Source organism: Stigmatopora nigra, unplaced genomic scaffold (assembly GCF_051989575.1).
Source record: "Stigmatopora nigra isolate UIUO_SnigA unplaced genomic scaffold, RoL_Snig_1.1 HiC_scaffold_87, whole genome shotgun sequence".
Taxonomy (NCBI): domain Eukaryota; kingdom Metazoa; phylum Chordata; class Actinopteri; order Syngnathiformes; family Syngnathidae; genus Stigmatopora; species Stigmatopora nigra.
The window spans coordinates 2,501-54,454 of NW_027551659.1; the positions used below are offsets into that span (position 1 = coordinate 2,501).

General features: G+C 37.6%; 3 protein-coding genes across 4 annotated transcripts; 2 read left to right on the top strand and 1 right to left on the bottom strand.

Annotated features, from left to right (window-relative positions):
- The first annotated feature begins 6,475 nt into the window (after positions 1 to 6,475).
- Positions 6,476 to 12,059, top strand: LOC144193135 (uncharacterized). The gene is made up of 2 exons (XM_077711950.1): positions 6,476 to 6,745; positions 8,875 to 12,059. The coding sequence occupies exons 1-2, from the start codon at positions 6,610 to 6,612 to the stop codon at positions 9,051 to 9,053; spliced, it is 315 nt and encodes a 104-aa protein (XP_077568076.1). The 5' UTR covers positions 6,476 to 6,609; the 3' UTR covers positions 9,054 to 12,059.
- A 9,918-nt stretch (positions 12,060 to 21,977) lies between these two features.
- On the bottom strand, positions 21,978 to 34,412 carry LOC144193134 (RRP15-like protein). The gene is made up of 5 exons (XM_077711949.1): positions 34,344 to 34,412; positions 33,895 to 34,187; positions 28,314 to 28,411; positions 28,070 to 28,256; positions 21,978 to 22,402 (listed from the first exon to the last, which is right to left on the bottom strand). The coding sequence occupies exons 1-5, from the start codon at positions 34,354 to 34,356 to the stop codon at positions 22,313 to 22,315; spliced, it is 681 nt and encodes a 226-aa protein (XP_077568075.1). The 5' UTR covers positions 34,357 to 34,412; the 3' UTR covers positions 21,978 to 22,312.
- Positions 34,413 to 40,425: 6,013 nt separating this feature from the next.
- On the top strand, positions 40,426 to 44,676 carry LOC144193133 (uncharacterized). 2 transcript variants are annotated; one of them, XM_077711947.1, is made up of 2 exons: positions 40,426 to 40,542; positions 41,101 to 44,676. In XM_077711947.1, exons 1-2 carry the CDS (start codon positions 40,524 to 40,526, stop codon positions 42,570 to 42,572), a joined length of 1,491 nt encoding a protein of 496 aa, XP_077568073.1. In that variant the 5' UTR covers positions 40,426 to 40,523; the 3' UTR covers positions 42,573 to 44,676. The 2 variants fall into 2 exon arrangements, with proteins under 2 accessions (XP_077568073.1, XP_077568074.1); XM_077711948.1 differs by having other exon boundaries at positions 40,435 to 40,542; positions 41,104 to 44,676.
- Positions 44,677 to 51,954: the final 7,278 nt, after the last annotated feature.

Genomic DNA, 51,954 nt, shown 5'->3' on the forward strand with positions numbered 1-51,954 from the left:
TGTATAGATCTCATTGGTTAAACTGTCTGTGCTGGATTGGTTGGAACAAAAACTTGCACCTACAGTGGCCCTCGAGGACCAGTTTGGCCCTGCCTTACTGCTAACTTGAAATTATAGACCAGGGGTGATTTAGACATCAAACCCAACCAACATTACACAGATTACTTAATTGTTCATTGCGTGTCAGAATTTCTATCTGAATACTTTGGAAGTTCTCAGAAGGCATGCACTTACTTTCAGAGTGATATATGGGCTGCATTTCGATCTTGTGCACCTCCTTGGCATAATACTCCTCCTCACTCCGCTGTCGCTCGCACGCCGCTGCTCGTTCATTAGCTTTCTCCTGCAATAGGTCCCGGGTGCTGTTGTAAATAGACACGATGTCCTTGGACACGTCCTCGGGGTCAGGGAATTCTTCTGGGGGATTGCCAAGTTTGAGTTTGCTAAGGATCTGGTCCCGGACAGCCTCGATTCGCTTCTTTTTTAATTGCTCCATGTCCAATATGCTGCACGTTGACAAACTGAGCGCAACAGTGATTAAACCTAAAGTGAGGAGAAGGCTGAAAAAGCACAGGTTCATCTTTTCCACGGGGGATGAAACAACACTTAAAAAAAATAAAAAAATTAATTACATTAAAAAAATCACCATTCACAATAAGTGTCTAAACAGTCACCAATGGCACACATTTCAGGGAGAAAAATATCAAGCCTGTAGTCCTTCAGATATGAAAAAAAATGAGTTTCATAAATATAAAACGGCTCGCTAGCTGTTTTATCTAGATGCCTTTTAAGAAAGACGCCTGTCATCGATTGGAACGGGATCAGCGCTCATTTAACGGTGATGACAAATCTCGTGCGCGTGCAAGGTATTTTTTTGATTGTGTTGGCCGCCATTAAACTGGTCAAAAGATCCAAACTAAAAAAGACTGGAAAACGCCCGAATAGTTAGAATTGGTCGACTGTGCCGTTTACGACAGGAGCACAACACGCTCGCTGCTTGAAGTGTTCGGTTCACTATCGCGGCTTCCAAAACGGCATCACAGATGTCTACCAAAATACAAATTCACAAAAAAACAATCCATTCCACAAATATATGTCTTCTGTTGTAATAGTCGGCTTTTGCTTCTGCCTGACAACACCGTCGGGCTGTACGGTGATTCCCTCAGTAAAATCCAAACAAACGTTCCAATCCGGTGCGAAGCAGCTGATGATCACACTCCTGTGCGATGTCTTGACGTTCTTCTTGCCCGTTCTCCTGGTCGTCTCTAATGTGTGCCAGGCAGCGTATCTCTGTGGCCACTTGAAAGATATTTATACAGGACAATCATACCACGTGTTCCGCCACCACCCAAACCCGCACCCTTGCAAAACTTTGGCAGTGGAGGATATACATTGAATCCATTTTAAATGGGACCTTTTCCTTAACCTTTCAATTTATAATTGATATTTTTAATTAATTGATGTAATACTTGTGTACATGTGTACACGTGTACACGTGTACACATGTACACGTGTACACATGTACACATACCTGTCAACCTCGAACCATTTGTGATCTTACCAAATTTTGTTTTCGCCCTTACATATATGTATAAATACATGGAAAATCTTACCACTTTACTTTTTTGTAAAAAATCACGAACAACAAGTAGAAAATGAAAGTAAACATAAACAAGGGAACAGGAAACGGAAATCACATGGTGAAAGTGTTACAAAACGAAATGTTTATCATGATCTTTTTTTTTTAGCCAATCAGAGGCGCCGGTACATATATCACTTGGCAGACATGCGTTTCCGGGAAGAAACAATGGCGGATGGTGAAAAATGGCTAGAAAGTGCCTTAATTTATTTTTTTTTTCTCAAAATCACCGTTTAGCGTACCATTTTCATGTGTACAGCGTACCAATATAAAAATGGGCTTTCAGTTGTACCAATTACGGCGAGAACGTACCAGTTGACAGGTATGTGTACATGTGTACATTTGTACATGTGTACACGTGTACACGTGTACACGTGTACACGTGTACACATGTACATGTGTACATGTGTACATGTGTACATGTGTACATGTGTACATGTGTACACGTGCACGTGTACACGTGTACACATGTACACATGTACAAATGTACACGTGTACATGTGTACACAAGTATTACAACAATTAATTTAAAAAATCAATTATGTACATGAGTACATGCGTACTTGTGTACGTGTAATTGTGTGTGCGTGTGTATTTGTGTGTGTACACTTGTGTGTGTGTGTACTTGTGTGTGTATGTACGTGTGTGTGTACTTGTGTGTGTGTACTTGTGTGTGTGTACTTGTGTGTGTGTACTTGTGTGTGTGTACTTGTGTGTGTGTACTTGTGTGTGTGTACTTGTGTGTGTGTACTTGTGTGTGTACTTGTGTGTGTGTGTACTTGTGTGTGTGTACTTGTGTGTGTGTACTTGTGTGTGTGTACTTGTGTGTGTGTACTTGTGTGTGTGTACTTGTGTGTGTGTACTTGTGTGTGTGTACTTGTGTGTGTGTACTTGTGTGTGTGTACTTGTGTGTGTGTACTTGTGTGTGTGTACTTGTGTGTGTGTACTTTTGTGTGTGTACTTGTGTGTGTGTGTACTTGTGTGTGTGTGTACTTGTGTGTGTGTGTGTGTGTACTTGTGTGTGTGTACTTGTGTGTGTGTACTTGTGTGTGTGTGTACTTGTGTGTGTACTTGTGTGTGTGTACTTGTGTGTGTGTACTTGTGTGTGTATGTACTTGTGTGTGTGTGTGTGTACTTTTGTGTGTATGTACTTGTGTGTGTATGTACTTGTGTGTGTACTTGTGTGTGTGTATGTATGTATGTGTATGTATGTGTATGTATGTATGTGTATGTATGTGTATGTATGTGTATGTATGTGTATGTATGTGTATGTATGTGTATGTATGTGTATGTATGTGTATGTATGTGTATGTATGTGTATGTATGTGTATGTATGTGTATGTATGTGTATGTGTATGTGTATGTGTATGTGTGTGTATGTGTATGTGTATGTGTATGTGTATGTGTATGTGTGTGTATGTGTATGTGTATGTGTATGTGTATGTGTATGTATGTGTATGTGTATGCGTATGTATAGGTGAATGTGTCTGTATGCGTGTGTATGTGTATGTGTGTATGTGTATGTGAATGTGTATGTGAATGTGAACGTTAATGTGTATGTATGTGTATACGTGTATGTGTAAATGTGTATATGTGTATATGTGTATATGTGTATATGTGTATATGTGTATATGTGTATATGTGTATATGTGTATATGTGTATATGTGTATATGTGTATATGTGTATATGTGTATATGTGTATATGTGTATATGTGTATATGTGTATATGTGTATATGTGTATATGTGTATATGTGTATATGTGTATATGTGTATATGTGTATATGTGTATGTGTGTATGGGTATGTTGGGTTTATACGGGAAACACCAATATTAATTGAAAAGATTATTGCTCAGCAAGCAATACCATAAAACTATAGGGAACTCTTTTATATTGGGTTTGACGTCTCCATATGGTTTCAATTGAGACTAAACCATCTTACAAAGGATTAGAATAAACTACCAGACAAGGGAAAATACGATGGGATCTAACAACTCCCTCAATCACCATTCTTTTGGGGAAAAGTGTTTTTACAAATGAAAAAACGTGTCCTACTTGTACAGAAAAAAAATATTGAAACAGTGTTTATCCTGTTACGCAGCAAATAGGAAGTCAATTTTTCCACTGTTTAATCATTTTACCTGCTTAAACCTTACAGGGCATGGTCTGAAGCTGGGGGCGATAAATGAGACGTGGTGTACCGGCGTTCTAAAACAAACTACACCCCTGATACCACGTTCTGGCTTATGGTGGCGGGGTGGTAGATAAATTATACGACTCCAGCCGAAACGCGGCAGGACTAGGTACTTTGGTCTCACTGCTCTTACCGGTGTCTGTTTTTCCATCCACAGTGGAGGAGATACAATTGGCTGCTCAGAATTAGGAGGTGCTGAAGGGTCGACCCTCCCGACATCGTCGAGAGGCATGGAGGGAAGGAGATCCAACATACATTGATGCGATTGGGATCCCCCGGGGCGTACCAGATGAGTATAAGCTGGCTGATCAGATCGCAGCAGGTTGGGAGTCTATCTTCCTTCTAATCACCCCAAACAAAAATGTGGATAGAATAAATTACTTACATTACAATGTCCAAAACTTGGAAATTATGTTAAACAGGGATTTGTGGCCATGAAGGAACAACTGGCAGCTACCAGTCTGATGGCGTTCCAGGATCGCATAGCGGTGGATATGATCCTTGAAACAGGGGGCGTGTGTGCAATGTTTGGAAAACAATGTTGCACCTTCATACCGAACAACACGTCACCCAGTGGATCTCTCACCAGGGCCATTACTGGCCTGCAAACACTGAACCGCAATATGCAAGAACATTCTGGAGTAGATACGTCCGCATTGTCAGATTGGTGGGATAAGACATTTGGAAAATATAAAGATTTGGCTACATCCTTCGTGGTGACTATAGGCACAATTACCGCTATCCTAACATTGTGTGGGTGCTGTATTATCCCCCGTTTGCGCTCCTTGCTAAGCCGACTTATAACTACTGCAATTGCCCCTACAAATTCTAAAGTACATGAGTGGTATCTTATGGGACGGTTTGGGGAAAGCAGTGATGTCCAGGAGTACGGTAAATCCGAGGACCAATTGGACGAATATAATTATGTTCTTTCTCTTTCAGACCAGCCATGGGAGTAAGGAGTAGGCGGGAAAAATCACAGTCACCCGACATTACCATTTCGTGATTACTAAGAAATGATTAATAACATACATATTATAAAAACCGGGGAATGTTGGGTTTATTCTGTATTACTATTATAAATATAGTTGCATTAATTCATTTTTTTGTTAAATCATTCTCTTTCTATTTTCAAAGTGTTGTGAGGTCACGAATAACCGCCAAGTCATCTTTAACCCGGACGGCCTGTTCCAGGATGGTTATAAAAACAATCCACCCAATCTGGGTCCTTGAGATTTGGTAGTCCCTTTGTGACGAGGCCAGGAGTATTCGGCCAATAACAAGAATGTTGTTTCTGTTATTTAACCGTGCACTTCGGGTTTTTCTTTATGGAATTATTATATGATTATGATTATATTATATGATTCTTAGGTCAAGGAAGTTGCATAATTGTTCTAATCTAAATGTTGTTAGGTCTAGTCTCCTGTTTTTGTTATTGGTAAAATACTTTGATTGTTATTGTAGTCCCAGATGTTGTTTTTACTCATACGTGATGGAATGATCAACAACTCTGTAAATTGTTTTGATTCATGGCAATAAGAGTCGTACGAAAATGTCTATTCGATGAGACGTTCGGAAGTTGTAGGAGAAACTTGCTGAATCTCCCCTCTGAGGTTTTACCTGTTATCCATTCTATTTAATTAAATGTCAATAATTGAATAAGATGTCTGCCTGCAGTTATTGATAATTACGGACGAAGGTAATTATTAATGAACCTAACAGGTATATGTGTGTATATGTGTGTGTGTGTATGCATGTGTGTATGTGTATATGTGAAATGTGTATATGTGTATATGTGTATATGTGAAATGTGTATATGTGTATATGTGTATATGTGTATATGTGTACATGTGAAATGTGTATGTGTATATGTGAAATGTGTATGTGTATATGTGAAATGTGTATGTGTATATGTGAAATGTGTATGTGTATATGTGAAATGTGTATGTGTATATGTGAAATGTGTATGTCTATATGTGTATATGTGTATATGTGTATATGTGTATATGTGTATATGTGTATATGTGTATATGTGTATATGTGTATAATAGTATATGTGTATATGTGTATATGTGTATATGTGTATATGTGTATATGTGTATATGTGTATATGTGTATATGTGTATGTGTATATGTGTATATGTGTATATGTGTATATGTGTATTTGTGTATTTGTGTATTTGTGTATTTGTGTATTTGTGTATTTGTGTATTTGTGTATTTGTATATTTGTATATTTGTATATTTGTATATTTGTATATTTGTATATTTGTGTATTTGTATATTTGTATATTTGTATATTTGTATATTTGTATATCTGTATATCTGTATATCTGTATATCTGTATATTAGTATATTTTTATATTTGTATATTTGTATATTTGTATATTTGTATATTTGTATATGTGAAGTTGCTTAAAACAGGAGTCTTAATATAATGGGCCTTTCTAAAGAACATCCTGTCTATAATCTCTGTCTTAATCTTATGATCTTCCATGATGTCTATAATATCTTCTCAACTCGCCTCAGTGTTCAACTGTTGCATTTTTCCATGATGCCTATAATCTCAACTTCTGTACTTTTCCATGACATCATGCTGAAATTCAATAAAGGCATCCTTCACCTTCAAAAGATAAGAGAGAACCACCGAGCCGAGCGCGAGATACCACCTCGCGCCTCGACCTCTCTTCCGCCGTCTCTGCCTCGTTTTTCCTTTGTGCACGGTTGGTAATTACGTTGATGTGTTACTTCAGACCCAACTCTCTGGATCTGGGCGGATGACCGCCGCCGAACCGAGGACACAGAGAATCTGTCGACAGCGTCTCCCTTTGTGGGATGGGTCTCCTCCTACGGCCCCGGCTGCTTGCCCAGACACCAGGTCCCACGAACCAGACCGGCACCAAGGACTAACAGGTATTTACTGTTTAATTATCACGATTTAAACAAAAGTTTGGAGAAAAAGAACACCAATACAGAATTAACCTAAAAATAGGAAGGAACATAAGAGTAATTAGGGAGTAGAGAAGCGCTTGGGCGTTGGCCCGTGAACGGAGGCCCGTGTAGGAGGCCCGTGAAAAAACCCATGGTACATATTATCCAGGCTACAAAGGGATCACTGTGGTATTAGAAGAGATCCATTACACTTATTTAACTAGTTTTTAACCTGTTGAACAATAGTGTCGGTATCTGTTGTCTGGGTCGTGGAAATTAACGTTAGTGTAAATACGGGTATAAGTTACACCTCCCTACTCTTTGTTCATCAAAATAGCTGTGTTCAAAATAACTAATATTTGATAAAACGCAAAACAGTGTGTAAACGGTGCACCAAAAGAAAAAGAAAAAAAGGTTAGTAGTGTGTGTGTGTGTGTGAGTGATAAGGGAAGGGCATAGCCGCCCCCCGCTCCGGAGTAGAGAGTAGAAGAAAAAAAAAGTAGTAGAAAGAAACAATGGGCCAGCCATTGAGAAAAGAGATAAAAGAACACCAGGATGTTAAGTTTATTGCAAGTTTTAAAACTAATGCATGCAAGTATCTGGACTTTTAGGTGACCAAGTATGATTTTAACCCGTCTTTGAGAAACACAAGAAATAAAGAAGAAGTTAAGAAAATTTAGTGGAAAAAAGAGCAAAGAAGATTAAGAAAGGAAAAAATGTAGAAAAATTGAAAGCACAACTACGTACTGTTAAAGTGTGGATAAAACAAATATGTAAAATAAGGGCAGAAAGCATTTTGGATAGTGAGAAAATCATGCAAGTAATCTTCAGATGAATAGATATATATATATACATATATACAAGAACGCTATGACACGTTCCTAAATCTTGACGATTGCAGCGCAAAATAAGAGTTTAAACAGCGAAAGAGACTACTTAGACGGATAAATAAGATGTAATTATATACAAGTTATTCTAATGACATGAAAAAAGTATTTACAGCTTTGATTGATACTAGGCCTGTTAAGAGACAGTGGCCCCCATCTATGCCCCCTCTCCGTACAGGCCATGCCAGGCAATTTTTACAAACTCCAAGGACACAGGGAGGGTGCGTGCGGGGGGGCTCCTGAAATGCCAAGCAAGAGAAATCTCAAATTACCTCGCACCAAGCGATGAAGAAAGGAGGAGCAGAGAGAGATAAGGATTTAGAGGCAGAGGAAATCAACAATATTAATGATAACAAACATAAAGACAATGCATAAATGGCATTTTTCCAAATTATTAGGTAAATTGTACCTGGCAAGTTTAGATAAAATAATTAATTTAGGATAAGCATGATTTCTCTGGGATTATGTAAGCATCATAGATCATTCAGTGCACGAAATGATGTGTCTCGCTCGCCCATCAACAGATGAGATATGCTTTAGCGCAAGTCATATTAATGACTATTAGAATATAACGGATTGCATAAGCATCAAACAATTCATGCTAACCAAATGACATTAACCTATTTCTTTTGAGAATGATTAGTGATAAAAAATTACAGACCACTGATGTCTGTGAGCGTGAATGGTTGTTTGTCTTTTTGTGTTTTCGATTGACCAACCACCAAGATATAATCAATTGGTTATATATCAAGGTGGAAAAGGATTTAGCAAATCTGAAATCAATTTCTGAAATCGCCAATAAGCCATTATGGATGGCGATGAAAAATTGTGGAAAATTGTTTAGTCCAAAGAAATGTTTTGATGATAATGCATTGAATTGGAGAAACAAATCTGCAATGCGAAATTTTGGCACTGAAATGAAAAAACAAAAACAGTGCATCATATGAAATTCCAAAGTACCATTGATTTATAGTGATAATGGCATCCAAATTGTGTTAACAGACTAAGTGATGGGATTGACAAAAGGTTCCATATTTCATTATGAAATCATTGCGCCCACATAAGGAGGTCAACCGGACAACAAAATATGGAAATCTTATTTAGTAGATTATAGACAAAACGCCATCATTCAACTACACGATTGGAGCTGAATGATGAGTCTAATCTGGCTATCTGCATAAAAGAAAAACTTTAAAGAAACGCACTAATTTTGAGTTTCAACAGGAAACATGGAGAAGACGCATGAGCAACCCAAGATGAGAACGTCCGTACCAAGTTTGGCTAACCAACCAGCAGACATCAAAATAGCTGAAAAGGAGGATGCAGATCCACCTTTGCACTGTAAGGAGGTTCTCACAGTGGAAATGTTGGAGGAGACAAGTAAGATAAACTTTTTGACGTGATCAGACGTAGTGGGAAGCACTCCAATAGGGATTGGAAAGATTATAGCTCCGGGAGCAATGCTGTAAGCCATAAGGCCATACTTTTGATATTGGTTGTATTGTCTCCATAAAAAGAGCGAAAGTGTTTTAATTGAGACCAAACCTTCTTACTGATGGTTAATGTGAACAATTAGAAAGAAAATTGATAGAAATGGAACTGGATTTCAATTTTATGCCTGACTATTGAAAAATATTGATTAAGAAAGTTTTATAGGAGATGATTGGCAAACTTCAAAGACAATGGAATTTGATAAAAAGACTACTAAATTTGGGTATTTTCAATTTCAAACAACTGAGTTTAATATGTAGCGCGATACACATTATTGAATGAATTGGGACTTGATTAGTATGCATTTTATAAGTAATGAGTTTTAATTGCTCTAGATGACTAAATTATGCTGAAGTTATTAACCCTGACAAACAAGGGGTGGTCACATTTTATTGGGTTCAATTCTGTTCAGAATTATAAATGTGTGCATTTGTTTCTGGTTACTAATTGATGTGATTGTAACTGTTGCAGAGAACGGAAACGCTGTTTTCCTGAGGAGAGAGCAGCCTGATTTGCTTTTTGTATTTTCCTATTTTTGGTATGATTGGTTAATTTTTGAAATTGCAGGAAAGGAAAAAGCAAATATACTTATTGATCTTAACAAGGAAGCAGTGATCAAAATAGAATACCAGTTAGCATATTTAATTTGGACTGATAAGGATTTTAAATTTTCACAAACTATAGTTATAAAATAAGAAAGATTGTTGAGATTTTGTTCATTGGGGTTTTAAGCCCAACCACATAGCGGTAAGCAAATGGTAAGGACACGCTGAAGACAACGACAGAATACAGCAGCTAAAGCAGCAGCAGAAAACACTTACCGAACAGCATACACAACAACAAAAACTGTATTAATTGATTTGAAAACATTGCACCATAGAAATAAAAGATACATTGATACATGAAGAAGCAGAACAGTCAGCAGACGGCCTATTCACAGCTAAAGGCCTACCGTGCCTACCAAAGAATTTATTCCAAAATTGAGCCATGAAGGAGCCATGTCTCAACAGGAGGGAGGATGGACATGGCACAACATGTGTTCCATGTCCCAGAGGACTAAATACCTACTTTAATTTTTTTTGTAGGAACAGTTTAATTTGTTACAGACAATGCAAGATAACCTCAGGCCTAAACAAGTGAAACAGGGAGACAAAGTTGGAACCTTCACGAGGTGTCTCCTGAGAGGCCGCCCATTGCCGCCTTCGAATTCGATTGCCCCACACCTCCGGCTACCCCCCGGATAAACTAATCCGCGTTCCAGTGGCAGCTCTAGAGCGACTGAGGGTAACCCCTAGACGCCTGGGTGGCCTAACAACAACAATAACAACAACAAGTGCAACGTCCAAAAGAGCATGGGACTTGAAGAACGAACAAATGGTACGATAAAACCAAGAAACCGATAAAATTGTCCAAAGAACATGTAAGCTGCCGTGATCTTTTTGTCTACCCTGCAGGAGGTCGTGAAGTCTGGTGACCAGATCCTGATTTGAGTCATAAAAAGGAAGTCCTGGTCCTCGCCACGTTGGGAAGGCCCCTTCGTGGTTCAACTCACCACCCCCACCGCAGTAAAGATTGCTGAGAGGTCAACGTGGATTCACCAATCCCAAGTCAAAGTAGTTCCACACATCGGTGACTCTGAGTAGACTGGAAGTCGGACGGTTCCAAAACCCTTGTCCGTGAAAAAATCATCTGACGTCTCCTCACCTGCCACGAGGACCGCTCACCTTGACCTCTCATAGTTTTTACACCATCACACAGAAGCCAAAATGAAAGCCACTGCCACCCTCATCACTGTGACTGTACTATCAGTGGCAGCCTGGGTGTGGCTGAATGCCCTGCCCCCAGAGATTCGAGTCGAAAAACGAGACGAGGCCGTGCTGCTGTCGCAGAGGAAGTGAAGTGGTATGAAAAGAGCAATCCAAAAAAACATTTCGAAGAAAATATATGGTATGATTTCCTGGTATTTCACAAAAAAACTAACTGGTGTGAATGAAAGTTGTTGTGTGTAGCCAATACCCATTTCCACAGGTATCCTGACATCCTGAATTGACTGTCTAGACATCACATTTAAATCTGCAGTGATGTAAATGGTGATAAGATATATAAGATCAAATTCGGTGCAGTTCAAACCACGTGATTCAATCTGGGGCAGTGCCTGGTGGCCATAAATTGTGGCTCTGGTCCCAGGTTCTCCTTTTTTGGGCCCCTTCTTTGTGATCATCATATTGTTCATCTCACTATGTGTTACTTGTTCCTGCTGTATTGTCCCAATGTGTCAGGAGTGGCTTGGTTGCCCCTCCTGGCATGATGTCATGATTGTTATCAGCCGTGGCAATTAGGTGATTATGTTTTCCTGGCTATTTAGGCATTTTGAGTTTGTTGAATGTTTGTCGGATCGTCTGGTTTGTTCCCCTGAGTTTCCATGTTTGTCATTGTGAAGTATGAATGTATTTTATGCTTATTGTTATGTCTTTTGGTTTATAGAGTGTAGTCACTAGAATAGAATTTTGCATGGCCCAGTGGAAACTTCCATCATGACACCTTTTAGTTAAGGGGGTGTCATCTATCACGACACCCACTTCTTTGTCTACTTCTTCCCGCCTTAAGTTTGTACCTAGGTCACATGACCCTTTGTTAATAAAACCAGCTCAACTGTTGGAGGGAGGCAGGGATTGGAACTGGTCAGGTAAGGAGATGGACTTATCTCCAAGCGCTGGCTCCTCCCGACCCCTCCCTCAGCTGATGTCTTTGAAAATCTCATCAAGCCGACTCTGCGTGTGCTACCTCTGATCCGAAGTTATTGAATGTATATGGTTCTAAACCTGACAGTCATCCGTTCTCTTGACGCCACGCCACGCTGCATGTTTCATTTCTGTTTTAGTAAGTGATCAAGCCAAGTTGTTTATGTTATGCTTTTCCCGTTAATTAAACCAAGCAACAAAAGCAACGCAACTGCCTCCCCTTTTCCATTTGCTTCGGCGACTCCGCACCTGGGTTCACCCCCCCCCCCCCCCCCCGATCGCGTCGGATTACACGACGGGATCGTAACACAATGTCTAAGAGGTTATTCACCCGTAAATTCGTAGCTCAGATGTATCAATATAACTTACTACGCGTAGAAGATTATGTTGACACTGTGGAGAACGACACAGGTATGACCCTCATCTTATTGTGTTTCCAGAACTTCAAATTCAGTGCCATTCTCAGACCAAGAGGTTCTCGCCACCGCGCGGTGGGGGAGTTATGGAATTTTACCGCTCCAAGTTACGGGTTCTCGCCATTTCCTGAGAGTGGTTCAAATGTTGTGAATCGATTTATGAAGTAATACTGAGAAGACTTAATTGCTTTAGTATATACTGATGTCTTTTTAAATCCACAACAGGAGGGAATGTGAAGTTGCTTAAAACAGGAGTCTTAATATAATGTGCATTTCTAGAGAACATCCCGTCTATAATCTCTGTCTTAATCTTATGCTCTTCCATGATGTCTATATCTTCTCAACTCGCCTCAGTGTTCAACTGTTGTATTTTTCCATGATGCCTATTATCTCAACTTCTGTACTTTTCCATGACATCATGCTGAAATTCAATACAGTGTTCCCTCGCTTATCGCGGTTAATGGGGACCGGGACACCCCCCGCAGAAGGGTGAAACCGCGAAGTAGCCGGGCGCCATTAAAAAAAAAAAAAAAACGCTTATAGAAACGTATAACACGTGACCAAAACCACCACCAGGCTAATATGCTGTTCATTCAGGTGTTTTATTCCACATTAAAATGCAGGTGTTATGTTAGTGCATACAAAGAAATCACTGCAAATGTAATAAATGTAAACTTTTATTCAGAAAACTCAAAAATTCAAAAACATCATAGCAACAATTCAAAAACATCATACAGTCAGGATGGATCTTCCCCAGTTCTTTGGCGGCCCGTAAAAAACATTGTTATGGGGAGTTGGGAACGTTGTTTTTTTTGGTCGGTGAGGATGCGCTTGTAAACAGCCATGACCTCATCGATGCGATTGCTGAACTCGACTGCCCTCACCATATTATCGTCCATGTCTTTGGCCTTTCTTTGGAGGTCTTTGGCTGTATTAAAGAGGTCCTGCAAATTATGTAAAGTAAGGCCACCTTTGTCAGCTTCGTCACCCTCGTCGTCGGCAGCAGGCTCCTCTTCCTCCTCACTCGCCGACTTGGTCATCTCCTGCAGGTCCTCCTCCGTCAGTGGGGCTGGGTGACAGTCGATGAGATTTGTAATCTCATCAGCCGTCATGTCCGAGAAGCCTTCAGTCTGCACCAACCGAGCCAGCCTGACAGCCTTATCAACGGCAGACTGATGGATCTCGGTAGGCGTGATCCAAATAACTAGTGCATTTTCCATTTGCACCATGATCTTGTTCTGGGTGTTCACACCCCTTTTGGCATCTTTCGTGAAAGATGTTGCAGCAGTTCTGCGGATGTTCTCTGCCTCGTTTTTCCTTTGTGCACGGTTGGTACTTACGTTGATCTGTTACTTCAGACCCAACAGTATATTTGTATATTTGTGTATTCGTGTATTGGTGTATTCGTGTATTGGTGTATTCGTGTATCGATGTATTCGTGTATCAGTGTCTTCGTGTATCGGTGTCTTCGTGTATCGGTGTCTTCGTGTATCGGTGTCTTCGTGTATCGGTGTCTTCGTGTATCGGTGTATCCGTGTATCGGTGTCTTCGTGTATCGGTGTCTCGGTGTATCGGTGTCTCGGTGTATTGGTGTCTCGGTGTATCGGTGTATCGGTGTATCGGTGTATCGGTGTATTGGTGTATTGGTGTATTGAGGAAATTGGTGTATTGGTGTATTGAGGAAATTGGTGTATTAATGTATTGGTGTATTGGTGTATTGGTGTATTGGTGTATTGGTGTATTGGTGTATTGGTGTATTGGTGTATTGGTGTATTGGTGTATTGGTGTATTGGTGTATTGGTGTATTGGTGTATTGGTGTAATTGTGTATTGGTGTATTTGTATATTGGTGTATTTGTATATTGGTGTATTTGTTTATTGGTGTATTTGTATATTGGTGTATTTGTATATTGGAGTATTTGTATATTGGAGTATTTGTATATTGGAGTATTTGTATATTGGAGTATTTGTATATTGGAGTATTTGTATATTGGAGTATTTGTATATTGGAGTATTTGTATATTGGAGTATTTGTATATTGGAGTATTTGTATATTGGTGTATTTGTATATTGGTGTATTTGTATATTGGTGTATTTGTATATTGGTGAATTAGTATATTTGTATTTGTGTACATGTGCGTGTACGTGTGTTCGTGTACATGTGTGCGTGTACATGTGTGCGTGTAAATGTGTGCGTGTACATGTGCGTGTACATGTGCGTGTACATGTGCGTGTACATGTGCGTGTACATGTGTGCGTGTACATGTGCGTGTACATGTGTGCGTGTACGTGTGTGCGTGTACGTGTGTGTGTGTACGTGTGTGCGTGTACGTGTGTGCGTGTGCGTGTACGTGTGCGCGTGTACGTGTACGTGTGTGCGTGTACGTGTGTGCGTGTACGTGTGTGCGTGTACGTGTCTGCGCGTGTACGTGTCTGCGTGTGTACGTGTCTGCGCGTGTACGTGTGCGCGTGTACGCGTGCGTGCGTGAATTGGTGTGTGTACGCGTGCGCGCGCATGCGCTTGCGCATGTACGCGTGCACGCGCATGCGCTGGCGCATGTACGCGTGCGCGCGCATGCGCTTGCGCGTGTACGCGTATTTGTATTGGTGTGTTGGTGTGTGTATTGGTGTGTTGGTGTGTATTGGTGTATTGGTGTGTTGGTGTGTATTGGTGTGTTGGTGTGTGTATTGGTGTATTGGTGTGTATTGGTGTATTGGTGTGTGTATTGGTGTGTTGTTGTGTGTATTGGTGTGTTGGTGTGTTGGTGTGTATTGGTGTGTTGGTGTGTGTATTGGTGTGTTGTTGTGTGTATTGGTGTGTTGGTGTGTCTATTGGTGTATTGGTGTGTGTATTGGTGTGTGTATTGGTGTGTGTATTGGTGTGTGTATTAGTGTGTTGGTGTATTGGTGTGTTGGTGTGTTGGTGTGTTGGTGCGTTGGTGTATTGTTGTGTGGGTGTGTTGGTGTATTTGTGTATTGGTGTGTGTATTGTTGTGTTGGTGTGTTGCTGTATTGGTGTATTGGTGTGTGTATTGTTGTGTAGGTGTATTGGTGTGTAGGTGTATTGGTGTGTAGGTGTATTGGTGTGTTGGTGTATTGGTGTGTGTATTGATGTGTTGGTGTATTAGTGTGTGCATTGGTGTGTGCATTGGTGTGTGCATTGGTGTGTGTATTGGTGTGTGTATTGGTGTGTGTATTGGTGTGTGTATTGGTGTGTGTATTGGTGTGTGTATTGGTGTGTGTATTGGTGTGTGTATTGGTGTGTGTATTGGTGTGTGTATTGGTGTGTGTATTGGTGTGTTGGTGTATTAGTGTGTTGGTGTATTAGTGTGTTGGTGTATTGGTGTGTTGGTGTATTGGTGTGTTGGTGTGTTGGTGTATTGGTGTATTGGTGTGTTGGCGTGTTGGTGTGTTGGCGTGTTGGTGTATTGGCGTGTTGGTGTATTGGCGTGTTGGTGTATTGGCGTGTTAGTGTATTGGCGTGTTGGTGTATTGGCGTGTTGGTGTATTGGCGTGTTGGTGTATTGGCGTGTTGGTGTATTGGCGTGTTGGTGTATTGGCGTGTTGGTGTATTGGCGTGTTGGTGTATTGGTGTGTTGGTGTATTGGTGTGTTGGTGTATTGGTGTGTTGGTGTATTGGTGTGTTGGTGTATTGGTGTGTTGGTGTATTGGTGTGTTGGTGTGTTGGTGTATTGGTGTGTTGGTGTATTGGTGTGTTGGTGTATTGGTGTGTTGGTGTATTGGTGTGTTGGTGTATTGGTGTGTTGGTGTGGGTATTGGTGTGTTCGTGAATTGGTGTGTGTATTGGTGTGTTGGTGAATTGGTGTGTTGGTGTTTGTACTGGTGTCTTCGTGAATTGGTGTGTTGGTGTATTGGTGTGTGTATTGGTGTGTTCGTGAATTGGTGTGTGTATTGGTGTGTTGGTGTGTGTGTAAGTTGGTCTGGGTGTTGGTGTGTGTTGGTCTGCATTTTCGTGTGTTGTTGTGCGTTTTGTTGTGCGTTTTGTTGTGCGTTTTGTTGTGCGTTTTGTTGTGCGTTTTGTTGTGCGTTTTGGTGTGCGTGTTGGTGTGTGTGTTGGTGTGTGTGTTGGTGTGTGTGTTGGTGTGTGTGTTGGTGTGTGTGTTGGTGTGTGTGTTGGTGTGTGTGTTGGTGTGTGTGTTGGTGTGTGTGTTGGTGTGTGTGTTGGTGTGTGTTGGTGTGTTGATTTGTTGGTGTATGTTGGTGTTGGTGTGTATGTTGGTGTGTGTCGGTGTGTGTGTTGGTGTGTGTGTTGGTGTGTGTTGGTGTGTGTGTTGGTGTGTTGATTTGTTGGTGTGTGTGTGGGTGTATGTTGGCATGTGTGTTGGCGTGTGTGTTGGCGTGTGTGTTGGCGTGTGTGTTGGCGTGTGTGTTGGCGTGTGTGTTGGCGTGTGTGTTGGCGTGTGTGTTGGCGTGTGTGTTGGCGTGTGTGTTGGCGTGTGTGTTGGCGTGTGTGTTGGCGTGTGTGTTGGCGTGTGTGTTGGCGTGTGTGTTGGCGTGTGTGTTGGCGTGTGTGTTGGCGTGTGTGTTGGCGTGTGTGTTGGCGTGTGTGTTGTTGTGTGTGTTGGCGTGTGTGTGTTGTCGTGTGTGTTGGTGTGTGTGTTGGTGTGTGTGTTGGTGTGTGTGTTGGTGTCTGTGTTGGTGTGTGTGTTGGTGTGTGTGTGTGTTGGTGTTTGTTTTGGTGTGTTGGTGTGTGTTGGTGTGTGTGTTGGTGTATGTGTGTTGGTGTGTGTGTGTTGGTGTTTTTGTTGGTGTGTGTTGTTGTGTGTGTGTGGGTGTGTGTGTGTGTGTGTGTGTGTGTGTGGTGGTGTGTGTGTTGGTGTGTGTGTGTTGGTGTGTGTGTGTTGGTGTGTGTGTGTTGGTGTGTTAGTGTGTGTTGGTGTGTGTGTTGGTGTGTGTGTTGGTGTGTGTGTTGGTGTGTGTGTTGGTGTGTGTGTTGGTGTGTGTGTTGGCGTGTGTGTTGGCGTGTGTGTTGGCGTGTGTGTCGGTGTGTTAGTGTGTGTTGGTGTGTTGATGTGCATGTTGGCGTGTGTGTCGGTGTGTTAGTGTGTGTTGGTGTGTTGATGTGCATGTTGGTGTGCGTCTTGGATTGCGTGTTGGTGTGCGTGTTGGTGTGTATTGCACGAAAATGGTGTAACATCCAGCCGAAAACAGCATTTATTGATTAAATACAAATACTAGAGCTTTTGAGACATTACAACCAGGCCAGCGGGATGATTTCACCAGGAAAAGACAGTGATGGACGTCATTAGCAAAATGGCAAAAAATGCACTAAAAGGGTGTAAAATCCACTTTCTAGCAGCATTTAGTGATTAAATACAAACACTGGAGCTTAAATACAAACACTGGTTTTTCAGATATCAGAACCGGGCTCACAATTGAATTATTATTTAAGAATATAGCCATATTTTACTCACCAAAAATCCTTTTTAACTGAACACAATATCCATCCTCCTTTCCTCTTTCTTTTCTATCGCTTTCGAAGCTAATGATAAAAGTCGTTCCTGTCCTGTCGTATTTCTGGCATAGTCCGTCTTGAAAATGGCTTTAAATCAATACAACAATATATTTGCTTGTACTCTCGTAGTTAGCGAACTGAAAGTGGCGGACACACACTTTTTCCCGCTGTAAAAGGCTTGCTAGCTTCGGAGTTGATCGCTCCTTCCTTAATGATGTCCATTTTTTTTTCTGGAAAAGTCCATCTGGAAAATGGTTTTGTGAGCAAATATGCCACTAAATCCATTTGTTTCCACCGTTGGCCATTGTGGGTGGAGTTTGTAATCTCTGGCTGGCTCACTTTGGCTTTGGTCCACCTAATAGCCAATCAATGGGGAAAACGTTGACATTACCCCATGACTGCGAGAAGGCCTGGGTGTCACCAAATCGAATTCGAATTGGCTAGCGGGGGGATTAAATGTGAGTTATCCATGACAGCAGAATGCTGTTTTTTAAAAGGCAGACTACTCCAAAGTTTTGGGCTCAAAACTCAAAGAACTGCTGGTCAGCCGACCTAGGCGCCAATCAGCATAAGCATGGATTAGCTTAGAGAAGTATGTCTTTGCTTGAACATTAAAAGATTAAAAACAAACAATATTAAAATGGATTTTAAAATGCACAGGCAGTGAATGGAGAAAAGCTAAAAAAAGTGTGGGTAATATCGTTAGGATTTGGATTTGTTGCGTTTTTCTTCCCCTGTGGAACCTATCCTATGGTGTAAACCTGATTCGTCTCTCCTGGTATATCTCCTGCGTGCTGCCTCTTTTGTTTCACAGGTTTCTGATTTTCTCGTCAAGCCATGTCTGTAAATTTAACCCGTGTATTTGTAAGTCCTTGTCGGATCATCTGCAACTTTGTTATTTTTCACGACCCTCGCCACGTTTAAAGTTTTAATTAGTGCACTCTACTCGCGGTCTTTGCCTGACTCCTGCAATTGGGTTCCATCACGCTTCAGTCTGTTAAACCTAACAAATATGGTCTCTCTCGACATATGAGCGCAGTCCCGGAACACATTAAGCACGTATCTTAAGATATTACTGTACAGAAATAGATTGACATACTCGTGCCCCAACATACAAGCAATTTGAGATAAGACTAAAATTGAGCAAATATTAACCTTGAGATACAGCACAAATTTTGATTTACGGGCATACTTATGAGACCATTATTTCCCCACAACCAACCTCATGTAAATGTCTCTAATAGCACGGGGCGGAGAATTGCATTTTTTCCAGTGTCCCCACCCCTCCGTTAGTCAGTGCAGAATGGTATACGTGTGGCGAAGCTTGCTCGCTGATACAAGAGGTGTATACTATTATATTTACTCGCATATAAGCTGCCCGAGGTTAAACCACACCCTTAAAATTGCTGAATCTTACAATTTCTCGTGTATAAGCCGCCCCAATTCCAAAGTTTCATCTCCATATTCATGGTTTTAACAGGGAGTATGAATAAGTCAACAACACACCTCCTGAGGGACACAGGGGTGATTGCAGTGAACCCAAGGAAGGCCATTAAAGAGCTGGCAGCGGAGACAGAGAAAGGAAGCGTTTGGCTCTGGATTAGGAGGTAGGGGAGGGTAGGCAGGAGCTGGGGAAACAACACCTAACCTCAACAATGGCTGCAGAGGACAACAGGGAGACGTCTCGGTCACTGCTCCGCCACCAGGAAATGTTCCACGATTAAAGGAGCGGAACATCAATGAAGGGTGGTTCCTGGCTGATGACCCATGAAATGCAAAATATCAAATTATGCAATTTTCAAATAAACAAGTCTATCTTGATGCTTTCTAATGACAGAAATTACATTATTTTAGTCTTACCAGAAGTTTAAGATGTTGTGGCAACCATATTGCTTCTAAGGTCAAAACATCTTCAATTCTCTCGATGGTCCATCTTACTCCAATAGTTGTCACTTTCGAACAAGAAGTAAAACAAAAAAAGATCCAAAGTGGAATTTTGTTGTATCTCAACATCATGGCTACTCGCGTCTGGCCAGTGATTGCAAGTTTAACTTGGTTTAAACAGCAGTGGCATAGGTAAGATGGCCACGCCCCGAGCGAGCAGTGACAGGCACGTGAGCTTTTCTCACGTTTTAAGCCAGTCACGCATGTTATTTCTCTTGAATATTATTCATAGATTACAAATAAAGATTTAGTGTTTTATGTTTATTATTTCTCAATTTTGAAATAAATGACCGTATTGGCTGCATTGTCTTGAGTCAAGACGTTATCGTGTCATGGCATCGTCAACTTGCAGTTTAATGCATGTCATGCTTTTCTGCGCATATAAGCCTCGACAGTCATTATATGTGGTATCTATGGTACTTCACGTTGGCAAGTGGCCGTGCGTTATCCTATTGCGAGGACATTTGTGTACATCATTTTCAGAATATTTGAGGGAAGACAAAGGCAGGGCACAAGCAGACGAATAACCATGCACACTCCCACCCGTACCTAGGGGCAATTAGAGGTGTCAATCAGCCTACCATGCATGTTTTTGGAATGTGGGAAGAAACCCACACAGACCCGTGGAGAACATGCAAACTCCATACCGGTGGATTTGACCTGGGTTTGAACCCGGAACCCCGGAGCTGTGAGGCCAACGCGCTAACCACTCGCATCACTGTGCCGCCCGACAGTGAAACTTGCAAGAGGAAAACAGGAGATGAAAAGTAGCGGAACTCAGGGCACTGCTTCTTCTTCAGCCTTGTGGCTAAATGTCTTGGCCAAGCCACTGCGCCATTAAAGTAAAAAAAAAAGATGACATTTTAATTCAAACCACCAAATTGGATATTGCGATTTTCCAGGGTTTTTTGTGTTCTAATTGCGTTCATTAAGTTCCCTCTTGAGCAAAACTAAGAAACCAATGCTCTCATGAAACAAAGGGAAGCAAACACTTGGGACAATATATGTCACTAGTACTGAATAATTGGTTCACAAGCAAGTGGGACCGGCAAAGCCAGGCCCCCTGCGTGTTTATAACCAAAAGACAATTGTTGGGCTATTAAAAAAAGTCTTTAGAAAAATGGTTGTTTAACAATAGATTTAGTTTACACACTTAAAGAAGATGAAGAAAGTCAATATTAACTTTCTGTTTAAGAAACACCTTTTAGTTTTCCAATAATACTTTCCATTTATTAAATATTCATTTATTTCTGTCATTACAGCCTATTTTGCTCAATGGTTCCCAAGCCGATTGACGTATTTACACCAAGGGTACAGATAAGATAGGTAAATACCTTGTGTTTGACGAACACCTTTAAGTTTTTCAATAACATATTGCATTTATTAATTAATAATTTCTTACTATATTAGCAACTAATATCTTCAATACCTCAGGAGAGCAGCAAGCTAACATATATCAGGTCAGGCTTAAATCAATATAACTTGCTTGAGTTTACAAACTTAAAGGTTAAAAAAATGCAATCACTCTTTTGTTAGGATTCAGCAGCTGTTTCTGGCCATCATAAAAAATGTCAACTCTGTACGGTGCACGGTGTGGATCTGTCAGCTCTTTCTGGCCACCATGTCAACTCTCTACGATGCAGGGTTTGGACAAAAGTAGTGGGAGAATGTTAATATAAATCATCCGCCCATCTATAAATCATCTATTCCTGTTCTCCAAAATACTTTTCTCCCCCTGCCGATGAAAGACATAATGGCGCTGGACAGGCAGACCAAAGATGGCTTTCATCATTTTCAAATGTCATTCTGGGGTGATTTTCCGCCAGCAAGTTTGCAGGTGCGCATACACGCCAACCAACCTGTACATCACGCTTTATAAGGATTAGAGAATAGCTAAAGCGTGATTTATGGATTAGGAGAAGTTTCATAACTTCCGCCGCGACAGAAAAAAAAAGTGTTCCGGGGAGCACCGTTGGCGGAAAGTGACAATTCATGTAAAAACAATAATTCATAGATCAACTCTGCTTTCATAATAACAAATCAAAGTTGATTTTATAAATTTATAGAAGGTGAAGAAATTCAATCCCTCGTCTATTAAGATCCGACAGCCATTTCTGTCCATGATAAAAAGCTTCAACTCTATATTGCACGGTTTGGCATACAAAAAGAGAAGCCATCCATCATACACCCATAAATCACACTTTGAAAAGGATTATACACAAGAAATAAATAAATAAACAAGAAGCACAAAACAGCAGTGTGCATAGAAAAAACTGCTTTTAAATGGCACCATAGGAAATGGTGATATTTACAGATATATAGAAGACGCATTCGTACAAAGAACTATTGTAGTTTAATAAAAGCTGAAAATAAAAAATTAGTTAATTTTGTATTCACCCAACATCTCGCATATGAACAATGCATATGAAGGTCCTTCTCATAGATCAAATTTCCTATGAAAGAATTTAGTACAGTAAAGTAATGTAGTTCACCAAAGAAAACACTTCCACATGTTAATTTACCATTGTGTTTTTAGTCAAAGCCCAATCACAATAACCAATCATGAAGTCCAACGGTATTTCCGTGTGCCTTTGGCTACTCTTTATCCCAATCTTTCATAGATGTTCCCATCATGTAGTCATCACTCAGGACAGTCCAAGCTGGTTTTTCCACCACCTCAGGAGTCTATAGTGATGCACAAAACAGAATTACTTTCAACAATGAGTCATATTAATGCAAGGCTACCAAATGTTAAGAATCTTCCGTAGTTTCCTACGAATGTTTATAGCAAATTAGAAAATCAGCATTTTCTATTAATACTAAAGAAATTGTAAAAAAAAAAAAAAAAAAAATATCTGGCAAAACAAAGGACTTTGGTGAGAACATTCATTAGTGCATGACGGAGGACGAAGTGCCTGGAAAAAAGTGACCGCTGCCATCTGCACAACAGAGAAAGTTTTATAAATCTGCATTGAAATATGTAAAAGAAATATTTCCAATGAAGGACAAGTTGCTCAAACATGCCGAGTTAGCTGATCACATCATCATCAAAAAAAGTTCCTTCACAAGTGTAAGTGCAAATTGAGTTAGGAGGGACGAGCGAGATGGGAATTAGAGATTGGATTACTTTATTCATCCCATATTCAGGAAATTTCGTTGTCGCAGTAGCAAGAGGGTGAGGATGCGGAATTAGGAAATGCAGTTTATACATAAATAGATAGGTAATAAGTTAATAAATACATGAGTAAATATATAAATACATAACTGTGTTGCTGATATATGTATATACATCTATATCAGGGGTGGCCAACCAGTCAGAGACCAAGAGCCACATTTTTTACTGTGGTACCGCAAAGAGCCACATTTTTTACTGTTTTACCGCAAAGAGCCACATCATACACATACCTTTGCTCAGCCAGATTTATTGTAAATGTCACACACCAGCATAGTAATGACATAAATTGACTGCTACAGCACTAACAGCACAGGCCAGTCATTATCAACAATGAACATTGTGTGCACTGTCTCACACAGACAAACTCTCAGTTCAACCAAGTCCACAAACAAAAATATAATAATTTACAATAGCGTTTTTCTTTTGCTATGCATGTTACTTAGTGGGACTTCTGGCATAAAATTAGAGCCTATTTTTGCGCAACCTTTCGCTCCTTGTGAGCTCTCATTTATTATGAATGGCTTTTAAGTAGCGCGCCCACCACGTGGTGTACGCCTTACTCTCCTATTGGCTGCTCCCGGCTGAGCACTCTCGCCTTGGTCTGCCTCGCAGGGGGTGTGGCTTTTTCAGCCGACGCTCGATCTTTGGGATACTTTGTGTGTGCGCGACGCTGTTCATTGTCGCTTCTGGTTCACGGGAGCTCTCCCACTCTGTTAAAAACGTTTACTTAAATGACCTTGCTCCTACTGGGAAACTTTGAGGTATTTTCATCCCGAGCACATGCGCATTGGACGAAAATACCGTATTGAACTCAAGCGAAGCGCACACGCAAATAAAAATAAAACACAAATACAAACTTTGATATGGACGTAAGAGCCGCATGAAACCGGGCAGAGAGCCGCATGCGGCTCGCGAGCCGCGGGTTGGCCACCCCTGATCTATATAGATATAGAGAAATAGAGATATATATATATATAGAGAGAGAGATAGAGAGAGAAATAGAGATATATATATATAGAGAGAGAGATAGAGAGAGAAATAGAGATAGAGAGAAATAGAGATATATAGAGAGAAATAGAGATATAGAGAGAGATATATAGAGATAGAGAGAGATAGAGAGTTAGATAGAGAGATAGAGATGAAGAGAGAGATAGAGATAGCTGCCCCGCCCGAATAATGCCTGGAGGGGAAACGCCGCAGACCACCCCATCCGAATGGTACCTGGAAAGGCGACGCCGCGGGCCACCCCACTCGGAATGGTACCTGCAGGGCCAATGCCGCTGGCCACCCCACCCCGCATGGTACCTGCAGGGCCAATGCCGCGGACCACCCCACCCCGCATGGTATCTGGTGGGGCTACGCCACGGGCCACCCCAAATTGTAACTGGAAGGGCAACACCGCAGGCCGCCGTGAACGGTCGCAGGCAGTCCCCTCCTCAAAGGAAGATTGAAGATTGGTGGCAAGCAGCCCCACCCTGGGAGCAAAATGGATTGCAGGCAGCCTTGCTCTGGAAGCAGGATGGGGTTCAAGGTCCACATTGCCGCCGTCTAGTGGAACAGGCGCTCGCTGAGCAGGACGCCAACAGATTAACCAGCCATGGACCTTCCCCAAAATCTGAATTGTCTGATTGCAAAGTAAAAGCATGGTTGACGGAGGGCTATTATATGAACCTGATGTTCTGGTAGAGAGCACAGGTGGGATAGCTTGAGAGGGGGGAGATGACAGTTAGTTAGCAGGTGGGTTAACAGGCTGTTAACGGCGTGAGCATATTCCCAGTCCATATCTTGGTCGGACCATTGTCAAATTTTCATGGATGGCGAGTTGGGTGCACTAACAAAAATTTAATAAAATGAGGCAAGGATCTCAAAGAATAACAAAGACTTCAAAATAAAATAACAAAATCTGACTGGACGGGGAGGGCGTGGGAAAACAAAGATCACAGGACATGAGCATGTGTGTGACGTGACATATGCAGATGATCCCACAAGGACTGACAAACACAAGGTTTAAATAGAAAGACATGGATTGACCAGACAATATGTAACACCTGGGTCACACGAGGCAGCAAGCAGGAAATACACCAATTCCTGGGAAACGACAGGTAAACTCAATGGCTAAACACAGGGACAGGTCACAGAGGGGACTGAAAAACAACCACATTCTCTTCAAAAATAAGAGATGCAATACTGAGCCCACCAAACCAAATACGCTCAACGCCTAAGGTGCGCTAAGATAGCTATACCGCAACATAGGAGCAATTTGGGAGAACAGTACCTCTTTCCCAACGAGAGATATCACTTTCCACGTCCCAAGAGCTACGATGTACAATGGTTCCTCGACATGCGAGCAATTCGAGATACGAGGGCAAATATTTATCTTGAGATACGAGAAATGTGTTGATATACGAGCAGACAGGTGGTCGGATGTTTGGTCACTGGTCTTTTGGTCCCCGTTGGTCGCTGGTCTTTTGGTCGCCGTTAGGGTTAGGGTTGTCAAATGTACTTAGATATTAAACCATAACCCTAACGGCTACCAAAAGACCGGCGACCAAAAGACCAGCTGCCAAAAGACCAGCAACCAAATGTCCGGTCACGGAGCAGACAGCGGATGTGAGATGCTGCTCATTAGCACATCATGAGCACTGTCTCTCTCTCTCCCCGCAACGCCCTCATGTAATGTCTCTGGTCACATCTCCCTCTTTGTAATGTCTCTGCGAGCACTAGGCTGAGCGATGTATTTTTTCAGTGTGGAAATTGAACCCAGGCCGCCCGCACCATAGTCAGGCGGAAGGCAGTCTCGTTATACCAAATATAACAACCAATCCATGGGAGAAGCAAGTCCAATCTACGATCCATTGAACAGCATTTGATTAAGTTTGTGGTGTCAATATTTTTCGATAAAAAGGGTTACAATTGTCTCGTAGTGTACTACTAGTTCTACTGGTAGTACTTGATTTCATGATACCATATTTTCACGACTATAAGGCGCACCGCATTATAAGGCACACCCTCAATGAATGACATTTTTCATATATAAGGCGCACTGTATTATAAGGCACTGTATAATAAGGCGCACTGTATTATAAGGCGCACTGTATTATAAGGCGCACTGTATTATAAGGCGCACCGTCTATTTGGGAGAAAATGTAAGACTATTAATTGCACCTTATAGTAGTTAAAATACGGTAGTTGCTATTGACTTCCAGGTATGAAGCACTCACTACACAGTCACCTCTAGAGCCAGCCATTGTTGATGTTTTGGATTTTTTTGTATAAAATCTTGCAGTGGGGGAGGAGCTATATGATGGAAGATTTTGTAAACTGAGATGGCATCTGCATATTTAACAGTATTGTCACTTCAGGCGTTTGTTTTTTTAATATCCGACAGTGGTGGTCTTTCATTTTTGTTTTTTTGTTTGTTTTTTCCCATATATAAGGCGCACTGGATTATAAGGCGCACTGTCTATTTTGGAGAAAATTTAAGACTTTCAAGTGCGCCTTATAGTCGTGAAACCACAGTATTTTATGTATTATTTGTCCGTTTGATTTTACTTTCTTTGAGAGAAATTAGGCGTTTGGTGCGAGTATATTTTGGACAAAACATCGACAAACATTTTAAAATTTCAACAACAATAGGGCGATATGAGGACTAGATCATTGGTCTACGTGCTTGATTTAATCTCAACAGACTTTGTGAAATTGAATCTGGGACAGCTGGCGCCAACTGTTACGAATCAACTTGGTTTCAAATAACCCAAAGAAGGTGTGGCAGGAAATACGACATATTACCAATTACGATGACAATAATGTCTGTTAACGCAGATGCCTCACTAGCAAAGGAAATGAAGTGATTCTTTGCCCAATTTGAGACTGACAAATTCTCAGTCTCAACAATTCCATCACCACCCTGCAGCAGTACACTGGAGCTTCAGGCACATGAAGTGAGACAGGTACTGCGGACTGTGAACACCAGGAAGGCTGCTGGTTCTGAGAGATGAGGTCAACAAACTGTATTCATAGCGTTTGGTGAACAATCGTACATTCAACACCACAAAAATAAATAAATAACCCTGGACTTTCACAAACGCAACATGGATCTGGCCCCACTCATCAAATGTGTTTGCGTAGACAGGGTCCAGTCCTTCAAATTCCTGTGGGTCCAAGTCACGGACAAGTTCTCCTGGTCTACAAACACCACGACAGTAGTGAAGAAGGCCCAGGGTACTCAGGAGGAACAACTTGGACACTAAGCTCCTGGTAACCTTCTATAGCGCCACTGTGGAGAGCATCCTGCATCACAGTGTGGTACACTGGAAGCACGGCAGCAGACAAAAAGGCCATGCACTGCCTCGAAGATCGTCGGCTCATCTCTTCCCTCACTCGAAGACATTGATACCTCAGCAGAGCCAGGAACAATGTCAGAGAACCATACCACCCTGGTCACAACCTTTTCCAGTTGCTGCCCTGTGGCAGACGCTACAGGACTCACAAAGTACGGACAAATAGCTTTATTTTTGGATAAATGCAACGAGGTCAGCCTACTGTCCGGAATTAGATTGGATCTCAACTTCCACATTACTCCCCTTTGTCGTCCAGCTAACCTAGCCGGCCAAAATGCTCTAATTTAGAAAAAGGCTGATAGCTTACGCCATAAGATCGCCTGGGGCTCATATTTCTCTTAAAAAAAAAAATCCCCTTCGCTAATGCTTTCAGTCATCCAATTCGCGAGCAAGTTTTATTTTCAAATAAGCACCGCAGCCAAAAGGTCAGGGCTCGCATCGCTGACAACTCACAGCCACTCGCAGCCCCCAAGGAAGCTCTATTTGCAGATAAAAATGATTACCTCCGCCGGCCTTTTTTTCTTCAGTGCCAAGTCCTCTGTCTACCACCATATTCCTAGTGTCAAGCAGAAGACACTGGGGAGTGGCTTACGAGTTTTAGCGTGGATTTTAATTTATATGAGCTAATATTTTCCATACGAAATCCACGATAGTGATGCCACGAAAGTAGAAGGCGCAAAGTAAAAAAAAAAAAAGATCGCAGTAATGCTAGCGGCTGAGAAAGGAGACTTCCACAACAGTGGAAAAGATCGAAGTAGGACGTGGTTGTGGAGTGGTGAGTTAATGTAAAAAATAAAAAAATAAAAATTAAACAACATTTTTAAAAAGGACACTTACGTTGTTTTCTTTCTTGATCGTGACTTTGCTGTCACCTTCCGTTTTCCTTAATACATCAATGAAGTCTTTTTTGGAAACTGAGGAAAGTATTTTTGCCTTCTTCCTCTCAGAGCCACCAGCCTCCTTCGCCTTCGTATCTAGTTTCTTCTGGTGATTTCTGACTGCATTGAATAGCTGCACAACTCCTCTGTGGAAAATAGACAAAATGATAAATTGCATTCACATGAAATATGCAAGAACACACCTCGTTGCAATTCTCTGTAGGGCTTTTTCTGTTTCACGGTCTTTCATATAATCAGGTTTCTCTCTGCACATCATCTCCAATGTTCGTTTTTTGTCATCCTGGGGAAAAGGAAAAGCAAAAACAAATGATACTTTGATGTAAATCAAATCCCATTATTGCCAATACAATAAGATTTAAAGCTTCATCAGGAAGTGCACAAAGAACTACCATATTTTCTTTCATATTAGTCGCTTCCACGTGTAAGCAATACCCTTAAAATTGCCTTAAAAATGGTTGAATTTTACAATTTCTGCCGTATATATCACCCCCTGATACACAATTTTTACCTCCATATTTATGGATTTAAAAGAGAGCAAACGTGTTACTTTGAAAGGAAAATCTTAGTCACCGCACGTGATTTCTGAGACACTGCTTGAATCGAAAAGGATTGTTTGCCGGATTGCACATGCATCAGGGGTGTTGTCTGAAGGCAGGCAAATTCAAAAAGGGAAGTCACGTGAGCAGTAAAACCAGGAAGTGTGTCCATAGCGATCTACTATTCACCAAGTCTTGGGTGCAATAATAGCATGAGATACACCTTACGCAGGTACCAAGACTGATATTTTAAACGATCGACCAGAAGACCTTCGATCAGCCTTAACAACTATTAGGATGTGATGACATTGTAAACACTACAAACATCACGGCTACTCACGAGTGGCCAGTCAGGAAACGTTCAAGCTCCCTCTTTTCTCAAGGTGGCTCAGTGCAGAGTGGAGTGGGGATGTTATTCCATCTTCAGTGGACCTGTTCGGTCGGGATGAAAACTGATGTGGGTCGTGGATGAGGGGAAGACAGGCTTTGATGCATTCGAGTAGCGTTTTTTTTAAAGCACTGTGATGATTGGTGTGAGTGCTACAGGGCGAAAGTCATCCAGATTGTTTGTGTGTGACTTCTGGGCACTAGGGTGATGCTTGTTCTAGTAACATTTTGAAAATGTCAGTGGGACTGATGCTAGTTGGTCAGTACATGCTTTGAGTACTTTCCCTGGTATTCCATCTGGTCCCGTCGACTTTCCTGGGGTTGACGGCATGGAGCTAACAGCCCACATCCACTACCTACATGGTGAGTGTTTGTGATTTCAGAGCTTGGTTTGGAATGTATTGGAGGTGGGGTGGCCGAGTGCTTAGCTTGGGACTTAAAGCAGGCAAAAAAGCGATTTCGCTTTTCTGCCAGTGCCCCAGCTAAGCCCACAGGGATCGTAGCACAGCCTTTGTAGTTGGTGAGGGACTGTGTGCTCTGCCAGATTGTTAAGAGATTTTTGATTTGCCTTTCTATCATCCCTCTGTCGTCTACTTTGACAGCCTGGATGCCTCTGCTGACATTTTATTGGTCCTTTGGAGTATGATTCAATAAATATGAGACAAATTATTAATGAATTTTTTTAAATCATGATAATGAACATATGTAAATATATATAAATGTGAGATTGTAGCCAAAGGCTAAACTTCAGCTTTAGTCCCTTATGTAGGTTGAAGTTAAACAATTGATGATTTTCCTTAAGATCTTCCTTTTAAAGCAACACACGTGTACTCCCCATTAAATCCTTGAATATGGAGGTGAAAATTGGGAATCAGGGCGGCGGCTTATAAGCGACAAATTGTTAATTTCAAACATTTCAAGGACATTTTCAGGGTACGACTTTTACTGACTGGGGTGTCTGCAGGTTGGAACAAGTGCAATTCTAAATTATTTTAGACCATTGTGAGTTAAATATAAGACCTTCACACAGTATTGAAAATAAGAAAAAACACCCAAATTGCATTCAACTTACATTTTTTTTCCATTGAAACAAAGACTACAACACGCAACATTTTCAGAGAGATAGAGAGAGATAGAGAGATAGAGAAATCCTGCAAAATCCTAGCAAAATCCTGTCATTCTAGCCAGCAATCATTTTATCTGCATTTATCCATTGCTTGTTTTGTCCAACTACCATTCGTCTTGCATTATTCGACAACTATTTACACCTCGCGCCAATATCAAATGACGACCTACAGTCTTCCGCTTCTCGTCTAGTTTTATTGCACTTTCCAATAATGATTGTAAGATTTGACAAAGTCGCTTTGCAATTGCTTGTTCATTTTGTATCAGTTTTTGTGGGTATTGCAACATCATTGTAATAGAAACTTGACACTGATCAATCAAACGTTGCCCAAGGTTTGGTCACTGTCATAGAAACTATACCAGACACTGTTTTCCTATATAAAGACTCACCAGCTGTTCATTCGGAGAGAGTTGCAAGGACAACAAACCGTGAGCTGTTGACAACTCTTAGAGCTCTCTCCCCATCCCGCAGTCTGGTAATAAACACATTCCCTTTAAATTGATCTCACTCTTTCTTAACGTGCTCATGAAGCGGTTTTACAGACCTAACAGTGATAATAAGCCACCAAAAATCGGGACAGCGTGATGAATAGACGCAAGTGAAATATTTTTATAATGTATTTTACATCGATATTTTGCACTTTTACATTAGGTCTTAAATGACCCAAATGGGATTTTAGACTTAGTGGAAACCTCAGTATTTTAGACTTTTTTTTAAGCCTAAAATTGAATATGTATATTTTTAGACTTCGCAGACACCCTGTTGTACACACGGGCATCTTAAATATGGTATATCTTGCCTAATTCACAATGACTTCTTGATCTTGCTTTTCTGACCAACATGACTGCCTAAATGTCTTTTTTGCTTGTGTTTAGTTACCGGAGCCAGTATTGAGGTCAGTTTTTTTTCTGACATCAATTATTAGGTCAGTGTTTCATACAAGACTTATTGAGGAGCGCTTCTGACTATCAGGGTTAACTTAAGTGGCTACACACTACAATGCACTTCTCATCTCATCCATGCAGTGACAGGCATCTCACTGACCAAATTCATGGCATCGATGTGATATTTCACAAATTTTGACTTTTAATTACCGTGTTTTCACTACTATATGATGCATCGCATTGCAAGGTACACCCTCAATGAATTACAGTTGAAATCTTTCCAAATATAAAGCACACTGGATTATAAGGCACCCTATCTATTTTAGAGACGATTCAAGACTTAAGTGTGCCTTATAGTCGTGAAAATACGGTAATATTTTTGGCAAGAAGCTTACTGATAATGTTTCTAATGGAAAATTATGAACTCTGTTGCAGAAAACTTTGAACTATATGCAGTTGCACATTGAGCATGTCATTGGTTTTGATTAAAATGACACTTATGATTTCTACAGATTTTACGTTCAGATCTTAAAACATTGCATCGTCCAAACCGTTTCTCATTTTATTGATATTGATCTCACTTGGGCGGCAAACACCTCAGCACTTGTCAAGAAGGCGTACCAGAGCCTACATTTCCTGAGAGTACTCAGGAAGGAGCATCTGTCCACCAATGACCAGAGGGTTTTCAACATAGCCCAGATGTTCAACTGCCCCCTACCTACGCTGTCAAGCATCTACAAATCCTGATGCCTCAGAAGGGCACAAAGCATTAAAAAATACAATATACATCCCAGCTCCCACCACTTCAACCTGCTGCCCTTTGGGAGCTGCTACAGAGTCATAACAGCCAAGACAAACAGACTCAAGGACAGTTTCTTCCCAATAGCTGTCACAATTTTCAACTCATTGGACACCTAGTACCTAATCAAGACTTATTACTACCAATTAGAAAGTTCAAGATATAGGCGCGCTCGGGCGCAGCGGCTCATTGCTCTCCAGTTCGTTCGTTGAAAGGCAAGACACCCAATTTCACAACTTACTACAAACTGACCTTCGATATCCCAAAAACATCCGGAGACCTCCGGGATCTCCGAGGATATCCAACCCACCCAAAGTACGCCGTAGACGGCGAAGAGAAAGGTAGCAAAAGAGCGGATGCCGGGCGGCCATTGCGGCTAAGCTACGACAACAACCACTCCGAGCCCCGCTTCCTAGTATCTTTTTGACAAACGCCCGATCCATTACCCACAATTTTTGGCGTGGATCTGCCTTCTACAGGCGAATTGAGGGAGGGTAAGTAAGAAGACAGTGAGAGGTAAGTGATACATTTTAATCTTGTTAGCATCGGTGAGGCAACTTGCAGTCGCCGGATTGATGGCGCTCAAGAGGTGATGCGATGTTTCCATCGTGGCGGAGTGCTAACAAGTCTGAATATGTCAGTTAAGGGGTCTTGCCTTGGATGGCGGACCTGTGGAGAAGCACTATACAATTTCGTCATTCGCAGCTGAGGGTATGACTACAAGGCTTTTTGTCAAGTCAATGATGACGACAATGCCTATGTCTGATATAGAGGAATTATGCATTATGTTGATTACTTATTTATCTATTGCTATTTAGTGATTTTTTATCATTACATTATTTTGATTATCTACGGTTGTTTGTTGTTGCATCTATAGACTCGGCGAGTGTTGCGCTCATCAACAACTTGATGCTAAACTTCCCCAAAACCATGAAACTCATTCTGGACTTCAGACGTAACAAGCTTGCTGTGCTCTGCTGGCCTTACTAGGACTTTTTTAATTTTTTTCTTATTCAACGATCAACACTGTAAACTGGAAGAATTAGATAACAAGTGCATTGTGAATCGTCCAAGTTACAAGTTCTGACAAATGATTTTTCTTGTGTGACTTCATTGCATATGGATTTTTTCATGAATCGCCTTCACTCCGGATTTACTACGGAAATGGGACAAGGTTACTCCTGAAATGGGGTCGACTGAGGTTGGCAGCTCTGAAAAAAAGGAGATGCCTGCTCTTCGCGTTTGTTTAAACTCACAAATTTATCAGACCTGTGATGATGGACAAAACAGTTAAAATAAAGAAGGAAAAATACCTCCAAACCCAGTCAGTGCTGCGTTCAAATAGGAATTGTCTAAAAACAGCAGACGAAGTTCTATAGCTAGCTTTAGTAATGAGTCGTTCCAAAGTCAGCATAGGCAGCAGGCTGAACAGTTTGAGTCAAGACAACTATTAGAAAAATACTTTGCATCATCCGGTGCTATTTGTACAGCTGAAAGACAATTTTCTAATTAATACTATTTCTTTCTCATGACCCTCCAAGTAAAAGCCTCGTGTGAAGTAACTAAAAGAGAGATCACTCGCGTGTGTGTGTGTGCATGTGTATATACACATGAAATAAAGGGGAGTACCCATGACACGAGTATGGAGTGAACTCATCACTGATTTTGGAGGGGGCAGCTGATAACTGTCCCATTGCAAAAACTAAATAAGGCGTTGAAATGAAGCATATATGCAGAAAGTCTTTTCGTCTAAACATCAAACAAACGACTCAATAGGGAGCTGCGGCAGGTCAATGATGTTAGCCGAGTTTGTCAGCACCTAACAATTTACACTTGTCAGTTATGCATGTTCAAAAAAATGGGGATATTGCAGTGTAACAGTAATCATTACCCCTTATCAAAGGTGTCAAATAAGCTCAAGAAAAAGCAAAATATAATGACAATGACCCAAGAGCTGAAGTTGAAAGGGGATATCCTCCTTGCGGTACCTTGGTCAGGTTTTTTTTTCTTTACTGCTTCTTTAATATTTACCTTTTCCTTCCTCTCCAACCGCTCCTGTTTTTCCTTTGCTTTCACCTTGTCCAATTCCTTGTTTTTCACTAAGATTGTGGTTTTGTTCTTGAAGGTTTGTTTCCCCAATATTTTTGCCATTGCCTCTGCCCAGCCAGCGTTGCTATTGCATTTTTCGACGTCCACCTCCTCCTGACCTCTATTTTCATCCTCTGCATCGTCTCCGTCGGATTCTACACAAGGTGACCTTTGATAATCGCTTGCTTCGGAGTTATTTAATTCACTGATGTTTCTCAAAGGAGATTCTGCATCACCTGCGAATTAATAAACGTAGTAAACCATCTAACAACAGCTCGTTGACTAGTCACAACAGCCTCATTTCTACGCGGATTTAAAAGTAATGTGTAAAAGTATACAACAATGTAATGCTTAATTCAATTATAATAGATGAATGATTAAAAATAACTCACCAATAACGCCCATGATGCCCACACGTGTTAGCGGTTTATCCGGTGGCAATCACTCTTGACTGAGCCCTTATGTATTACGACTTCCGCAATAAACCGGAAGCAACATTTTGTCAAATTCTCTATTCCACGTTCTATGATGATTACAGATTCAGACCACGAAGACATTTCATATATTCATCTCAAGTGTCTTAATTCTTAATTGCAATTTTTATAATCCCCTGAAACAATGAAGGCTCCCTGGGGTCTACATACTGTTTGCCACCGTGTATCCTATATTAAGCTAGATACCTTTAAAATGCAACAGTTAAGTAAGTGTGAAATAAACTTCCCGAATCTCTGTAAATTAGATACAATTTCATTTTAATTTCAAAATCCAATCCCAATTAATCGAGGATCTTATGGTACATATATACAAATATATATGGCTGTTGGGGGATGACACTTATCTTTATTGGCTTGCAACGCCCATGGGCATCTATACCTTGTTTATATGATGTCCATACATAACCACTTGTAGACATCAACTTGGAGGCATTCGTAAGGCATTAACACCCCATGACCCAAACTCTTCCACTGAATGCATTTTTATTTTCTCTTTGATATTTATGATAATTGGGACACGAGGAGTGTAAAACAAAGAATTATCTTTTTACATGATGTCGTTTTTGAGAAAAAATATGTCCACATCATAAGTGGACGCCAGGCACTTGTAGTTAAAAAAAACTACATTGTAGTCTTGTGACAACCAAAAATGTGATGTCCACACGTAGACGGCAGGTCCTAGGAGGCTAAGACATTCAGATTTCTTAAAGCAGTGGGGTTATCGGGTTAATAAAAAAATGTTCTAACTTAGAACATTATTTTTTCTCCTTCTATTAACCTTAGAATCTAAGCCAAGGGTTCCTAACTCCAGTCCCCAAAGGCCCCTATCTAGTCTGTTTTCCATGTCTCCCTCCAAAAATACACCTGAATAAAATAATCAAGATTTTTATCAAGTGTCTGGACAGCTTACTGATCATCAGAGTTGATCATTTGATTCTGGTGTGTTAATGGAGGGAGTCATGGAAAACTGACTGTAACCAGAGTTAAGCACCCCTGTTATAAGCTGTTACTGATTACTTTTGTAATCTTTTCATGTCTTTTTTAAACCTTTTGTTTAAGTTAATTTATTGTGTAGTTACTTTTAGTCTGACTTGAACAATTTTATTTTTAGGTGCTATTACTACATTTACGGCTAAATGTTTTTGCTACTCTCCTTAAGACAGGGTTAAATGAATGAATGGTGTGAATGATTCCAACCCTCAATAAGTATTTTATGTCTCTAAAACTTTTACTGCAGCTACTGCTGCGACACATAAAAATAATCAATAATAACCTCAAAAATGTTAATATTATTTCAGAAAATAGACATTTAATTCAAGAAAAAAATATTTTTATTGATACACAAAATCAACCCCCCTTTTTTTCCTCAAGAGGATTTCAATTATTTTGTTGTACAGATTACATATGCGTTTCAGGTCCATCAAGAAGTTCTTTTCTAACGGCATCAAAGCTAATGCTGAAAGTCGAGTCTGTCTTGTTGTATGTCTGGCATACGGTTTGATTCTATTTAGGGCTGAAAATGTCAAATTCGACAGAAGCAGTGCACACAGGGATGGTCACTGCCAAACACACTAATGTGTACAGCTGCTCTCACTCAGATTTTTCTGCTGAAGGAAATCAAGTAGATCAGTGGGAGATTTTCCTGCAAAATCTTCGATGGCATACATTACAATCAGTTCTGTTCTTAGCCGAGGAAGATCGAAAAGTGTTCCGTGGTTCTGCGTTAAGGTGGAGAAGGCTGCATGTGGGAAAATTTCCGGGTATTCCCGAAACATCTGCGAGTAGAGGAGGGAGAGAAACATCAGTCTTTCGTGGTCTTGAAATCTGGTCCGCGCCTGGCAAATAATATTGTCCAGAATCCTGTCGTGAAGTTGTTGGTAGTGCGCACGAGAAACTTGCGCTTGACCTCTTTGTGCGCTTGGAACACCCACACTGCGTTCGGTGGCTTTGTCGATTTCCTCATATCGGCTCCTCTCGCGTTCGCGTCACAAAACTCCTTTACTCTTGCAAGAAAAAACTGTACATCCAGTTTGTTGTTCTGTAGTATTGAAAACAGCACGCCTGAATGCTCATAAATGCCATTAAATGTGTGATGAGAAAAACAAAATTCAAAATCATCCAGACGTTCTTTAAATCCATCAGCACACCGCACAGACCCCTCGTCGTTCTGTTCATGATGCTCCAGGATGTGATGGCACAGTTCCTTTAGAGCATCTCTCTTCTCAAATACCGTATTGACCACTCTGGATGCGTACTGCCACTGTGTTGGTGCAACACGAGGCAGACGCCGCTGGCAGATTTCGTCCAGCAGCTGTGTGCGCCAAGGTGATCTCGAAAACATGCAGCAAAGCCATTCAGGTGAGTCAAAAATATCTTGCATTCCTTAAGCTTTGAGGCCCCCTGAGTCAGTATTAAATTGAGCCAATGTGCATAGCAGTGTATGAATAAAGCTCACGGTGCTCTGTCCTTATTTTAGCCTGCACCCCATTTAATCCAGAAGACATGACCGCTGCACGGTCACAACACTGTGCCACAACCTTACCCAGACATTCATTTTCCACCAAAATTGAATGATGAGACCTGCAATGTCAAAATGACACAGTATCTAAAACTTTTTAAGATTTCCCTATTTTTCTTTACCTTTTCGCTGTGGCGCCCCGTTTCCACACGCACTTGCTCCTTGAATTGTAACTCCACTCAGGTTTCTCCAAAGGTTTTGGAGAGCAACGTTGCTTGTAAGTGTCCGGCAGAGCTTTGGTGTCTCGTCGCTGCTTTAGTTAAACAAGTCAAATTTGCAAATCCAGTGTTGCTACAAACACCATGTCGATCGGTGTCAAATAACAAGCACTTTCAGCAATACAATTTGCAGTGTTCCTCGGAACCCGTGAGCCAGGGATAACGCACGTAGTTAGCGAACTGAAAGTGGCCGACAAACCCTTTTTGTTTTTTTAACAGGCTATATAATATAAGACTCAGATATTTCTTAGGCAACCAGAGAAGGCCCTGACGGCACACCACTGCTTGGAGCCATATGTGGCTCTTTCAATGGGTGCACTAACCTGTGAGGTAAATTATGGAAATCACTGGTGAGAGAGCTGAGTCCCTAATGCACTAATGAGAACGTCACTGTGGCTTTGACACTACCTCTACCAGCACTTTAATCTTAATTCTGTTTTTTATTACTCTTCTGCATGCATAATATCATTGATACTGATTTATTAGCAACAGCATAACAATGTTATGGAATTCTGAGACCTTTTCTACTTTAAGTGTTGAAATGACCAAAAAACCCACACATTTTCATCTATTTTTACTTTTAAATTCTGAGGATGGCTCTCAAGAAATAACATTAGAAAATTGTAATTGTTTATGGCTCTCTCTATTCAAAAAGATCCCGACCCCTGCCTTAATAGGCTTTCAGAAGGAGAAAAAGGTAGAGAAAGGACCTTTCATATTTTGTTGCCATATCCATTGTCACAAACAAACCTAAAAGAGAACATGCAAACTGTTCGCATGTTGTGGATGTGCAACTGGTTTGGATTGGATGTATGTCAGTATTCGATTGTTGATTGTTGACATATCAAGTGTGACATGTTAAAGTGTATGTCAGTGTTCGATGATTGATGCCTTGTTGCACTTAGCTTGGAGCACAGGGAATTTTCCTCATAACAGTAAAAATTGGATTGAAGAAGCAACAACGTATCACTGTTGTGATTATTTCTCCCTGTGTTTCAAGATTAAAATGCAGGGTGCAATATTTGGAGGCACCGCTGGGATTGCTGTTCACGTGTCCAGTATAACATTTGGAGACACTGCTGGGATTGCTGTTCAGATGTCCATTGTCCATGACCTGCTCACTAAATTCTGGGTGTGTGGGTGTGGGTGGGTGTGGGTGGGTGTGGGTGGGTGTGTGTGTGTGGGTGTGGGTGGGTGTGTGTGTGTGTATAGGTAGAGATAGAGATAGATATCTATCATGATTATATATATAAAAAATATCTCTCTCTCTCTCTCTCTCTCTCTCTCTCTCTCTCTCTCTCTCTCTCTCTCTCTCTCTCTCTCTCTCTCTCTCTCTCTCTCTCTCTCTCTCTCTCTCTCTCTCTCTCCCTCCCTCCCTCCCTCTCCATCCCTCTCCATCCCTCTCCATCCCTCTCCATCCCTCTCCATCCCTCTCCATCCCTCTCCATCTCTCTCCATCTCTCTCCATCTCTCTCCATCTCTCTATCTCTCTATCTCTCTATCTCTCTATCTCTCTATCTCTCTATCTCTCTATCTCTCTATCTCTCTATCTCTCTATCTCTCTATCTCTCTATCTCTCTATCTCTCTATCTCTCTATCTCTCTATCTCTCTATCTCTCTATCTCTCTATCTCTCTATCTATCTATCTATCTATCTATCTATCTATCTATCTATCTATCTATCTATCTATCTATCTATCTATCTATCTATCTATCTATCTATCTATCTATCTATCTATCTATCTATCTATCTATCTATCTATCTATCTATCTATCTATCTATCTATCTATCTATCTATCTATCTATCTATCTATCTATCTATCTATCTATCTATCTATCTATCTATCTATCTATCTATCTATCTATCTATCTATCTATCTATCTATCTATCTATCTATCTATCTATCTATCTATCTATCTATCTATCTATCTATCTATCTATCTATCTATCTATCTATCTATCTATCTATCTATCTATCTATCTATCTATCTATCTATCTATCTATCTATCTATCTATCTATCTATCTATCTATCTATCTATCTATCTATCTATCTATCTATCTATCTATCTATCTATCTATCTATCTATCTATCTATCTATCTATCTATCTATCTATCTATCTATCTATCTATCTATCTATCTATCTATCTATCTATCTATCTATCTATATATATATATATATATATATATATATATATATATATATATATATATATATATATATATATATATATATATATATATATATATATATATATATATATATATATATATATATATATATATATATATATATATATATATATATATATATATATATATATATATATATATATATATATATATATATATATATATATATATATATATATATATATATATATATATATATATATATATATATATATATATATATATATATATATATATATATATAGATAGATAGATAGATAGATAGATATATATATTTATATATATATAATGAAAAGTCTTTCTAATGTTCGGCCCGAGGTCATAAACTGCCGCCTAGTCCACTCTCACATGGACTCCTTATCCAAGGATTGTTTTTGCTACATCTCACCCATCTGCCATTTCCAGAAACGGAGACAATAACAAAGATGTTGTTTCTGCCACTTCCATAACACTCGTGACACACTTTGGGCTTCCTTATGTAATTGTTATATGATTGGTAGGTCAAATGAAGGCGTGATTGTATCCAAATGCCTTAAAGCCGTACGCGATATACTGGTCGAGAGGATACTTTGGAAGAGATCCTCCCTTAAGGTTCTTATCTGTGATCCAATCTTTTTAATTAAATGTCAATAATTGAATAAGATGTCTGCCTGCAGTTATTGATAATTACAAAGGGTAATTTTTAATGAACCTATCTTATATATCTAGTTCTGTTTTTAAAAAAAACACACACACACCATACAAACATAGTAAGTTAATTTTGAATATCCCACTCCCACTCCCTCAAAAGGGGAGAAATGTTTGTCAATGTTTAATATTTTAAACTTTTAATGTCTAGGGTTTTTCACTTTTTACTGACAGATTCGAGTTTAACAAATGTCTGTGCAGGAAAAAAAACTAATAAATTCTGTTTAAAATTGACAGGTGTTGAGAAAGAAAGTCTTACTGTTACAAAAAATGATGATACACATACATACAGAAACCGGTATTGCACAGATGCTGGTGATTAGAGTGTGTGGGTCTGAGTGTAGGTGTGTCCAAAGTTTCTTTGTGAACAGGAGATGTTCTGTCGTTCATGTTTACTCAAGTAGCAATCTAGAAGTGAACACGTCTGGAAAGCTTCTGAGGCTTCTGTACAACAAACATCATGGTGTATAAAAAATTTAGTAAGTACAGCTTCATTTCATTAATTAAATCTGTAATTTAGACATAAAAAAATATCAGGTCTATTGAAATGGGGTTATCAAATATGATTTTTAACCTGGCACTTCAACAATTCTACTTCGAGCATGTTACTTTACAAAGAGCTGATGATAAGTTACTGTGGAATACTTAAATAATTTGACATCATGTCTACTGTTATTAACTTTTTGTGGAAGAGTCTGCTTTCTGGTTAAACCTGATCAACCAGTCTTTTAAGAGTGGCAGGTATGGCTGTTGAGAAAAATCAGATGAAGAGTGTTTCCTTCTCTGCCGTTAGCGTGATTCAAGACAATAATGGTTTAAGTGGATTTGGATTGCAAATAGTGGTCATGTGTAGTGGTAATAACAAAATTTGTCAAGTGTACAACACATAACAATTGGAGAGCTCCTTGTTTCATTTATGTTCTTTCTGTATTCACAGGACATACATCTTCGCACTCCCAGTAAACTTAATATGCATTTTCATATTTTATTATATATTTATATTTTTAATTAAACCCAACTTTTTATTGATCTTTCAGAAGAAGCTGCTATCGGTTTTACGCTAGGAACCCTGGGAGGCTTCATAATGGGAGCCATAGAAGAACCCATTAACAGGACCCTGTCCGAAATGACCACAGAGAGTCAACTGAAACCACTGATTGATGACATCAGGGCAGTGGGAGCTCTTGGATTAGGGACTCTCATGGGAGCTTCTGCATTGACCATTGCCATGACATCGGTTGTTGCCGGTGTTATCGTGGCTGCTGTGGTTGCTTCGGTGTTCGTCACCACAAGAAGTTGTGGGACCACTAGAACAAACTATAAAAACTTGTGGATATCTGCAGGACTTGGTGGTGCCTTTGGGACCACACTCAGTGGAGCCACATTAGGGTTTTGTACTGAAATGATTGTTAATATTTATGGCATGGTTGGTCTTCTGTGCGCACTCTCAATTTTCAGCATCCTCAAACCACTTCTGCGCTTTGTATTTAATGTCCTCTGGAAACAAGGAGAAGCCTGTTGTACTCAAGGTGCTATGGCTTGGGACACAGAGAGGAATCAGCTAGGGATTTCAGATTTAGAGCAGAGAGAGAGGGTAGCCGTGCAAATAGAAGAGAGAATCCTGACAATTAATAAAAGGAACAACACTGACACAAAGGACATGAATACATGGGCGACTGAACGCAAGGTCAGAGAAGGATTAGAGAGGAAACAAATGGAGATTGAAGAGGGGCAGATCAAACAACGAACCCTCCAAGACTGGATCACAACTGTGATGGTCAAATATGTGGACTTTTTAGCTTTTTCTGGAATCCCAATGACTGTGGTTGCTGTTGTTACATCACTATTTGGTTTATCCGGGTATGGAGGCCATCATTTTGTGTTCATTTCACTTGTTGCTTTGGTAGCCATCATTGGCTTTTTGATTATTAAACTATTAGATTTTAAATTCTGGATGTTGGTAGGATGCATGGGAATGCTTGCAACATTCCTGATTGCAATGCTCACTATACAAGCTGGAGAGAACATAAAGGTTAGCATGAATCAAAGAGGACAACCGCCGAAGGATGACAGTAATAGCCTGAGTGATCGCATAAGTGAGCATTCCTCTCAAGAAGCTTTGCAAGCAGCAATTATTGCAGCAAAACTTTGCCAGTTTAGCTTAGGAGCGACTATTGGGGGGCCCTTGGTAAGACATGCAGGTGGAGGGGGAATAGTCATCATAGGAGCTGCAATTGTGGCTTTAGGATTACTGACTGGGGTAAAAATTTCATCCCCAGTACTTGGAAAAGGTGGGAGAGCTGGTGCACTGCTAGGGGTAGTGAGTACTTCTGGAGTGGCCATGGGTGCAGTGGCAGCCATGGCAGCACAATGCTCCTCATGTCTTCGCTCTACAGGAGCCATAACAGGGGTAATTATTGGTACATTACTCACAGGTGAATTGCATATTTTCATGATTGCAGTGCAGATTATTGTTGCCTACATCTTTGCCATGACTAATGCATTTTAAAATACATGTAATTTACCTTCACGACAAATGTATTTGGTAAATTTGCAATTTCCTTTTCAAGTCAGTCTGTTGGGAAGGAAACACTTCATGCCAACAACACACAAGTGTTGTTAAGAACCATAAAGTACAAAATTAAAAAATTACATGGATTAGAGAAATTGAATAATCCTGTTTTTAAAAAAAAACCTTAGGTCACACCCCCAAACCAATACTAAACTCCTAAATCTCAACACAAAATGTATTGTTGGTCACAGTAAGAAAACTCTGAATGAAGGTAATGAGAAGCAACAAAATGATTGATTAGAGTTTGTCAATTTGAATTTTGCATAAACATTGAGAGTTGACCTACCAGAGTCATACCAAAAAAACATGCACTATAGGTTGATTGAAAACTCTAAATTGTCCCTAGGAGGTGCGAGTGTGAATGGTTGTTCAGTTTTCCTCAGATCATTCATGGATGAGTAGTCTGTCTTAAATTTCCTCCTTTTTTGTCCATTTTTTGCAATGTTGATATTGGTCTTAAAAATATTGTCTCTATTCAACTGTTAATGGCCCATACTGTTCAATTTTACCAAAAGCACCAATGATTACTTATCGTTACAAAATTATCATTGATTTTTGAAATTCTTGCAAATTGGAGTAAGTCTTAATCAGTTTAAACAAACCAATGTTGTAGTACTTTTATTTCCAATGACACAGCCTGAGATGGATAAGTTTCTGTTGCCTCAGAACAAACAACTCAATGGTTTGGCCGCACAATTTAAAGAACATTCGGAACTCTCCCTTGCTTTAAATTAACAGATACTTGTGTATGAGACTGTCATGATTTTATTTCATATTACAATGGTACCTCGAGATACGAGCTTAATGCGTTCCGGGACTGAGCTCCTATGTCAATTTTCCCATAACTCAAATGAACGTTTCCCATAGAAATGAACAAAAAACTAATTAATTCGTTCCAACCCTCTAAAAAAAACACCAAAAACAGGATATTGGATTGGAAAAACTTTTTCATATGTTCTAAATTGCCATCTATTAATAAAGTAACAAACAACTAGTGGTTTGATATTATTAAAATGTGTTTAATAGTATTAAAATTATACAGATTTCGCGGGGGGTCACGGACCGTGAGGGAGGGGGGGTGACTTTTTTATTGGCAACGCGCTCGTAACATTACATAAACAAATTTGAATGAAATTGGATTATGATGCAGACACATTCAAAATTTAAAACGAAAAGTTTAATCTAACCTTAAACTAAACTTAATTTTAATTTTGTTTAAAATGTTGATACCTTTCTTCTACTGGTTGGCTCTATTTGCCCTGCCTCCACCCCGACTTTCAGATGCGACCGATCAAGGGTTGTTTGCTTTTGTCTTCCCTTCAAAATATTCCCAAAATGATGCACACAAATGTCCTCACAATTGGAAAATGCACGACCACTTGCCAACGAGAAGCAGTTTTGTATTAGCGATCGCTTCGCCAATGGGAGCTAACTGAAAAAATGCAACGCTCCGCCCAGTACTCGTAGAGACATTACACGAGGGAGTAGCGGGGAGAGAGACAGTGCCCATGATGTTCTTATGAGCAGCCTCTCACATCCGCTTTCTGCTTGTATATAAAACCTTGTCTCGTATCTCAAGATAAATCGTTGCTCAAAATTTTACTGGTATCTCAAATTGCTCGTACGTCGGGACACTCGTATGTCGAGGTACCACTGTATTATATATTTGTTTGCAACAAAGTATAAATGCTTTGCTCCTGATAACCTTAGTTAGTCTAAATAACGAGGAGCCAGAACGTACTGGAGTACTGAAAACTGCACCTGGACCTTCTGCCTCTCCTATGGACAATTCCCAAGGTTTCCTGAAGAATGCCTTTGCTAGTAAACTTTATTACTGGAAGTCTAAACAAAGACGATCCAAAACACCTTGCAGTGCCGTGAATCCGATCTGGGAACTGCACCTGCGTCCACTACAGACTCCATGAGATTTCCAAACTACCATCTGTTTTGACTATTAACATCTCACTTGTGTTTCCACCATTACCTTTAGAGTTGATACATACTTTGTTGAATTTAATAAAACGTGTAAGGTCTGAACGTAGATGGAAAGATTCCTCAGCCGTTGTTCTCCTTGCAAGTGAAAAATCCGGAAGATTGTCTTTTCCTCTTTAGGTGTGCCTGCATTTCGGAATGTCTATTTGTGTGCCTGGCATTTTATTGTTCCTTCTGAGCTGGGAGTCAATACACCGAAAGGAATCCGGATGATGAGTCGACAACTGGTGAAGACCGTGGCCACAGCATTTAAGACCCTTTTAATGGGCTGGACTTTGGCTCCTGCACCTGGGTACCGGAGGTTGACGATTTATCTCAAAGAGGTAAGGCCATCTCTGGTGAGTAAAGCGTTCATATGAATGTCCATTTGCTGAAGTTGCTCCAAATGGGTAAGTGTTGGGTTAATTCTGTATTACTATTATAAATATAGTTGTATTAAGTCATTTCTTTGTTAAATCATTCTCTTATTATTCTCAAAGTGTTGCGAGGTCACGAATAACCGCCAAGTCATCTTTAACCTGGACTGCCTGTTCCAGGATGTTTATACAAACAATCCACCGAATCTGGGTCCTTGAGATTTGGTGGTCCCTTTGTGACGAGGCCAGGGCTATTCGGCCAATAACAAGAATGTTGTTTCTGTTATTTAACCGTGCACTTCGGGTTTTTCTTTATGTAATTATTATATGATTATATTATATGATTCTTAGGTCAAGGAAGGCATAATTGTTCTAATCCAAATGTTGTTAGGTCTAGTCTCCTGTTTTTGTTATTGGTAAAATACTTTGATTGTTATTGTTGTTCCAGATGTTGTTTTTACTCATACGTGATGGAATGATCAACAACTCTGTAAATTGTTTTGATTCATGGCAATAAGAGTCGTACGAAAATGTCTATTCGATGAGACGTTTGGAAGTTGAAGGAGAAACTCTGGCTTGCTGAATCTCCCCTCTGAGGTTTTACCTGTGATCTATTCTATTTAATTAAATGTCAATAATTGAATAAGATGTCTGCCTGCAGTTATTGATAATTACGAACGAGGGTAATTATGAATGAACCTAATAGTAAGTTTGCGCCGGTTGACGGCGACGAAAATAATGTTCACTGGCAGGTGTGTAGAGTATTAGTCTATAAAACTGGTAAAAGGGCATCAGTGTCCTTTACCGGCCGGTACTTAAACTCCTAGTGTATGACTGTGTTACATGTGTTGTGATAGGCTAAGGATAACAAAAGGATGGGGAAATTGCTGCCCTTGTCAAATACCTAACTTTAAAATGGGTAGATCCAACAGTCAAGCGGGTAATGATGACCAAAAAACACTGTCTGGTGTGCAAGGATTTGTTAAGAACCAGTCCACCATTTATACACCTAAATTTTTTGGATGAAGAAATATGAATTGGCTGACCAGCTTAAGATACATAATACATACCATCAGGATAAGATTCGTACTAAACGAACGGGTAGAATATATAAAATGGTGAAAGATGGAGATGATGATACTAATTTTTGGTTGTTAATGGCAGAGAGAAGGCGTGATGGGAATGCAAAAAAAGTTGAGCAGAGTGTTTGTGAGAATTTTGATAAGGGGAAAGTGGCTGGGAAAGCATAGCAAGCTGTTGTTTCACAGAAGGGAAGATGTTGAGATGGTCCGGTGGGGTGAAAGGGCACCCGAAATAAAAAAATGGAAGAGAAATTATTGGCGAATAGAGCGGAGCCACATTTGTACCTGTCATTGCCTTCTTTGCCCCCTCCAACATACGTACCTGACCGATTGACTAGGTCAGGAGGCTCTGTGGGAATTTGGTCAAAAACGTTGGGAAAACCGCTTTCTCCCAGACCTATTGGGCCATATTCAAGTGATGATTTTTCAGAATAATATCCCATGATCGAGGTTGCCAACCCTAATGTGGGAATTGGTCAGCCAGCCAGAATTTTGGTTCATAGAGCTTGGACACTTGAAAAGAGACGTTGATGGCGTCATATCACACATAGTTAATGTAACGGAATTTATCCAACAGATGGAAGCCATAAGACGGTCTTATCATCTGAATGGGATGAAAAAAAGGAAATTTGGATGGCAGCATTAAAGGGCGATTGCCAAACAATTAGGGAGGATTGGGATCCAAAAACCGACCATGGGGCATTAGATCGTGACAACCGAGAGATACATTTTAGAATTGTGTTCCATTATCGAACGAGCCACAGAGAAATTTACATAAAAGTGAATTACACAGCAATTGGTAGAGCTAGGCAAAATGATGGTGAACCCTTTGAAGAAGATAGAATCGGGATGTGGGCATGTTTTGAAGCCAACAGCGGCATCCCTGAGGATCGCACTATGGGTAGTATCTACCAAGAGCAGCTGAAAAATGTCCTTCCCGCTCATTCAGATTTCTTACTTAGGCATTTGATTGACAAATATTGGGTAGATAAATATACTGGCAGCCTTGAACAATATATAAATCAGGCTTTGAATGCTGAAAGAACTCTGAAACAAAAGGAAAAGAAAAAGTTGAATGGTTCCTCAGCAAATGGGCAGATTTAACAGGGGAAATTGTATATAGTACGTGGTAGGAGGATGACGAGATTTATCCGGTATTCAAAAATTATTCGCTGGGGTTGTGGGCAATGTTCCCTCTAAGCTGCACACGTGCTCAATTGAGCACAACTCTCGTCTTCTCTGTGCAGCAGCAATCATATGGCGTGCAGTAAATAAAATTGTAACCTTTTTTTCTATTGTTTTTTAGACATGATGGCGCCGTTTACACGGCATCCAGTGGCAGTAGCTCTGTCCACTCTTATCTTTTCGTGTTTTACAGCATGTTTTACATGAAAATTTAGAGGGAACATTGACATGCACCTGCTTATGGCAGGTGTGATACTGGTGTGCCCATCGCGAGCAATGATGATGTCGCTCACACTGGTACTCAGTGCGCTCAGGGAGGTTATCTTTCTGCCCAGACCAACGAAAAATTTGAGGGAATATTGGTTGCGGGAAGGCATGCCGTATCTCAAGTGATTGCCTGGACTTTGGTGCGCTCCCTCGATGGAAATATAGTGGTCAAGCGAAAGAATGAGCTTTTGGACGGACAGTTAAATGTCTTGCAGGGCAGCCAGGGAATGTAGTATTATTATTCTCTAGAAATGCCAAACATGCTCCCACAGTTGATTTCTTTACGTCAAACGTTTTACCAATTGCAGACTCAGTCTTCCCAGCCTGGTGCAGGTCTACAATTTGTTTCCTGTTTCCTGTTCCTTCAACAGCTCTTTGTTCTTAGCCATAGTGAATTTTGGAGTGTGAGGGACAGAGATTGTGGACAGGTGTCTTTTATACCGATAATGAGTTAAAACAGAGGCTATTAATACAGCTAACGATTGGCGACCTCGTTAGAAGAAGTTAGAACTCTTTGACAGCTCGAAATCTTACTTAATTGTAGGTCACTAAATACTTATTTTCCACTTTAATTTGGAAATAAATTCTTTAAAAATCAAATGTGATTTTCTTTTCCGAGCTTTACCCATGTTGACAATTACAGGCCTCTCCAATGTTTTCAACGTACGCAAGTACGCAAGTACGTAAGTTTGTAAGTATGTAAGTATGTAAGTATTTAAGTATGTAAGTATGTGTGTAAGTATGTAAGTAAGTATGTAAGTATGTAAGTATGTAAGTATGTAAGTATGTAAGTATGTAAGTATGTAAGTATGTAAGTATGTATGTAAGTATGTAAGTATGTATGTAAGTATGTAAGTATGTAAGTATGTAAGTATATAAGTATATAAGTATGTAAGTATGTAAGTATGTATGTATGCATATACATGGACACACACAGCGTGACCGGACGTTTGGTCGTCGGTCAAATGTACTTAGATATTAAACCTTCCCTCATGAATATATATATATATATATATATATATATATATATATATATATATATATATATATATATATATATATATATATATATATATATATATATATATATATATATATATATATATATATATATATATATATATATATATATATATATATATATATATATATATTATATATATATATATATATATATATATATATATATATATATATATATATATATATATATATATATATATATATATATATATATATATATATATATATATATATATATATATATATATATATATATATATATAATATATATATATATATATATATATATATATATATATATATATATATATATATATATATATATATATATATATATATATATATATATATATATATATATATATATATAAATATATATATATATATATATATATATATATATATATATATATATATATATATATATATATATATATATATATATATATATATATATATATATATATTATATATATATATATATATATATATATATATATATATATATATATATATATATATATATATATATATATATATATATATATATATATATATATATATATATATATATATATATATATATATATATATATATATATATATATATATATATATATATATATATATATATATATATATATATATATATATATATATATATATATATATATATATATATATATATATATATATATATATATATTATATATATATATATATATATATATATATATTATATATATATATATATATATATATATATATATATATATATATATATATATATATATATATATATATATATATATATATATATATATATATATATATATATATATATATATATATATATATATATATATATATATATATATATATATATATATATATATATATATATATATATATATATATATATATATATATATATATATATATATATATATATATTATATATATATATATATATATATATATATATATATATATATATATATATATATATATATATATATATATATATATATATATATATATATATATATATAATATATATATATATATATATATATATATATATATATATATATATATATATATATATATATATATATATATATATATATATATATATATATATATATATATATATATATATATATATATATATATATATATATATATATATATATATATATATATATATATATATATATATATATATATATATATATATATATATATATATATATATATATATATAATATATATATATATATATATATATATATATATATATATATATATATATATATATATATATATATATATATATATATATATATATATATATATATATATATATATATATATATATATATATATATATAATATATATATATATATATATATAATATATATTATATATATATATATATATATATATATATATATATATATATATATATATATATATATATATATATATATATATATATAATATATATATATATATATATATATATATATATATATATATATATATATATATATATATATATATATATATATATATATATATATATATATATATATATATATATATATATATATATATATATATATATATATATATATATATATATATATATATATATATATATATATATATATATATATATATATATATATATATATATATATATATATATATATATATATATATATATATATATATATATATATATATATATATATATATATATATATATATATATATATATATATATATATATATATATATATATATATATATATATATATATATATATATATATATATATATATATATATATATATATATATATATATATATATATATATATATATATATATATATATATATATATATTATATATATATATATATATATATATATATATTATATATATATATATATATATATATATATATATATATATATATATATATATATATATATATATATATATATATATATATATATATATATATATATATATATATATATATATATATATATATATATATATATATATAATATATATATATATATATATATATATATATATATATATATATATATATATATATATATATATATATATATATATATATATATATATATATATATATATATATATATTATATATATATATATATATATATATATATATATATATATATATATATATATATATATATATATATATATATATATATATATATATATATATATATATATATATATATATATATATATATATATATATATATATATATATATATATATATATATATATATATATATATATATATATATATATATATATATATATATATATATATATATATATATATATATATATATATATATATATATATATATATATATATATATATATATATATATATATATATATATATATATATATAATATATATATATATATATATATATATATATATATATATATATATATATATATATATATATATATATATATATATATATATATATATATATATATATATATATATATATATATATAGATATATATATATATATATATATATATATATATATATATATATATATATATAATATATATATATATATATATATATATATATATATATATATATATATATATATATATATATATATATATATATATATATATATATATATTATATATATATATATATATATATATATATATATATATATATATATATATATATATATATATATATATATATATATATATATATATATATATATATATATATATATATATATATATATATATATATATATATATATATATTATATATATATATATATATATATATATATATATATATATATATATATATATATATATATATATATATATATATATATATATATATATATATATATATATATATATATATATATATATATATATATATATATATATATATATATATATATATATATATATATATATATATATATATATATATATATATATATATATATATATATATATATATATATATATATATATATATATATATATATATATATATATATATATATATATATATATATATATATATATATATATATATATATATATATATATATATATATATATATATATATATATATATATATATATATATATATATATATATATATATATATATATATATATATATATATATATATATATATATATATATAAATATATATATATATATATATATATATATATATATATATATATATATATATATATATATATATATATATATATATATATATATATATATATATATATATATATATATATATATATATATATATATATATATATATATA

Excerpts from the sequence above, each read along its gene's own strand:
- LOC144193135 (XM_077711950.1), top strand. The coding sequence starts at position 6,610 with ATGACCGCCGCCGAACCGAGGACACAGAGAATCTGTCGACAGCGTCTC. Across the intron at positions 6,746-8,874 it reads CCGGCACCAAGGACTAACAG|GAAACATGGAGAAGACGCAT; the intron begins GTATTTACTGTT and ends GAGTTTCAACAG.
- LOC144193134 (XM_077711949.1), bottom strand. Across the intron at positions 28,412-33,894 it reads GGTTGGAGAGGAAGGAAAAG|GATGACAAAAAACGAACATT; the intron begins GTAAATATTAAA and ends CCTTTTCCCCAG. Across the intron at positions 28,257-28,313 it reads CTACAGAGAATTGCAACGAG|AGGAGTTGTGCAGCTATTCA; the intron begins GTGTGTTCTTGC and ends TATTTTCCACAG.